Below are 50,468 nucleotides of genomic sequence, written 5' to 3' on the forward strand. Positions count from 1 at the left end.
TTAACCCAACTATCCTGGATGTGACTCTATCACAGACTGCAACTACACAATTACGCGAAGTTCCGTAAAATTGTAAAAGCTTTCCTCTTCAAAAAAGTTCTGTCTAATGAGTAATTGCTTTCTTTACCTAGAACCAATCCGGATAAAATACCTATACGTATCTCACATCCAGTGCATCTTTTCTAGCAAAAAAGGTGCCGGTACTCAAATACTAGGCCACCCTTCAAGGGTGGGGTGATCACTGAGGGATCCACCCCACAATAGCCAGGCCCCCTGCAACCAGTCACAGAACCTATGACAAGGCAGAATTGGTGTGTAGAGCCTGAGCTCTTTCATTAAAACTTGGGGTCCTTGGGTCAATTTTAGCAGACAATGGAAAATGTGCCAGTACTCAGTACCCCCACAAAAAATGCCCTGCTTACATCATAACTCCATTATAACCAAATTGTACATTGTTACTCACTCTTCTAATGTTCAATAATTGTACTTAAATTTACCTGTCTTTATTGTTAGCCACATTGAGCTCAAGCTTTCTTGAGATAATGTGGGATATAAATGTCTTAAAATAAATAATTTAATTAAAATAAAGTTATATGGGAACCTGCCAAGGATATCATTATAAGTTCTCTGATTACTTATGTATGTCTTTCCTTCTGTCTTATTCTACTGTAAACAATCAATCTCTGCTGACTTGTTTCATGTGTTTAATCAGTAGATGCTAATAAAGTTGTGTTTGCTTTTGAGGGCTGCCTGCAGATTGGTGATTTCTGTTATTTCACAGGGGCTCAGGAGCATAGGAACCAATTTTTCAAAATGATTGGGGGTGCTAAGCCCAGTGGAATGTACCCCTCCGTAGACACTGTTAAGAAGATTGCTCAAACACCCATAGAGTGGGCTCCTATGCCCAGGAGTACACAAGGCACAGTGCCCCGACCTGTGGGGTACCTCAAAGGAACATTTGGGCAAGTAAGTTTCTCTGGTTAAGAGCCTTCTAGCCAAAAGCCATTGCTGGTCCTCATCCCAGAATCCTGATCCCAGGACTTGGAGTGTTCGGCTTAATGAGTTTCTAGGGGCCTGAACGTGTAGATGCCCCATCTCCTTCGGTAGGGGTGCCCCTGGTGAGTGAAGCAGACCCAGCTACACAAATGCATCTTCCTCATATATTCTCATATATCATATATCGAATAGATAGGGATGGGATGGAGTGTAAATTTTAAGGGGCTTCGACGTTAGCTTCAGAACGTTTAGTACAAGAACAGTCCTGGGCAGACTTCTACGGTCTGTGCCCTAAGAATGGCAAGGACAAATCAAGCTGGGGTATAAACTATCACATACCATTTAAAATGAGTTCATCTTGTTGGGCAGACTGGATGGACCGTATAGGTCTTTATCTGCTGTCATTTACTATGTCACTATGTACAATATTACCACAACTATGACTTTTCGCCAAATTATTTATTATATACTACAAAATGTATTAAAAACTATTGAAACATCAAACACATCATTTTAGTGCTGTATGCACACATAATATATCCCTAAGCAATTCTACTGATCACATTGCCCCTTCTAAACCACATGACACCCACACTGTATTGATCTGGAATTTGAAATAGTCTGATCAAACAGTGATGTACTTTTCCCAACAATGTTTCACCTTTTTCAGTAGCAGCTCAAGGTGAGTTACATGCAGGTACACTGGATGTTTCTCTGTCCCAGGAGGGCTCACAATCTAAGTTTGTACCTTAGGCAATGGAGGGTTAAGTGACTTGCCCAAGATCACAAGGAGCAGCAGTGGGATTTGAACCAGCCACCTCTGGATTGCAAGACCGGTGCTCTAGCCACTAGGTCACTCCTCCATGCCAGAATCTTGCTATTCTTTGGGGTTCTACATGGAATGTCGCTACTCTGAGATTCTGCATGGAATCTTGTTACTCTTAAAGATTCCAGAATCTTATTTATTTATTTAGATTTTGCTCAAACTTTGTTCAGTAGTAGCTCAAGGTCATTCAGGTACTCTGGATATTTCTCTATCGCAGGAGGGTTCATAATCTAAGTTTGTACCTGAGGCAATGGAGGGTTAAGTGACTTGCCCAAGATCACAAGGAGCAGCAATGGGATTTGACCTGGCCACCTCTGGATTGCAAGACCGGTGCTCTAGCCACTAGGTCACTCCTCCATGCCAGAATCTTGCTATTCTTTGGGGTTCTACATGGAATGTCGCTACTCTGAGATTCTGCATGGAATCTTGTTACTCTTAAAGATTCCAGAATCTTATTTATTTATTTAGATTTTGCTCAAACTTTGTTCAGTAGTAGCTCAAGGTCATTCAGGTACTCTGGATATTTCTCTATCGCAGGAGGGTTCATAATCTAAGTTTGTACCTGAGGCAATGGAGGGTTAAGTGACTTGCCCAAGATCACAAGGAGCAGCAATGGGATTTGACCTGGCCACCTCTGGATTGCAAGACCGGTGCTCTAACCACTATGCCACTCCTCTCTACTCCATGTCTTGGAAACTCCTCATGAACTCAATCCACAAGGATGGTGGTTAATCCTGAAAACCTCCTGCACAGTGAAAGCTTATTCTATAATCGTATCTGGGCCCCTGGATTCCATTACGTAATACTAGCGTAAGCCGGCACTGGCGCACCTTACATTCACGTATCTGTGGTTACACCAGCCATAGACGTGACACAACTGTGGGCGCCTAAATGCAGTAACGGCGCATGTCCGCAGTGTAGCTTACTGTGTTCTGGAAGCGGGTGTCCGTAAGTGGCAGCGCTGCCCATCCCCTCGTATCATATAAGATTGTGTTAATTTTGATTGGCTGCTACACTGCTTATTTCCTAGAACAAGTTAAATTATATTAAGATGCTGATGAAACTGTGCTGTGTTTGTTATTTTAGTTGATGTTTGTATTTTAAGTTTTAAAATGTATGTTTTATTGTTTTATTATATATATTGCGTTTGTATTTAACCTATCCAGTTTTTAAAAATTGTTACATGCCTAAAATGGTAGATAGAGCAGGCTGCAAATTTTTTAATAAAAGAATTAAAAATATATCAAACTATTCTGTGCCTCATTGTGCCTTCAGCCTATCATAAGGTGTGGTAAGCTCTATGAATAGCTTAGGGGGTTCCCAAATGTGTCCTGGTTTTTAGGATATCCACAATGAATATGGATAAGATAGATGTGCATACCAAGGAGGCAGTGTATGCAAACTGATCTCATGAGTGTCCATTGTGTATATCCTGAAAAGCTGACTGGCTGGGGTTTCCCCAGGACCCATTTGAGAACCACAGGTTCTGGGCCCCTTCTTTCTGAGTAGAGCTTACCAACTGATCTAGAAAGTTCAGATGGGGAAATCTTTGCCAGGAGCCTCCAGAGCAGGGTTGTCAAACCTCAGTCTTTGAGGACTGCAATCCTGTCGGGTTTTCAGGATTTCCCCAATGAATATACACGAGATCTATTTGCATGCACATTGTATGCAAATAGATCTAATGCAAATTCATTGGGGAAAGCCTGAAACACAACCTGGTGGGGGGGGGGGGGGGGCCGAGGTTGGACACCCCTGCTCTAAAGCTTCTCAGCCCTCTCCTGTAGGCACACCAAGTCAGTTGAGTTTTCAGGATTGTCACAATGAATATGTAAGAGATAAATTTGCATACATTGGAGACCATGGTCTACACCTCTATCTCATGCATGTTCATTGTTATATTCCTGAAAACCTGACTGAGAAGCATTGCTCTAGGGTTGCTGGGTGGCTCCATACTCACCAATAGGGTTGATCTAGTCCTGGGTTTACCCCTTTGCAAGCAGGGGTCTGTACTCTTGGTTTTCTTAGAGAATTGCAGTTATAACATCAGAGCTGCAAGGTCCCACATGCAATGGGATTAATCCAGGGATGAATCTATCCTGTAAAACAAATCTAGAGCCAGATGGAAACTCTGGCAGCCTCTGAACAGGCATGATGCCTTGCTGGTGCTCCTCTTCCATAAACTGCCACCCCAGGTTCATCTCTCTAGGTCAAAGCAACCCTTGTTAAGTCGATACTGCAAACTTACAAAGGGAATACCAGACCCCTGCCGTACGATAACCTGGGCCTGCAATTTTCAGCAAATATTGCACTGAGAAGGAACTTTAAAGTAAGGGAACTGGCAGCACGGAATTCTCCCTCAGAAAATGGGTCTTATTTCACGAAAGCAAACAAGATTGCTGAAGAAAAAGGAACGCACTGCCAGAAGTCTATGGAGCCAAAATATCTGCACTCCCACACTCGTCAATTGCAACTGATTTATCAGAGGCCAAGGCATAATGAGCTAGCAGGATTGCTAAAAGAACATTTCTCACTGACACCGTCGGTAATCATCCACAGCTTTCAGTGTCAGGGATGAAGTGAGTTTTCTTCTCTCTGCAAAGTTGAGTTGAAGTGAAATCGAAGAGTTGACGAGTTAATTTCTACCTCAATCAAACTGAGCATCTTAGCTTTGGTAATTCTCTAAGTCAGATGTTGCGATATCCCTAAGGTCTGAGGAATTACAGGTGAAGATCTGCAACACCGGCTCCTAGTGGGGCGAAATAACATAGTGGAAGAGCTTTATTTGCCTGCATCTACTAGATTGCAAATCCAGATGCCCCCCCCCCCACCTCCCCAAATTATCTGCTACATTAACTTGCAGAATAATGGAAAAGGTGCAATCTACCTATTATCCACAAGATGGCAGAACTGTACCACAAATAACAGGATGTGGGTTTTTGTTTGTTTGTTTGTTTTCTCCAGTCCAGTCTAAAAATTACCCAGGAGTTGTCATGACCAGCACCATAGCAAGCGCTGTGCAAGCAGCACAGTCACACAGGCAAAAATTGCTTCCAACCCACTGTCTCCTCTCAATGATGATGGCAAAGCAGGCCCCCTCCCTGCCCATCTTCAAATCCTTGTTCAAAGCCCACCTCTTCAATGTCGCCTTCGGCACCTAACCACTATACCTCTATTCAGGAAATCTAGACTGCCTCAACTTGACATTTCGTCCTTTAGATTGTAAGCTCCTTTGAGCAGGAACTGTCCTTTGTTAAACTGTACAGCGCTGCGTAACCCTTGTAGCGCTCTAGAAATGTTAAGTAGTGGTAGTAGGTGATGCTGGGGTACACATAGTAACATAGTAACATAGTAGATGACGGCAGAAAAAGATCTGCATGGTCCATCCAGTCTGCCCAACAAGATAAACTCCCTGCTCGACAGAGCTTACAATCTAATTAGGACAGACAAACAGGACAAGTAAGGGATAAGGACAAAGAGTAGCAAGATTCCATGCAGAATCCCAAAGAGTATCAAGATTCCGGAATCCCGCAGTAGCAAGATTCTGTGCGGAATCCCAAAGAGTATGAAGATTCTGGAATCCCAAAGACTACTACTTATCATTTCTATAGCGCTACTAGACGTACCTGATGTAACTGCGACAAGGCTGCATATCTGCATGTAACTTACAGTGTTCTTGGAAGTGATGTCCATAAGTGACAGCTCCGCCCATGCCCCTCCCACGTTGTACGTGCAGGACATCAGAAACAGAAGGAAGCCTTTTGCGGGAAGAAGAGGACCTCGGTTGACGGGGGTTGGGGTCCCCCGCCAGCAAAGGCAGGCGATGGTGGGAGGGGGTGTCGAGAGGGTCGTCAGCAGGGGGGTCCAGGGCCAAATCTATGGGGGCCCAGGCCCCCCTGGCCCCACATAGCTACGCCACTGTCACAGAGATCATGTAATTTGCTTTGATTATATGTGCAAAGTCCACAGGAAAAGCGTACCACCAATGTGGGCAGCTTGATCGGTGTCCACCTATTGCTCACCTTACCCTTGACTGCCCGGCAGTGGCCAGGAAAAGTACTAGAAGTCCTGAGGGCCTCGAAGGGGAGAAAAAATGAATGCGTTCAGTGTCTCCAGCTTAGTAACACACAGACAAGGGAGATGGAGGAAACTGCCCTGGACTCAAGAAAGCACAGCACCAAAAAAAAAAAAAAAAAAAAAGAAGGTGACTGTCTTAGCAAAATAAGAGGGCACTCAAGAAAGTGAGAGGCCTGTTTACTAAGCCGCGTAGGCACCTACGCGCGTCCATTTTGAACCACCGCCCGGCTACCCCGTGGCCCGGGAGGCCATTTCAATTTTTACCTGCGTCCACTAAGCGCGCCGGAACTTTTCCAGTGTGCGGCTCTAACTGTGCGGTAATCAGCAATTTACGTGCGTAGACCGTTACCGCCCGGTTAACGCACGAGACCTTACCACTAGGTCAATGGGTGGCGGTAAGGTCTCAGGCCCAAAATGGACGAGCGCCCATTTTTATTTTGCCACACGTCCATTCTCGGCCCCCCAAAAAAACAGGCCTTTTTTCGCAGGTGCGCTGAAAAATGGACCTGCACGTATCCAAAGAAAACAAAAAAAACGGAAGATATACAGAAAGACCAAACTCGAAAATGTAAAAAAGCCAAATTTATTTCTAAAGACCCTACACGGTCCGTGTTTCGGCCAAAGAGGCCTTCTTCAGGGGTCTATAAATTGGCATATATAGATATTCACGTGTAGGGTCTTTGGAAATAAATTTGGCTTTTTTACATTTTCGAGTTTGGTCTTTCTGTATATCTTCCGGTTTTTTTTGTTTTCTCTGGTGTTTTTACGGGAGATTTGGACTCTCTTTGTTGTTCCTGCACGTATCCAATACATGCGACTACACCAGCCCAGGCCACTTTTTGGCGCCCCTTAGTAAAAGGGCCCCTAAATGACCCTCTCAAAGCGAATGCTGTGGCCCCTCTTCACAGCGACTGGTTTTACTTCCGTTGTTAAGAATAAGTAGATCCAGAGAATGATGTACAGATCCCGAGATTTAAAACCATGCCTGGAGGGGGTTATGGGTTTCTGTGTTAGATAGATACACTGTTCTCAACCTTCTTGGGGTTCAGGTAATCATATTTCAGCTCTAGTGTCTTGTTCCTGTCCTCAATCTTGCTGGAGATCTTTGCCAGGCGCTCCTGGAAATCCGCGATGCAGCGCTGAGGTTCCTCCTCTGTGAAGTGCTGTTCAGGATATGCCCCTAAAGGTTTCTGTTAAAAAAAAACCCAAAACAGTTTTAAAAAATTAAAAACATATAATGGAATGAAATAAATTTAAAGTTCCCCTTTAGAAGTCAAAGAGACATTTAACACATCTAATGAGAAGAGACAGACCCTCAGTTGGTCAACGGCAGTGGCGTAGCTAGGTGGGGCCACATGGGGGCCTGGGCCCCCGGTTGGCTGGCGGGGGTCCCCAACCCCCAGCAGCTGAAGATTTCATCCAGCGCTGGGCTGCTCAGTTTCACTAAAAGGAGCGTGCCTGACATGAGGGGAAGAGAGAGAGCAGGGCGAGCAATGCAGCAGCGCCGGAGACCAGCGCTGGACGAAGTCATCAGCTGGCGGGGGTTGAAGACCCCTACCAGCCAACGTATTTGCGGCAACGGTGGGCGGCGAGGCGGCCACCAAAACGTGTCCCTCCACCCTGGCCCCCTCCCACCTCGAGGTCTGGCTACGCCCATGGTTAATGGTGTCAGCAGTAACATAGTAACATAGTAGATGACGGCAGAAAAAGACCTGCACGGGCCATCCAGTCTGCCCAACAAGATAAACTCATATGTGCTACTTTTTGTGTATACCTTACCTTGATTTGTACTTGTCCTTTTCAGGGCACAGACCGTATAAGTCTGCCCAGCACTATCCCCGCCTTCCAACCACCAGCCCCGCCTCCCACCACCGGCTCTGGCACAGACCGTATAAGTCTGCCCAGCACTATCCCCGCCTCCCAACCACCAGTCCCGCCTCCCACCACCGGCTCTGGCAAAGACCGTATAAGTCTGCCCAGCACCATCCCCGCCTCCAGCCACCAGCTCTGCCACCCAATCTCGGCTAAGCTCCTTAGGATCCATTCCTTCTGAACAGGATTCCTTTATGTTTATCTCACGCGTGCTTGAATTCTGTTACCGTTTCCACCACCTCCCGCGGGAGGGCATTCCAAGCATCCACTACTCTCTCCGTGAAAAAATACTTCCTGACATTTTTCTTGAGTCCTGCCCCCCTTCAATCTCATTTCATGTCCTCTCGTTCTGAAATGAGGATTTAAATTCAGTAGGATTTAAATTCAGCTTTCTCAAAGTTCTTCCCACACAACATGTATTTACCCCATATATGAGAAGTCAAGGGGATTCCTTACCATATCTTCTGGCTCACGATTCAGTACCCATAGCACAGACAGTAAGGCACAGGTGCTGTTTACCTCTGGCAGGGTCTCGAGGATGCTCCCGAGTGTGGCAGTGCCCTTGGTGATAGGTGGGGGGTTTCTCATGGAAGCCGGCCCATTCGGTAGCCAAGAGAAGAAATCAATCTGTAACCCACATAGCATGAAAGAGAGATAGCAGGACCTGTTATTGATGGGAAAAAATGATTCAGTAAACCTAATGTGTGAACACTGGTGTCGGGGTGGGGGTGGGGGGTGCACAAAGATCCCAGAGGATAGAAATTAGGCCCAAGAATATATAGAGAGGTAGCAGCACAGCCAAGAGAAAAAATAACTCCCATCAGGTTAATGACAGAGCCCAGGATTAGAACTGAGGAAGAGGCTGGTAAATGGACTCTGCTTGAGATCACAGTCAGAGTGAGAGCTGGGGATTCAAATCAAGGCGCAAGAAAATAAAGGGGGTTACTAAGCCGCAGTAGCCTTTTTAGCTCGCAGTAGAAATCAGTTGGCAGTAAAAGCTGAGACACCCATAGGAATATAATGGGCGTCTCGCCAGCTGATTTCTACTGTGAGCTAAACACGCTACCACCGCGGCTTAGCAAAAAGTCCCCCAAAGTGACTCACTCAGAGTCACACAGAAATCCAGTGAAAAGGTTGGGGATTGGAACTCAGGTGCAAGAGATAATATGATTCCCTTAAAGCCACACGTAGAGTTAATGACAGTACTGGGATTAGAACTCAGGTGCAGGAAGATAAAATGGCCCATTCCACAGTCACACACAGAAAGCCGGTGACAGAGCCGGGGATGAAGTCTGAGGCACATGGAAATAAAGTGACTCACCTGAGGTCCCACGGTGGCATAGCCGGGGGGGGGGGGGGGGGGGGTTAGAACTGTTAATAGTAGCACAGGAGAACGGGATCTCTCATACCTGTCCGTTGTGCATGGCAGCATGTCGAGCAGAACAGGTAAACAGAACCATACTCAGAAATTTTTTAAGCTCAGTGCATGTGTGCAGTAGGGATGGAAAACCTGTGAGATGAGCAACAGAAACATTTTTCCATCACCGCCCACAAGAGCCAGGAATTCCGACAGTATCATACCTCAGAGATCTCAGGGTGGCAGACCAATTCACTCATAAGTACATAAGTATTGCCATACTGGGAAAGACCAAAGGCCCATCGAGCCCAGCATTCTGTTTCCAACAGTGGCCAATCCAGGTCACAGATACCCGGCAAGATCCCCAAAATGTACAAAACATTTTATACTGCTTATCCCAGAAATAGTGGATTTTCCCCAAGTCCATTTAATAACGGTCTATGGACTTTTCCTATAGGAAGCCGTCCAAACTCTGCTAAGCTAACCACCTTTACCACATTCTCTGGCAACGAATTTCAGAGTTTAATCACACGTTGAGTGAAGAAAAATTTTCTCTGATTCGTTTTAAATTTACTACATTGTAGCTTCATCGCATGCCCCCTAGTCCTAGTATTTTTGGAAAGCGTGAACAGATGCTTCACATCTACCCGTAAACCTCTATCATATCTCCCATAACATCACATAAACCTCTATCATATCTCCCCTCAGCCGCCCTTTCTCCTTCTGCACAAACAGCTTCCCTTTTTGCTGCTGGAAAAGGGCCTGCGGGGGGGGGGGGGGGGGGGGGAGGGAGGGGAGCAGGACCCCACCTCTGTCTACAATAAAAGGTGTGCTGTAGGGTTGTCAATTGACTCCAGATTCACCCGACAGAGTTGATCCAGTCCAGGCTTTACCTCTTGCACACAGGGACATGTAGTCTTGCTTTTCGTAGAGAATCCAGTTTGGAAATCAGAGCTACAAGTTCTCGCACACCATGAGGTAAACCTTAGACTGGATCAACCCTTTCAGGTGAATCTGGAGACGATTGTCGACCCTACTGTGCCATGAGCTGGTAAAATCATGGGCCACCTCACTGGTCACTGAAGGCAAAGGGTTGCTCTTACCTGAAGATGCTCTTCCCAGTACTCCCTCTTGAAAGATTTCTGCCACCCAGGCCTGTAGTTCTGTGTCCTGCTGCACAGAGTAATCGCTCTCATAATAAAAGTTAACAATGCTGGACACGAAGCTGAGGGAAGAGGAGAGGAGAATCATGATGGAGAATGAATTTCTGCTTTGTGTCATCATGCGATATTCTCCTGAACACAAGAAGTCAGCTTCCCTCTCTTCAATTCTTCCCTTCCTCCCAACAAAACGAAACTCCCAGAAACTGTTAAGTGTTAATGAAACTGCTAAACGTTAATTGGTGTCAGCAGTAGGATTGGAACATGAATAGGTGTCACAGCTCTGAGGTGATACCAGGTCACATAGTGAAACTGGTGAAAGTGAGGGGGGGGGGGTGCTTAGAACCTGGGTCTGTAAATGTCCGGCTCTATATTCTCAGCTCAGGGTCACACAGTAAAATTGGTGTGAGAAGTGGGATTGGAATCTAGGTCTGTAAATGTCAAGCTCCATATTCTCAGCACAGGGTCACACTGTAAGGTTGGGTGTGAGAAGCGAGATTGGAGTATATCGGTCTGTCGATGTCAAGCTCTATGTTATTAGCACAGGGTCACAAGTAAGATTGGTGTCAGTAGTGGGATTTGAATCTTGAGTCTGCAGATATCACAGCCTTTTGCTCTCAACAGTAAACGACACTGCTAGCCTTTCTCTCTAATAAAGCCCTCTCTGGCACTACATGCATACATTGTACCTGCTCCTTACCTCCCCAGGGCATTCCAGATCTCCAGCCCATCATCTCTGAAGTAGTAAATTGGCAGTGACTCCATTCCTCGGGCTTGGATGTCTTCTGGGAGGCAGAGGGAGGAATAAGTCAAGGTTTCCAAGCATCTCTTGATAAGCAGGGAAAGTCCGGGCCCTCCGGTTGCTACCACCTGATGTATAAACAGTCAGTACCATAGAGGTCGTGAAGCATAAATCCGCAGACTGTACACTATTTTGGGTCCACAGAAGGAGAGAGGAACCCAGATATTGTGTCTTGGGGGTATATTATATAAGCAAACTTCAACACATCTACACACTTGAGGACACACAAATTTGCAAGGGAAAGACGGAAGCATCCTCTCACCCGATCAAAAACTCCTCCCGCTCCGATGATTACAGCCCGAGCCTGAATATTGATCTGGAGGTTGTTCTGCGTATGTGGCACCAGGAGCTGAAAGAGCAGGAGACAAGGATGAGGGCTGGTACCCAGGGAATGCCCCCTGCCCCCTCCCTGGTAAGCCCCTTACCAATCACTACTGATCCAGCCATGCTATTCTAGTAGAATGTTCGGGATTCCATTTAACCTCTGACCCCTCTTCGTTTTCACTGCTCGTCACTGTGCGGTGTCCAGGAACCCTGCTTTACACAGGACTCCCCTGTTGTGTAAGAAACTGCACTGTGTCGTACTCAAAGATAAGATGATGCGAGATTATCCTATTTTTCAATCTGGCCATACATGAAAATAGACGCAAGCAGATTTAGGAATTGAAAACAAGTGGGAAGCAGATTAGTATTGAATAAGGAAAAAACAGTCACGCGTTGGTTTATTGGTGGGACTGTCTACTCCATCCACCCATCCCTCAGATCTTTTTGGCTCTCCTGTAAGTCCCGTAGAATCACTTCATTACGTCGGCGTGATTTTTGATTCACAGCTTCCTTAGGTCCCTCAAATTTCCAGTGCCTGCAAATCTGGTTTCTTTGTCCTTCGTCAGCTTCGTACTATCTGTCGTTACTTTAGTCCTGGAATTTTTCATTCCTTAATTCTTGTTTTACTGACTACTAGACTTGACTCTTGCAATATTACTGATTTGAGCTCTATTCAATCTAACATCAAGAAACTGCAGTCTATCCAGAATACCCTTATTCGCTTGTTACATAACGTAAGAACATAAGAGTGGCCATACTGGGTCGGACCGATGGTTCATCTAGCCCATGTTATGTCATGCTCAACGTCGCGATCATGTTTCTCCTCTATTACAGAAATTCCACTGGTTAGCCACTAAGCAACAGGTCCTCTTCAAACCAGCGGCGTAGCCACGGGCGGGCCCAGGCCCAGCCAGTTTCCCTCCAGGCCCGCCCAGCGGACTGTGAGCGCCGGTGCGGGAGCCAGATGGAGCAGAGGAGGCAGTGTTGAGGCACGCCGCACAGGGCCCTCTTAAGCGCGAGGCCCTATGCGGCCACCTCAGTCTAAGACCGGCCCTGCCCAGAAATGTGTATGAAGTCAGCAATGAGAGTGGGACTTTCACCGAAAATGCTCAGTGCAGCAGGTTTAGGAACATAGGGGTTGAAAACTGATGTATTTTATGTTACTGGAAATGAGCAAGACAAGGCTATCTGAAGCGGAGGAAGTGCTGTGTCATATGAAGAAATTGTTTCCTCAGCAGAGTCCGATAAAGGGAGGAGAGATAAGATGGCAGTGCAGAGGGCGCCCAGGTCAATAGCCTGGAGATCTCTACAGGTGCTGGTGGTGAGTGGTTGAGATGGAGAAAGATGGTGGTCAAGTGTGAAGGGTATCAGGTGATGGTCAGAAAGGGGAGAGAGCAAAGCTGAAGAAATCTGCGTTCAGAAAGAAAAATCGATGAGTACAGCATAAATGGAGACTATAAGAAGGGCATAGGGCAAGGAGTAAAGAGATATGCAAATCAGCGAGACCATCTGCATGGAAATTCCATCCAAGAATGATGGAAGGGGAGGATGACCAAGTAGAGACTAAAAAGCAGAAGTCAAAATCACTGAGGACGGAGGAAGGGGCCCATGGAAAACAGTGACCTGGAGAGATGGAGGAGGGGTGAACAGTTATACAGAGTGGGTCTCAAACTCCCTGTCCCATTGGCCCTTCTTCTCCCATAATGAGCACTTCTTTTGCACTCAAGATACATGGGAGAGAGAGAAGGTGCATTTATATTTAGCTATCCTCCCATCTTCACCACTGCACTGACTGACAGAAAAGAAGGGAAGCAAAACACGTCCTAGATATGTCCCGTGTGCTGCGGATACATCAGTGATTTCCTTATTCTCGCCTCTTACCTTGTAAAGTGGGTGGCACATGGGCAGCTGGCGAATGGTAGAGACACTGAAGACTTCGCCCATGAAATGTGTGCACAGGGCATGAGAGTGTAGCTGATGCACATGGAAATCGGCACTCCGCACCCATATCTTAGCCAAGGTCCAGTCCCACTCGGAGTCACTGGGCAGGAATATAGGACTCTTAGGGCCTGGGATCTGACTGAGCTGCAAGGAGGAAAAAAAATCAGAAGTGTGTGTGTGTGTGTGTGTGTGTGTGTGTGTGTGTGTGGAGGGGGGGTGGGGTGGGTTGTCACTATAGGTACTGGAGAAACTCATTACCTGAATGGCGATGGGGATCAGTTGGTGCTCAGGGGTGACGAACAGAAGGCACAAAGGGGCTGCGATATACTGCTGACTTCCTTTAATGACATTTCCAGGGATTCCATCCAGGATCTTGTAATCCACAATAAAGATATTTCCTTTCTGTAAAATAGGGAGGTATAGAATGAGTCGGAGGTTTGTGAAGGGGGTCAGTAGCACAGAGCCCTGAGCAAGTCTGGGAGTAGAGCTCAGAACCCATTTGAGAACAGTGTGTCCAACGGCAGGTGGTAATCATCATTGTTGAAGGCTAAGGACTGAGTTGTGGTCTGTGTCTTGGCAAGCGGAAGCATTGGCAAGGGCTATCCAAACGGAATGAAGATGGTAAATGCCAGATTTAAGGGGATCTAGAATAGCTCAAGAGGTCAGGTAGCGTAGGTGAACAGCATATGCAAGGAGCTTGGACGCAAGGGAAGGAGGGGCATTGGACATTGCTTAGCAAAGAAAGCAGAGCAAATCTGAGAGCAGCAACAGAACAGGGGTGACAGAGAGCACAGAGCATGTACGGGGATAGCAGAGAATATCGTTTGGTGGCATAGGTAGAGATTCCTACCATCAGTTCATCCTTCAGGCTTGTTGACTTGCCAAGCGATGCTGCAACCATCTCCTCTGTCACCGGGAAATTAGTTGGGATTTTATTGCACTTCTGGATTAAACTTGGGTGTGCTCCGTTCAGAAACTGGTAACCGAAAAAGGCATCTTCCTTCCAGTGTTGAGACACATACTCTGAGACAGCAAAAACAAAAAAAGAGAATAACAGCGTGTTACATTAATATAATATTACTCGTTGAGCCAGGGAAGAGGGGTGAGGCCATGAACACCAACCTGAAATAGGTGTGTGGGTGAAAGAGAAAGCCCTCTGCAACTCCTGAAGACTCTTCCAGTTCTCCTGGACTTCACTAAACGCTTTTAGTTTGATCTGTATATTTCTAAGAATAGCAGAAGAAAGCCAGGTGTGAGAGTCAGAACCCCTGGAGGCAAAGAGATAGATTACTCTGGAGCTTGTGGTACTCACGGATACTTTGTGAGGATTCTGGGAGGAGCCTGTTTTACAAGGGAATATTTTGCATCACAATTCTTCATAGAATTAATATTGATGCACCGTGGGAAGCCTGGCTGGAAATCCTTCCATCTGGGGAAAGATAAGGACATCAGTGACTTATGTTGACTAATGTGCAGTGGCAGAAACCCAAGGCCCCTAGCCAATCTATTACCATCAACAGAGATTCTAGTACTCCAGTCACCAGCATTGATCCAGGGACTTCAACTAATCTATCACCAGCAGTAGAAACTCAAGAACCCTGCCCAATCCATTATCAGCAGAGGAGAACCTGAAATCCAAGCTATCACACCACCAATAGAAGAGACCCATGGATCCCAGTCAATCCATCAACTGATTCAGAGACCCAAGGATGTCAGACAATGAGTCACCAGAACCTCAGCCACTACATCACCAACAGTAGACACTAAAGTACTTCAGTACATCTATCAATAGCAGTAGGGATCCAAGGACCCTGGCCAACCCATTACCAATAGAAGAGACCATGGAATCCAGGCCAACCCATCACCAATAGAAGAAACCCAAGGTTCTCAGTCAATCCATCAACAGCTACAGAGACCCAAGGATCCCAGGCAATAAGAGACACTAGAACCTCAGCCAACATCAATGACACTCAATGACTCCAGTTAATCTATCAATAGCAGTACATACCCAAGGACTCTGGCCAACTCATTACCAATGGTAGAAACTAGGACCCCAGCCAGTGTCCACCACCATTAGCAGAGACTCAATGACCACAGCTAATCCATCAACAGCAGAGCCTCCAGTATCACAGCCAAATACCAGTGGTGGAGATCAAAGGGCTTCAGCCAATCACCAACTATACATATTAAGAGATTTCAACCAACCCATCAACAGCAGTAGAAATGCAATGACCACTATCGATCTAGCGCAAGAATAACAAATACAAGGATCACAGACAACAACCAACCAACAACAGAGACCTACACCCCAACAAGTTACATTGTTCCCAGAATACTGTGCTTACTCATAGGACTGCCACTTACCAGAGACTGTCTACCCTAGTTCCCAACAGAACTCACTCCCTCTCACCGGTATATCTCTTGTCTACACTTCAGCTCTGAGCACCGAAGCTCCAGAAGGACGTCTGTGTCATCGGTAATTTTCTTGGCTGAAAGAAACAAAGATGAAAGTTGGTAACAGTAATCTCCTACCCAGGCAAGAAAAAGGTACACAGTAACCGTAAAGCTGTGCACAGGTAAAGAGAGCTGTAAACACACCAGGAAACTATGAGGAGACAACAGACAGGTATGTTGTATCTTTGGCAGCCATATAACCTTAGTACTTGTCTTTTGGCCTTATGATTGCCTGACCCACCTGTTCCATCTCGGAAGCTCTCAGTACAATATGCCTCCATCCAGCGGTAGCAGGGGAAGGTATAAGTCCTGTGGCCAGGGCACTCCACGGAGACAGAAGTGCAGTACCAGCTGTCCTCTGGGAAGAAGGAATACCGTTCCTTGTGTAGGCGAATCAGCAGGATCTCCCCCAAGTCTTCATCAGTGCTAAGCTGGTAGTGATTGACCTGAGCAAGGGAGGTTGGGTTACAGCATGAATGGGAACAGTCACTAATTGGTGTTAGCATCACACTGTGGGAGAGGGGCTCCCTCAGCCTGTGCCAGTTAGGAGAAAAGAGGGGTTTCCTCTGTGTGTGCTTCTTTTGAGACACCAGGAGAAATGGAACGCATTACCGAAGGCCATAAAATCAATCCATGACCTAACAATCTTCCGTAGACTACTGAAAATGATCCTGTTCAAGAAGGCCTACCATAATGTTCCATCTTATATACAAAATAAATAGACTTTACACGAACTATACAAGGCCGAACTCTTGTCACTTGACTATTTAACCTCACTGCTTTTAAAGAAAGATACACAATACGCACTACCAATCTATTTCCTAAATTGAAGATGACATCTCAATAGTCGATGACGTAACTTAAGCTACAACTCATTTCATCACTTAGAAACCTTAGTCTATACAATGCCATAATGCATTCCTCTGTACCATGTATGTATGCACATTGATGCAAAATCATTGGTATGCAATACCACAATGTATTCCTCTTTACCATGAAAGTATACACCTAAATGTATTACCATTTGAAATTCTGTACCCGGAAATGGCGATCGCCATCACGGCATAATGTAAGCCACATTGAGCCTGCAAATAGGTGAGAACATATGGGATACAAATGCTATAAATAAATAAAATGTATCACCTTTTTGAAAATTTCACCCAACGCTATAGCAAGAATAAAGTTGAACATAGGCAACAGACAATTACAGCAGGAAGGGGATGGGACTTGATATACTGCCTTTCTGTAGTTGGTTACAATCAAAGTGATTTGCATTTTATATACTGCCTTTGAAGTCAGAATGCTTGAATATTTTAACACCCAACAGAAAGGACTTAATAAGGATCTGGGGTTCCTAGCCCATTATAAACCATAAAGCTGTATTTCTCTCCACCCCTCACCTATCCACACCCATCCTGTTAGAATATCAATGATATTCTTTGATGTCCCCATGCATACCTCCTACCCACCCCCATCCTCCCACCCTGTCAGACTGTCATAGTAATGCTTGAATGTTTTCACTTATATACACTGTCAGCTAGCACATTTGCTTATTTCCGATTTGACGAAGAAGGGCAACCTTCGAAAGCTAATCAAGAAATGTATTAAGTTATGTCCAATAAAAAAGGTATCATCTTATTTTCTTTTCCATGTTTTATTTTGTTTGATTTCTACGGATAACCTTAAGAGTGGACTAACACGGCTACCACACTCCTCTACATTTTATATACAGTCACTTGTTTTGTCCCTGGGGCAATGGAGGGTTAAGTGACTTGCCCGGAGTCACAAGGAGCTGCAGTATAAAATATTAAAAATAACAGTGCGTATGCTACTTAAACTGTCAACACAACAGCCAATAAAACATTTGAACAGACATCATAAGAAGATAAGCAAAGATGGAACACAGATAAGACAGAGTACTAGGAAACAGAAAATAAGGAGACTCATTTCAAGAAAGTTGCACATGAGGTCAGAAAGGTATTTGAATATTATCTCAGCTAGAGCTGGAGTGAATAAGTCCAGCTCTGGTATGTGCAGTGGGTGTTAGAAACCTCTCCCCCCCCCCCCCCTAGATACTTACTGTCCCTGGAAGGAACCCTTTCCCCTCATTCTCCAACGGATACTTGTTGCTCTCCCCACGGGACCCCACAAGGGTGAGGAAGATGGAGTGAAAGGTCTCGGCTGTGGGGAAGGAGCCTGTGGTCACCGTCAGTCTATACTGTGCCATTCTTCCAGTACAGTGTGGGCAGAGGGTGACTGGTGGCCGGCATTGAATCTCTCTGCCTGTGTCTGCACAAGTCTCAGGCTCTACCTTATATAAAGGAGCCCTGCCCCATCCTCCCTCCCCCCCACCTCCTTCCAATTCTCCTCCCTTCACTAACAGTAGCATTTTACCCACACCCAGCATATCACAGGCAGCCTTTGTACTAGAGCTATATCTGTCTCCCCCTCCCCCCCCCCCCCACATCAATGCCATAATAGAGAGGTTGCTGAAGGGAAACTTTGGGGCCTGGGTTATGACTCTTCATCCCCAGTGCATCATGGGATTTGTAGTTCCAGCTTCTTACATGTGTAGAATGGTGAAGTCACATATGTGATCAGTGGGGAAGTGCAGTTATCCTCCGTGCTGTGTCCCCCCCCCCCCCACCAAGAAGATAACAATGGCTTAGTTAAAATTGTATCTTGTAAGAGATAAACTCAGTGGCGTAGCCACAGGTGGTCCTGGGTAGGCCAGGGTCCACCCGCTTAGGGCTCAGGCCCACCCAACAGTAGCACACGTTTAGCAGTAGCTAGTGGGGATCCCAAGCTCCGCCAGCTGAAGACTTCCCCCCTGATGGTAACGAAAATGCTATTCTCCATGATACCGGCACCTGTGCATGCTCAGTTTTCAGCGTATGCCTGCTGCAGACTGCCAAGATGGAAAGAAGCTGGGATATTTTTGTGGTGGTGGGGGAAACACTTGGTGCCCACCCACTTCTTGTCTAGACCCACCCAAAATCTGTTGTCTGGCTACGCCCCTGGATAAACCATTAACAATCACAAAGAAACTTTTAGCTTTTGTGCTCCTCCCAGAAACACACCCACCCCACCACCATGATCATCATTCCAGTTTTCCACCAGGAGGATCAGCACAAATCGGGAGATGGCCGGCGATCTCCTGAAACCGGCCAAATCGGTATAATCGAAAGCTGATTTTGGCCAGGTTCAACTGCTTTCTGTCACGGAGCCAGTGAAACATCAAGGGGGCGTGTCGGTAGGGTAGTGAAGGCAGGATGGGAGCGGGACGGGGGCGTGCTCACTAGATGGCTGGCTTCGCCCGATAATGGGGAAAAAAAGCCAGGTTTGACGAGCCCACCGGAGGCAATTGGGGATGACCTCCCCTTACTCCCCCAGTGGTCACCAACCCCCCTCCCACCCCCAAAAAAAAACTTTTTTGCCAGCCTCTATGCCAGCCTCAAATGTCATACCCAGCTCCCTGATAGCAGTATGCAAGTCCCTGGAGCAGTTTTTAGTGGGTGCAGTGCACTTCAGACAGGTGGACCCAGGCCCATCCCCCCCACCACCTGTTACACTTGTGGTGGTAAATGGGAGCCCTCCAAAACCCACCCAAAACCCACTGTACCCACATGTAGGTGCCCCCTTCACCCCTTAGGGCTATGGTAATGGTGTAGAGGTGTGGGGAGTGGGTTTTGGGGGGCTAAACAACCAAGGGAAGGGAGCTATGCTCCTGGGAGCTATTTTTATTTTTTTTAATGTTCTGAAGTGCCCCCTAGGGTGCCCGGTTGGTGTCCTGGCATGTGAGGGGGGCCAGTGCACTACAAATGCTGGCTCCTCCCACGACCGCGCGCGCGCGCGTGTGTGTGTGTGTGTGTGTGCTTGTGTGTGTGTGTTCTGCTGCTCAGAAAATTAACACATGAGCTACTGTTGGGCCCTGCCATGAAACCTCAGCACAAACAGATCTTTGTCTCTTCCCCTTATCGGCTTCTGTCTGAAAAACCTACTTTAGAAAAACCACCTGGTAAAATGCAAACCATCTGCTCCCATAACCTGACAGCATGATTTTAGTCACACATCTCTCCTTACACACACACACACACACACACACACACTGTACAATCACACATAATGTACAATCATGCACACACACAGAGTATACACAGGGGAAGATAGACACACATGCACAACTCTACAATCACATGACAGACACACACATAAAAATCTCTCCTGCTTGCGCTCTCTCTCTCTCTACACACACACAAAGGACGGCCAATGAAATAAAGCATTGGAGACTTTGCACACACCCTTAGTGCATCTTCGGTGCACGATTCTCTGCGCTTCTGTGACCAATGTGAAAAGGAGTTTTGCACGTGAGATGCGCTGACATCAGCACGCAGCTCATTTAAATCCTACGATATTGAAGGCGTTCGTGATTAAACCCAGATACAGAAAAGCGCACAAAAGACCGGAAGGCTGAGCGCAGGGGTTTCTAATGCCAGCTCTGAGGAGGTGTAAAAATTAGAGCTCATTCTTCTGTGGCCAGCGTTAGCCAGGCTTTTCTGTCTGCTTCTTCTCCCTTCTGCAAGCATGAAGGACCCCTAAGGTTTTTTCACAATTTCTTGAAGGGTATAGCTGAAAATAGACACAGGAGGGGAGAGAAAGGGATTAGAGAATTACATAGGGACAGAAATCGAACCTGTCCCCCACCCCCCCCCCCACCCATCCCCACTGGAATCTCCTCCATCCCCGCCTGTCCCCACAAGTAATCTCCTCTATCCCCGTCCGTCCCCTGTACTAAAATAACCTGACTTGTGGTAAAATAACCCAACTTAACAGTAGTCCATGTTGACAACTTCCCCCCTCAGTGCTTACGGGGATTTCAATGCTATCAATCGTATCCATTAATTTTTTTTAGTGCTATTATAATTGCTAAGCTAGCTTAGAAAGACAAGGAAAGGATAGGTAGGTTGGCCTGGCACTACACTGCCACGGGAACCCCACAGGGCCTGCATCCATCTCCATGGGATCCCCACAGACCTGGAGGGAATCCCTGCAAATGTCCTGTGGACCTGGAGTGGATCCCCATGGGATTCCCACTAGCCCTGCTCCCGTGCAGCTCTCGTTTCGATAATACGGTCGGGGACACCCAAATATCAACATTTAGGTCGACCTTAGAGATGGTCGTCCCTAGAGATGGTCATCCCTGATTTTCGGCGATAATGGAAACCAAGGTTGGCCCATCTCAGAAACGACCAAATCCAAGCCCTTTGGTCATGGGAGGAGCCAGCATTCGTAGTGCACTGGTCCCCCTGACATGCCAGAACACCAACCGAGCACCCTGTCCAAAAGACAGCGGTGTGGTTGAAAAGTGAGGTGAAGGAAGCTATTAGGGCTAAAAGAAACGCCTTCAGAAAATGGAAGAAGGAACCGTCTGAAAATAACCAGAAGCAGCATAAGGAGTGTCAAAGCAAATGCAAGACGCAGATAAAGAAGGCCAAGAAGGATTACGAAAGAAAGATAGCATTAGAGGCAAAAAAACATAGTAAACATTTTTTCGGTATATTAAAAGCAGGAAGCCAGCAAAAGAATCGGTTGGGCCGCTGGATGACCGAGGGGTAAAAGGGGCGATCAAGGAAGACAATGATGTAGCAGAGAGATTGAATGAATTCTTTGCTTCGGTCTTCACTGAGGAAGATTTGGGTGGGATACCGATGTCGGAAATGGTATTTCAAGCAGACGAGTCGGAGAAACTTACTGACTCCACAGTAAACCTGGAGGATGAAATGGGGCAGTTCAGCAAACTGAAGAATAGCAAATCTCCTGGACCGGACGGTATTCATCCTAGAGTACTGATAGAACTGAAAAATGAGCTTGCGGAGCTACTGCTAGTGATATGCAATTTATCCTTAAAATCGAGCGTGGTACCGGAAGATTGGAGGGTGGCCAATGTAATGCCGATTTTTTTAAAAGGTTCCAGGGGAGATGCGGGAAATTATAGACCGGTGAGTCTGACGTCGGTGCCGGGGAAAATGGTAAAGGCTATTATTAAAAATAAAATTACAGAGCACATCCAAGGACATGGATTACTGAGACCGAGTCAGCACGGCTTTTGTGTGGGGAAATCTTGCCTGAGCAATTTACTTCAATTCTGTGAAGGAGTGAACAAACATGTGGACAAAGGGGAGTCGGTTGATATTGTGTATCTGGATTTTCAAAAGGCGTTTGACAAGGTACCTCATGAAAGGCTACAGAGGAAATTGGAGGGTCATGGGATAGGAGGAAATGTCCTATTGTGGATTAAAAACTGGTTGAAGGATAGGAAACAGAGAGTGGGGTTAAATGGGCAGTATTCACAATGGAGAAGGGTAGTTAGTGGGGTTCCTCAGGGGTCCGTGCTAGGACCGCTGCTTTTTAGTATATTTAAAAATGATTTAGAGATGGGAGTAACTAGCGAGGTTATTAAATTTGCTGATGACACAAAGTTATTCAAAGTCGTTAACTCGCAACAGGATTGTGAAAAATTACAGAAGGACTTTACGAGACTTGGAGACTGGGCGGCTAAATGGCAGATGACGTTTAATGTGAGCAAGTGCAAGGTGATGCATGTGGGAAAAAAGAACCCGAATTATAGCTACGTCATGCAAGGTTCCACGTTAGGAGTTACGGACCAAGAAAGGGATCTGGGTGTCGTCGTCGATAATACACTGAAACCTTCTGCTCAGTGTGCTGCTGCGGCTAAGAAAGCGAATAGAATGTTGGGTATTATTAGGAAAGGTATGGAAAACAGGTGTGAGGATGTTATAATGCCGTTGTATCGCTCCATGGTGCGACCGCACCTTGAGTATTGTGTTCAATTCTGGTCGCCGCATCTCAAGAAAGATATAGTAGAATTGGAAAAGGTGCAGCGAAGGGCGACTAAAATGATAGCGGGGATGGGACGACTTCCCTATGAAGAAAGACTAAGGAGGCTAGGGCTATTCAGCTTGGAGAAGAGACGACTGAGGGGAGACATGATAGAGGTATATAAAATAATGAGTGGAGTGGAACAGGTGGATGTGAAGCATCTGTTCACGCTTTCCAAAAATACTAGGACTAGGGGGCATGCAATGAAACTACAGTGTAGTAAATTTAAAACAAATCGAAGAAATTTTTCTTCACCCAACGCTTAATTAAACTCTGGAATTTGTTGCTGGAGAATGGGGTGAAGGCAGTTAGCTTGGCAGAGTTTAAAAAGGGGTTAGACGGTTTCCTAAAGGATAAGTAGTCCATAAACCACTACTAAATGGACTTGTGAAAAATCCACAATTCCAGGAATAACATGTATGGAATGTTTGTACGTTTGGGAAGCTTGCCAGGTGCCCTTGGCCTGGATTGGCCGCTGTCGTGGACAGGATGCTGGGCTCGATGGACCCTTGGTCTTTTCCCAGTGTGGCATTACTTATGTACTTATGTAGGGGGCACTGCAGTGGACTTCAGAAAAAGCTCCCAGGTGCATAGCTCCCTTACCTTGTGTGCTGAGACCCCCAAACCCACTCCCCACAACTGTACACCACTACCATAGCCCTTATGGGTGAAAGGGGGCACCTAGATGTGGGTACAGTGGGTTTGTGGTGGGTTTTGGAGGGCTCATATTTACCACCACAAGTATAACAGGTAGGGGGTGGGTGGGCCTGGGTCTGCCTGCCTGAAGTGCACTGCACCCACTAAAACTGCTCCAGGGACCTGCATACTGCTGTCATGGAGCTGGGTATGATATTTGAGACTGGCATAGAGGCTGGAAAAAATATTTTAAATTTTTTTTTAGGGTGGGAGGGGGGTTAGTGACCACTGGGGGAGTAAAGGGAGGTCATCCCCAATTCCCTTCGGTGGTCATCTTGTCATTTAGGGCACATTTTTGTGGCTTGGTCGTAAAAAAAACTGGACCAAGTAAAGTCGGCCAAGTGTTCGTCAGGGACGCCCATCTTTTTTCCATTATCGTCCAAGGACGCCCATGTGTTAAGCACACCCCAGGCACGCCTTTGCTATGCTTCCGACACGCCCCCGTGATCTTTGGTCATCCCTGCAACAGAAAGAAGTTGAGGACTCCCAAAATTGGCTTTCGATTATGTCGATTTGGGCGACCCTGGGAGAAGGACGCCCATCTCCCGATTTGTGTCGAAAGATGGGCGCCCTTCTCTTTCGAAAATAAGCCTGATAGTAACATAGTAAATGATGGCAGATAAAGACCTGTACGGTTCATCCAGTCTGCCCAACAAGCTAAACTCATCTTACATGGTATGGGATACTTTCTATGTAAACCTGAGTTTGATGTTGTCCTTGCCATTCTCTGTGCAAATCTGCTGTTTCGGCACCTTGCGTCCACTGGAATGCATTTCCACGCTGAAATTTGGGCGTGGAATCAGCGCCTAACTTTGGGCATCATTTATAGAACTTCTTTGAAAGCTGACAGAATTTTAGCCACATGCAACATGCCCTGATCTCCGAATCTCCCCTTCACGTTTCTACACCAGCCATCAAGGCTAGGGAGCTGCTCCTGCCATGTCCAAGGACTCCGTCACTGTATTGCCCTGCTCAACATCCTCCATGAATGCCACAATAAAGGGATCCTGCTTTGATCCATCCCACTTTCACAAGCACCGTGATACCTTCAACACGGCCCATCAGACATATTGGATAGGATGCTCTCTATGCTAGGATGCCATGGACTGCCCCTTCTTGCACTTTTCTGAATATGAAGGGTCCCTGTTATGTACACAGGGGGACACATTTGGAGACCACATAATAACTACTATCACTCTTTCTTCATGCCCCTTTGGACTCTCCAAAAAGCACAGGATGTGGTCAAAGCGGTTAGTATAACTATGCTTTAAAAAGGTTTTCAGAAATTCCTGGAGGAAAAGTCCATAAGCCATTAAGAAGCAAGACCTGGTGTTAAATAGCATGGAATCTTGCTACTTTCTAGGACTCCGCCAGGTATTCGCGACCTAGATCGGCCACTGTTATGAACAGAGTATTGGGCTAGATAGAAATACCCCCTCTCCGTTGTCTTTTCTCCAAGCCCTAACCTGTTTAGCCTCTCTTCATAAGGGAGACATGTTCAATCCCCTTTATCATTTTTGACACCCTTCTTGGAAGCCAGAAGAGGAAAAAAAATAAAAAAAGAGGAGATTTGAATGGACAGTCAGGCCAGACTCCATTGCCTCTCCACAACATCCCAGACACCCACCAGGGGCTCAGAAGCAGAGAGATGTCTCAGGATGCTACATCAAGAGAAGGGAAGGTCAACCAACATGAAACAGCAACAGGGCTCTGATACCTTTTAAGTATAACTGGGGGAGATGAAGCCACATCCTGAGAACACTTCAGCTGGGATATAGTGTTATCAAGAGCAGGGCCTGAGCTGGGCAGGACAAGTGGTCCTTATCTGTGGACATCTGCAATTACGTTTTCTGAAAGGAGGGGAGGAGATGTTATCAGAACGTGTCACATCCTCTGAGCATCACAGAAGACAGTGCAGCAATAGCATCCTGCTGATATGGCCGATTTAATTCACTGATAGTGGACAAGCAGCAGAATTGTGTAAAGGTTATGTTGCTAATCTTTCTTTGCAAGACCTTTACTTATATATATAAAAAAAATTACCCACAAAATCTTCCCCTAAAAATTCAGAGACTGGGTTCTAAAAACAAAGCTATCCCTGCTTTCTTTTAGAAGTAGAGATCCGATTGCTTGGGGGGGGGGGGGGCTTCCCTCCTGCCCGATCTCTTGAGGTTTCCTCCAAACGTTGGATCCATAATGAACGGAATCTGCTTAGCTCTTTGAGAATGGAGACGCACAGGTCTCTCTGGCATTTAATAACCAAGTATTTAGGGAATGGCTGTCTCCTCTGATCAGTTAGCAACAGGGGACCCACGTTACCACAGTTCCACATCAGTGGCAGCTGCCACAGAATTAAGCCTTGGCAATGGTCTCCTAGAACTCCAGCCTGCTGTGATGTTGTCACTTCACCTTCACAAACAAAAATAATTTGCAGCTTATAAGAGAGAGATAATTGTTGTATGTTGAAGATGGCTTTTATTGGGACCGAACCCCCAAATTTAGTTAAGTCCTTTCTTGTTAGCAGTGGCGTTCCTAGGGGGGCTGACACCCGGGACGGATCGCCGATGCGCCCCGCCCCCGGGGTGCAGTGCCCCCCCCCCCGGATGCAGCGCGGACCCCCCCTGGCGAAAGGACACCCCCCTGTGAAGGAACCCCCCCGGGTGCACGCTGCTGGGGGGGTGCCGCACGCGCCTGTCCTCCATTCGTTCCATGCTTTTTCTCTGCCCCAGAACAGGAAGTAACCTGTTCCGGGGCAGAGAAGAAGCATGGAACGAACGGAGGACAGGCTGCGCGCGGGCACCCCCCCAGCGGCGTGCACCCGGGGTGGACCGCACCCACCGCCCCCCCTAGGGACGCCACTGCTTGTTAGTTTCCAAGTTTTAACCAGTGCATATTTTCTAGCGAAAAAGGTGCCGGTACTCAAATGCCAGGCCACCCTTCAGGGGGTGGGGTGATCACTAAGAGACCCACCCCAAAATAGCCAGGCCCCCCCGCAACCAGTCACAGAATCCATGACAAGGCAGAATTGGTGTGTACAGCCTGAGCTCTTTCATTTTGTCCTCTCAAAAAGAGGGCACATGTCCCGCTCCCCTGCCCCGTTCGCATCCTCGCCCCACCCGCTGTCACATATTCCCCTCCCCTGCCCCCCCCCCCCGTCACCTCCCTTCCCCTTACTTACTATCTACTGCCCTGGTGGTCTAGTGACCTCTTCGGGGCATGAAAGAGCCCCCTCTTTCCTGCCCGGAGCTTTGTCCTTGCCCTGCATCCTGTTGCTGTGACAGTCTCGGGATTCAAAATGGCCGCAGAGAGTTGAAGTCTCGCGAGGCTGCTTCAACTCTCGGCGGCCATTTTGAATCCCGAGACCGCTGCCCGCCCGCCCGTTTGTCCAGAAATCCGGACAAATGGGCAGACTGGCAAAACCCGTCCGGACGCCCGGACATGTCCTCAAAAAGAGGACATGACCGGGTAAATCCGGACATATGGTAACCCTATGTGTATCCAATACAAGGTAATAACTTTAATTCATAAAACACTTCACTCTGGCCAACCCCTATTTTGACACAATATTTACTGGCTTACTTCCCCAGTCCGACACTTTGCTCTTCAGATCAACACCTCCTGAAGGTGACTGGCAGGGCTGGTTTTAGGCAACAGCGAGAGGGGCGGTCGCACAGGGCCTCACGCTCCTAGGAGCCCCGCATCTCTGGCACGTCTGTCCTCCTGTCTCAGAACACCTCCCTGCTCCGTACCTTAATGGGCATCCGCATTTCAGTAGAGAGCATCAGGCAGCGCCAGCGATTTTCATATCCCATCAGCTGCTGAGCCCACAGCCTCCTCGCTGCTGTGTCCCGCCCCCCATTTTGATGTCACTTCCTGCTTCCGCAAGGGCGGGACGCAGCAGCAAGGAGGCTGTGGGCTCAGCAGCTGATAGGATATGAAAATTGCTGCCGCTCTCTACTGAAACATGGTGGACGCATATCAAAGTATGGGGTGAAGTGGGGTTCTGAGAGTTGTAACCTTCTTTTAAACTGATAAATTATGGCTTATGGTGGCAGGCATGGGTGGGCAGGGTAGCGGGTGTGGGCAGGCAGGCGGGTGGGCGCAGACGGGAGCCCACTGACCTGGTCTGCACAGGGCCCGGCAATTGCTAAGACCGGTCCTGGTGACTGGCTACTCTCTGGAAAGCTTTGGAACTTGCTTCCCATATGTTTGTGACTGCAGCACTCTCTATTTAGAGTAGCTCTTAAAACCACCTACTTGATTTCTAGACCCCTTATTATCCTTTTTTATTTTTTTGCTTTATCTCTGGAAATGTATATTTCAGACACATAGCCTGTTGGATTCTTTGTCTCCCTATTCCTGTCACTGAAATAATCCCTCTATACTCCTTCTTCTCCCTTCCCAGTTTATACCCTTTCTCTATCTCTTTCTTTGACTGTCCTACATTGTGCTTCCTTTCCTACTATGGCTCTTCTGTTATTGATGCTGTAAACCGCTATGCTGGTACATACCTTTAGCCGTATATCAAATAAAATCAGTGCATGTTTTCTATCAAAAAAAGGTGTCAGTACACAAATGCCAGGCCACCCTTCAGGGGTGGGGTAATCACTGAGGGACCCACCCCACAATAGCCAGGACCCCTGTCAGTGGCGTTCCTAGGGTCGCTGACACTCGGGGCGGATCACCGATGCGCCCTACCTGGGTGCAGCACGACCCCCCGGCGAAATGGCGGACACCCCCCCCCCCCGGGGTGCATCTTTACCAGCTGGAGGGGTGCCGTGCATCTGTCGGCAACACTCGTTCCCTGCTCCCTCTGCCCCGGAACGAGTTACTTCCTGTTCCGGGGCAGAGGGAGCAGGGAACGAGCGTTGCCGACAGACGCGCGGCACCCCCCCCAGCGGCGAAACAACGGAACCTTTTCCTGGTGAAACGACACCCCCCCCCGGGTGCATCTTTACCTGCTGGGGGGGGGGGGGGTGCTGCGCGCCTGTCGACTTTACTCGTTCCCTGCTCCCTCTGCCCCGGAACAGGAAGTAACCCGTTCCGGGGCAGAGGGAGCAGGGAACGAGTGAAGTTGACAGATGTGCGGCACCCCCCCAGCGGTGTGCACCCGGGGCGGACCGCCCCCCGCGGTACACCACTGACCCTGTAACCAGTCACAGAATCTATGACAAGGCAGATTTGGTGTGTAGAGCCTGAGCTCTTTCATTAAAACTTGGGGTCCTTGGGTCAATTTTAGCAGACAATGGAAAAGGTGCCGGTACTCAGTACCCCCAAGTACCCCCTCAAAAAAAGCCCTGAATAAAATAAACCTGAAACCTAATATAAATAGATTCAAAATTACTGCACCAATTTTGAAAACAGAGATGCAGCGGAAAAGCAAAGAACAGTAAGGCGATCGGTTCCTTGTGGGGAAGGAGGAAAGCAGGGACCAGGAAGCTCCCGCACGACGTGTGTGTGCATTAAGTGGAAAAACTTTAGCCACCACCGCTTTCATTTTAAACACGATCATATCAGTGCAAACCAATGGAAATAAGGGTGGGTGGAGAGATGATGACGTTAATACTTAACATCCTATGAAAAAAAATAAAAAAAACTTAAAAAAAAAATGCAAAATCCAACTTGTTGGCAGCGGTGGGATTCGAACCCACGTCCCCGGAGAGACTGGAGCCTAAATCCAGCGCCTTAGACCGCTCGGCCACGCTACCCACGTCTGATCGCATTGTGCTCAGGCTGTTTCTCTGACTCAGTCTTTCCTGTTTTCTGATTCTGAGACTATTGTTGCCTAACCATTCGCAAGTGTCTCTATCCCCGATTCTTTCTCTGTCTGTCTACATGCCATTTTTAAGATTTAACTGGCTCAACCTCTCCCTATCTCCGGCTATCCCAGTCTTCCCCCAGTGCAAATGCTACAGGTCCAGTGAGTCTCCTCCTAAACAATAAATCTAGGTCTGTGCAGTCTGTCAATTACATTCCAATGCAACTCTTCTATTACAATATTTGTACCCTACAGACAGAATTGTCCGTTCTGCTTTTCTCTTAACCAGGAAGATCTGAAGGAGCAGAACGAGTTTCCTGGGGTATTACTGCACTGACAGGTTTCTACAGACCCTAGAGCCAGATAAGAGAAATAGTTCACTAGACACGTGCGGAAGCACAAGCAGGAAGTGTCCACGAACTGCGTTCCGAGCCTCGCTCTGGGTTCTGGCCCCGCCTTTTCTGATAAATGATATTGTACTTTGTTCTCTCTCTCTCTTTTTTTTTTCCTAAGGGTTTATTGCACCCTCCTTCGCCAGGGGGGACGTTTCACAGCTGAGGCTGTTCTTTCTTTTTACTTGGACTAGGGGGGTGGGGGGGAAGCCATTGCTGACACAGAAGGCTTTGGCTGATCTAAACAAAAACCTTGTAAGAGTAGGGTTGCTTGCCTTCTATGTGGAGGGAACAGAGACCAGCGAAAGGAGGGGAGTAGACAGCAACAAAAAAAAAAGAAAGTGGGAAAGAGTCAACTTTCAAAAGACCAAGGAAAAACTGTTAGCGGTGTACGATCTGAGGATTCTGTTCAAATGTGCCAATATTGCTTCTTGACATAGAAATTGCACTCTTGCAAACGTCACAAAAACACTGAGAAAGAACTATTAATTTTTTTCACGGAGAATGAAGTTGTGAATACAAGAAAAGAAAAGTCCACCCACCCCCATCATATTTGTCATTCCTCTTGCAATCAGAATCAGAGATCATGATAAAAATGAAAAAAACATTTATTTTGTACATCAGCAGACAGTAGGACTAGGACATACAGGGAACCAGGTAATCAAACCATCAGAAGAGGGGCTCTGTGGCGCAATGGATAGCGCGTTGGACTTCTAGTCGGTTGAAGAGATTCAAAGGTTGTGGGTTCGAGTCCCACCAGAGTCGTTTTTTAATTCAGTTTCTTTACCTAACTTTGTAAATCCATAATAAAACACACATTACTAGTTGATATTTACAGTAAAAGTCATATATCCTCCCATTTTACCTTTTAATAATTAAAACCAACATCTGCCTAACGCATAACACCTGCCTCTATGACAGGTTAATTGATTAACATTCACTTTTTATTTAAAAAAAATACAGAGGAGGTACATATATTTGCTAGATAAATATATACACATATATAGATACATAGATAGATAGATACCTAATTATCCATAGCAGAACATTACATAAATACAAAGTGGCTACTTATAGAAAAACTCTGTGCTGGTTGATTTTGATTGTGTCCATTCCTTTCTTCCTCTGCTGAGTCTTTTAATGGTTAAATGTAAGAGACACTATTTATAAAATAGACCAATATGTACACACATAAAATAGAGAACTATACAGATACTGTATATAGACATGAAAGAGGTCCTTTAATTTGAAGTCTTTACTTAGGGCCAGGGCCTCCATATTTTCCTTTCCTGGGAGGATCCTGAGACATCTCTCTGCCTCTGAGCCCCTGGCAGGTCTCTGAGATGTTGTGGAGAAGCAGTGGAGTCAGGACTGATTGGCTGCTGAGGCTCCTCTCTGTAGGAAGGCGTGCAGGGTCTTGACATATCTGGAACCTTTGACAAGGAGCCTCCAAGACAGAAGGGTACTCTAGTTGGGTTGGCCAAGAGGTCCTCAAGGAGGGAGACGGTGAAGAGCCTTTGTGAGCAACCAAAGGACTGTAGGGGAAAGGCTGGTTCCCCTCTGGATGAAGAAGGTTCTGGGTCTGCAGTCTTCTGGTTCTTCAGCTGCATGTGAGCTTGCAAGCTCTCCAAGAACCTTCTCTGGATGGAAGGCTCAAGCTCTTTTAAGAAGAAGGACATCCGAAGAAGACATTCCCTGAATCCAGACAAGTAACAGATTTCAGCTGAATTCTTCTCCCCTGATGCAGCTCCTGGCCCAGCCCCCCCAAAAAAAGAAAAACAAATTGTTTAAGATTACCAAAAAAAATTGAGACAATAATCAAGAAGACGTACTAAGATTTATAACCCATGTACCATCTGGTTTTAAACGTGCTTTGCCTCTTAAATAGTGAACAGTTAGTTCCAGTATCTCTGCTTTTTCCAATTTGGGATTCTGGAGCTTCTGCAAAACAAAACAAAAAAAGGTGAAAAGAATTGATGTGCACGGACTAAACAGAAGGACAGAATATCTGTAGGTCTTATGCATAGGTGCAGAGGGAGCTTCAGCTTCTTCACTGGGCTCAGGGAGGGATAATTAGTTGGCTATGTACTAAGCATTTCCTAGTTTACACACTTAATAGTAGAAAACTTTAGAACATTGGCCTTAATATAAGTGAAGGGGAAGTAAGTAGGGTGAACGGATTGTCCGGAGCCTGCCCTTAATGAGGGGATGAGCCAACCCGCCTTTTCCAGTAGCCTATGCTCAGGCCGGGTCTTCCAGTCTCCGAAAGGGAAGGCAAACCTTAACTTGGCCTGTGTTCAGTGCGCGGGGACATGGTTAACCCTTATTGGTTGGTTACATTTAAATCTGCATGGCAGGAATCACCTGCCAATGGGGAGGGCGGGCTTGGCAGCGCTAATATAAGGGCGGCCCCTCCGGGGACCAGGATCCTTCCTGCTCCTCGGAGGCAGTTTGATCGCACACCCATCCCACACCTTTTGCTTCTGAGGAACCTCCAAGATGAGGGTTGTTTCGCCTAGTTGCAGCTTTGAGGGGGGGGGGGGGACCTGAGTTACAGTCTGTGCAGAAGGAGGTCCTTCTGGACATGACCCAATGATCACCCAGTGGTGTTCATTGGGCCACAGCGCAATTACTGATATGGAGGGCCACGACTTGATGGTTTAACCTAGCTGGCATGGCGGATTAAGGCATTGCGCTGAAGGCAGGGCCTCGAGGTTCACTCAGCGGTGCACATTGGGCCCCAACTCAATACAGACATGGAGGTCCTCGTCTTGAGGGTTAAGCTTTGCTGATATGGTGGTTAAGGACAGGGCGGCCGAGAGGGGGGGACAAAATTCCCTGGGCCCAGGCCACTGGGGGGGGGGGGCCCGGCACCACTGCTGCAGTCCGGCCCGCCCGCCCTCCGTCGCTCCCTAGCATTGAACTTAAGCACCTCACTCCTTCCTTCTGTGTCCCGCCCCTCACCTGACGTAACTTCCGCGAGGGCGGGACACGGAAGGAAGCAGTGGTCTGCCGCTGCTTGCTGCACTTTCGAAGGTGAGGCACTTAAGGTCAGTGCAGAGGGCCTGGGGATGGAGAGAGGGCCTGGTGGCGGGTGGAGGGGGGCCCCGGGGGCGAACTTGTCCCCTGGCCTGGCCCAGTCTCTCGGCGGCCCTGGTTAAGGATTTGGGGGTTTTAATGCTTGGGCTATGACTCCTTGCTGTAAATTGCAGGTAGTCAGGGGTTGCTACTGAATAAATAATGGTTATCTGTTCCTATCAGCTCGGGTTCTATACGTCACCAATAAACAAAGCTGTGGCCTGTTTTATACCAAGAAGGCTGTTGGTCTCAGTCTTTGATTTATTGCTATTACGGTTAATTGTATGTTATGATTATATCTGAGGAAAAGGCAGGTGATAGGTATCCTATCCCTTCAATAAGGACCCTCGCTTTTATTAATGTAAACTGAAATATTCCAACATAAGACATCCCCCACACATACATGTTCATACACATGGATAGACAGATAAACCGCAAATTGACAGAATTGTGGGGGGGAGGGGGAGGATTTGAGCTGGCCAGGTAACTGACCTGGTCACCGGTGATCTGCAGTAACAAAAGCCTGAGCTCTTCCAAGCTCTGATTAATCCTTTCTCGCCTCCGTTTCTCCATCACTGGCTTCAAAATCTGACAAAGAGAGAATTTAATACAAAACACCAGAGGCCAGTCCAGGCTTTAAAAACAAAAACAAACAAACCTCCTGGGATGAGGAAGGAGATCAGACACAGCCAGGGATGGAGGGAAAGGGAAAGAGAGGCAAGGCTGACATGGTAACATAGTAGATGACGGCAGAAAAAGACCTGCACGGTCCATCCAGTCTGCCCAACAAGATAAAAACTCATATGTGCCTCTTTTTGTGTATACCCTACTTTGATTTGTACCTGTCCTCTTCAGGGCACAGACCGTATAAGTCTGCCCAGCATTATCCCCGCCTCCCAACCACCAGCCCTGCCTCCCAACCACCAGCCCCACCTACCACCTGACATCCTTCTCCCTGCCCTGCTTTCTTACCACAGATTCCATAAAATTACAACCCTGCATTGTTCATAGGATTCATCCGTGTTATTTAGAGTCATGACATTCTCTTGCAACTAACTACTGGTTTTAAATTAATTTCATCAGTCTACAATGTAATAACTACCTGTTTAAGTACATAAGTATTGCCATACTGGGACAGACCAAAGGTCCATCAAGCCCAGCATCCTGTTTCCAACAGTGGCCAATCCAGGTCACAAATACCTGGCAAGATTCCAAAAAAGTACAAAACATTTTATGCTGCTTAACCCAGAAATAAGCAGTGGATTTTCCCCAAGTCCATTTTAATAATGGTCTAAGGGGAAATGGTATTTTTCTTTATGTTTACAGTATATAAAATCAAAGGCTGTAATCAGCACTCGCTCCTTCTCTGATTCAGGAAACTTTATCGGGAAAATTATATAAGAACATAAGAGTAGCCATACTGGGTCAGACCAGTGGTCCATCTAGCCCAATATCCTGTTCCCAACAGTGGCCGATCCAGGTCACAAGTACCCGGCAGAATCTCAAGAGCAGCAAGATTCCAGAACCCCAAAGAGTAACAAGATTCCGGAATCATAATAAATAGCAAGATTCCATGCAGAATGTCAAAGAGCAGCAACATTCTGGAATCCCTACGAACATAAGAGTAGCCATACTGGGTCAGACCAATGGGCCATCTAGCCCAGTATCCTGTTTCCAACAGTAGCCGATCCAGGTCACAAATGCCCGGCAGAATCTCAAGAGCAGCAAGATTCCAGAACCCCAAAGAGTAACAAGATTCCGGAATCATAATAAATAGCAAGATTCCATGCAGAATGTCAAAGAGCAGCAACATTCTGGAATCCCTACGAACATAAGAGTAGCCATACTGGGTCAGACCAATGGGCCATCTAGCCCAGTATCCTGTTTCCAACAGTAGCCGATCCAGGTCACAAATGCCCGGCAGAATCTCAAGAGCAGCAAGATTCCAGAACCCCAAAGAGTAACAAGATTCCGGAATCATAATAAATAGCAAGATTCCATGCAGAATGTCAAAGAGTATCAACATTCTGGAACTCCTACGAACATAAGAGTAGCCATACTGGGTCAGACCAATGGTCCATCTAGCCCAGTATCCTGTTCCCAACAGTGGCCGATCCAGGTCACAAGTACCTGGCAGAAACTCACACAGGTTGCCAAACTAATATATAAAGTTCAAAATTAGCAAAAGAGAAAAAAAAGAGAGAGAGAGAGAGAGAGGTAAAATACATAATAGTGACAACAATGTATGACATTCTAAAATATAAAAGAACAACTCCAGGGTTCTGGTGCTGGACAGGATAGTCTCTGCCCCTCCCCCCCCCCCCCCCCCCCCACCCTTTACCTTTCTGACTTGATTGGAGGAGTTTCCTGTAATATCAATTTCCCTATTCATCCTCCTTTCATTCTCCCCTCCCCCACCATATCAAAGCAGACCCCAAAACTAGCCACAGAAAATTCGTTGCCAGAGAATGTGGTAAAGGCGGTTAGCTTAGCGGGGTTTAAAAAGGGTCTGGACAGCTTCCTAAAGGAAAAGTCCATAAACCATTATTAAATTGACTTGGAGAAAATCCACTGTTTCTGGGATAAGCAGTATAAAATGTTTTGTACATTTTGGGGATCTTGCCCGGTATTTGTGACCTGGATTGGCCACTGTTGGAAACAGGATGCTGGGCTTGATGGACCTTTGGTCTGTCCCAGTGTGGCAATACTTATGTACTTATCATATCAGCCCACTTTAAGGCTGCGTTTTTTGGTCACTATCTGTCAAAAATGCTCAGAGTACATGATCCTCACCATCCCAGAACCAGAACGCAGAAAAACATTTACGTTTTTTTTCTCAGCTTAAAACAATAAAATCCTTGCGCGGGCAACTTAAAGACTGTTCTAAATTTTAGTTCTTGCTCTGCAAATTTGAAATAAGTAATCACGACTTCGGAAAAGTTAATTTAGTAGCCTGAATATTAAATATTTTCTCGTTCAGAGAAGATGACAGTCCTTTTTCCGAGACATGCAAGATTGCACTGCAACCCACTCCAACTGAAAGGTTTCACAAATTAAAGATAATTATCCTTATTTGCAAACGTAAGACTCGGAAAACGTTTCCAAGGACAGTCACCTTTACACTGGCTATGAAAAAAAAAATAACTCTGCCTTAAAATCATTTTTTTAAAGATTATTTTCCTATAGGAAGCACAATAAACATAAAAAGCTATTTAGATGGTTTGTTTAAGAAGCTTAGCCAAATTGCAAAGCACAATTTTAATTAGAGCATGCAAAATAGTATTAGAAGGAATCTCGGCACCTTTCTCATCTTCCTTGCCTCCGTGGTTTGCCCGGTGACCATGGATCCGCTCATGTTCCAAAGTCTGTCTGCAGTAGGATAGGAAATGTTTCTCCTTCCCTCCTCCTCCCTTTCTCTTTCTTATATATTCCAGCCCACCCCTCACCAAACAACGCTTCCTGTTTCTCCTCTGCCAGTCACGCCTCCAGGGTTTGGTGCTGGGCACCGGCAACACGTGGAGATGACCATTCATTCCACCCTCCCTCTCAGGAAGACACTAATGCTCTTTCTATTCCAGGTCTCTTCCCATAAGGTCATAGGCCGGTCATCTCCTCCCTCCGAAGGACCACCAGATCCCCCTTTCCCACAGCCCCTCTTCTCCCTCCACACCTCCACCTTTAATTTATTCAGCTCTCTCAAAAGGGCACTAGACCCCCCCACCTTTCTATTCCACGGACTCCCCCTTTATCACAGCCCCTCTTCTCCTTCTACACCTCCACCTTTCCATTCCTCAGCTCTCCCAAAAGGCCACTAAACCCCCCCTTTCTATTCCACAGACCCCCTTTCCCACAGCCCCTCTTCTCCCTCCACACCTTCACCTTTCCATTCTTCAGCTCTCCCAAAAGGACACTAGACCCCCCCTATTCCACGGACTCCCCCTTTATCACAGCCCCTCTTCTCCCTCTACACCTCCACCTTTCCATTCCTCAGCTCTCCCAAAAGGCCACTAAACCCCCCCTTTCTATTCCACAGACTCCCCCTTTCCCACAGCCCCTCTTCTCCCTCCACACCTCCACCTTTCCATTCCTCAGCTCTCCCAAAAGGGCACTAGACCCCCCCCCTTTCTATTCCACAGACCCCCTTTCCCACAGCCCCTCTTCTCCCTCCACACCTTCACCTTTCCATTCCTCAGCTCTCCCAAAGGGGCACTAGACCCCCCCTTTCTATTCCACAGACTCCCCCTTTCCCACAGCCCCTCTTCTCCCTCCACACCTCCACCTTTCCATTCCTCAGCTCTCCCAAAAAGGCTCTAGACCCTCTCCCCTTTTCTATTCCACAGATTCTTTTTTCTCCTCAACAGAAGTTAGGATTGCCAATTGGATCCAGATGTTGATCCGGTCCTGATTTTCCCCAAGTGCATTCAGGGATTGTAGTTCTGATTTTTCTCCATTGCTTTCGTTAGGGCTGGTGGTTGGGAGGCGGGGATAGTGCTGGGCAGACTTATACGGTCTGTGGCAGAGCCGGTGGTTGGGAGGCGGGGCTAGTGCTGGGCAGACTTATACGGTCTGTGCCCTGAAGAGCACAGGTACAAATCAAAGTAGGGTATACACAAAAGTAGCACACATGAGTTGTCTTGTTGGGCAGACTGGATGGACCGTACAGGTCTTTTTCTGCCGTTACTATGTTAGGACTGGAGTAATCCTGTCAGGCGACTCTGAATCCTCTTGGCAACTATTCTACAGCCCCTCTTTTCCTCCTCACTCTTCCTTCCTCATCTCTTCCTATTCCACAGTTCTCCTAGGAGGACGCCTGAACCCCCTCCCCCAGCCCTCTTTCTGTATTCCACAGATCCCTTTCTTCCCTTCCTTGGGGGACACCAGGTCCCCCTTTTCTATATTCCACAGACTCTCCCCTGTCAATCTGAGGAGACTATTTCCCTAATTCTTTGAATTGTGTGTTGACTTTGCTTGCGTCATAAATTATTTTTCTAGTTGACCACACATATAAGGCGTACATTATTTCAAAAAGGCAATGTCTGGTCCTCTCTCCGTTTATTTGAATATTATTCTAACCCGCGTTCCCGGTCCAAATATCCCCATAAGGCGGTTTACAGAATGATTGCATCAAAATGAAGTCAAACCTGTTGCATAAAACCAGAGACGCTTATACAATTAAAAAGAACCACAGGCTCACCTTCAAAATTCTCAACCAGGTTTTCGCATATTTCAGCTCCCCCCCCCCCCCCCCCCCCCCCCCCCAATATTTAAATCCAATATTTATAGCAATTTGGACGGCTAAAAAGTAATTTTTTTATACGAATTATTTTCATCCCTGCCCAATTGTCTGCCGATTTAGTTAAACAATCAATTTCAAGTACAAGTTTTAGCCCCCAGCCCCCCTCTTCCCCCCCTTTTTTTTTTTTAACCTGAGCCCGGGATACCTGCAGGATTATCACAGGTCCTTGTTGTGTGGCCGGTTTACGATCGCATCTCCAAAACAAACGGCACTGATGCTGCCAAACGGACTAGCAGGGACCTGTGAATGGCCCCAGGGCAGATTTATGGGCCTTGGGGAGTGAATAGCTGAATATTCTGCGAAAGGGAACAAATGGGTAAGAAGGTGCAACTCGTCTCCCCCCCCCCCTGCTTCTCACCCCCCCCCCCCCCCCACTCCCACTTTCCCAGCACACAATAGCCATTAGCTTCCCTCTGGGAGAAGTGCAAGAGGGGAGGACGCAGCAGACCAAGGTGACAAGGTCTGGAAACCAAAAGGAGCTTGGTGGGGATGGATGGGGTTGAGCACGATTAAGGGAGGCAGCCTGGACAGGGCTGGAGTGTGGGCAGAGGGTCACTCACAGCAGGGGAGGGAGAGCTGAAAGAAGTTTCCTCTGTTTTTTTTTTTATTTTATTTTTTATTTATAACCATTTAAATTTTTACAAGCATAAAACAACTTGCTGGAAATACAGAGAAAATAATATATAGAAATTATTTCAGTCAGGTACTTGTATTCTCTTCCTTAGACCACTAAATAGGGAGAGTGAAACAAGATAAGATCAATTAAACAGTAAACAGAAAAAAAACCGTGGTATTAACCTGATTATCCCCAGATATTACTTGTCTAATTCATTATTTCACATTGGTCATCTGGTTGGCTTCTTCAAGGCCAATACGGTGTATAGTCAAATCATTTCATTGAAAAACATACTTATTGTCCAATATTAGTTAGAAATAATACATCTGATTACATTCTTTCTCTTTTGAAAACCAGAAATTATTTATCAATACATATACTTAAGTCTCTAATTCAGATCCTACTGATTAAAGTAATCCCAGTTTTCACAGGCTTCACTCCTTTTAAAGTAATAATTGAGGAGATGTTTCTGAGGAAAACTTTAGGAGTCATACCCGGAACTCTGGGAAAAACAATAATCTCAATATTAATCATCTATAATAACATTGGCCTTGAAGAAGCCAAACAGATGATCAATGTGGAATAATGAATTAGACCAGTAATATCTGGGGATAATCAGGTTAATACCACAGTGCCCTAAATGACCAGATGACCACCGGAGGGAATCGGGCATGACCACCCCTGACTCCCCCAGTGTTCGCTAACCCCCTCCCACCAACAAAAAACGAACTTTAAAAACTTTTTTGCCAGCCTCAAATGCCATACCCAGCTCCATCACAGCAGTATGCAGGTCCCTGGAGCAGTTATTAGTGGGTGCAGTGGACTTCAGGCAGGTGCACCCAGGCCCACCCCCCCCCTACCTATTACACTTGTGCTGGTAAATGGGAGCCCTCCAAACCCCAAAACCCACTGTGCCCCCCTTCATCCCTTAGGGCTATGGTAATGGTGTAGAGTTGTGGGCAATGGGTTTGGGGGGGATTTGGGGGGGCTCAGCACCCAAGGGAAGGGAGCTATGGATTTGGGAGGTATTTTACTTTTTTTTTAAATTGTTACAAGTACCCCCTAGGGTGACCGGTTGGTGTCCTGGCATGTGAGGGGGACCAGTGCACTACGAATCCTGGCCCCTCCCATGACCCCAATGCCTTGGAGTTGGTCGTTTTTGAGTGGGGCGCCTTCGTTTTCCATTATCGCTGAAAAACGAAACCACCCAGCTCAAATCCGCACAAATCCGATGCATTAGGCTGGCACAAACCGTATTATCGGAAAAAAGATGGACAACCATTTTTTTCAATAATACAGTTTGTCCTGCCCCTTCACGTACCCGTTCTCGGATATAGACGCCCATGGAGATGGGCGTTCGCTTTCGATTATGCCCCTCCACACCATACTTTGTATTGTTTTTTAATATTGTTACTGCTGTAATTGTCTATTGCTTATGTTTGATTTGTTCTTAACTGTACACCGCTTTGAGTGAATTCTTTCAAAAAGGTGGTAAATAAACCCTGATAAATAAATACATAAATTATTTACATACTAATATTTGCATTCTTCTTGTATGTTATTACTATGTTTTAAGGGAGAAAAGGGGGATAGGTCTTGTGCTCCCTGTCACATATAAATAAGTTATGGGTTTTATGCTTTTCTCCAAATCTATCCAGCCAGGGCTTACACTGCCAGTAGCACCGGAGGTACTGGGCTGGCCTTGAACATACAGCCCCCTCACACGTGCAAGCCAGATTCCTTCCTCTCACCAGACTTCTGCCTGTTTTCACACCTTTCTAGCCTAAAGTTATCCACGTGTCTTTCTGCCTCCCCCCTGCAGAGCACACGGGTCAGTCACACACCTTTCCCCAGCCTCCTATCAGCTAATTATCAGAGAGAAAGGAATGCCCTGGGCCATCAGCCCTCCTGCCCAAGAGCCATCCTGGTGAACCAGTGAATATAGGAGCCCTGAGCCTATCCAAAGATTTGAAGAAGGGTTACCTTCGAAAGCTAATCAAAAGATGTATTAAGTTAGTCCAATAAAAAAAGGAATCATCTTATTTTCTTTTTGCTGTACTGATTTATTTCTATTTAATACCTTTAAAATTGGAGTAACATGGCTACCGCACCACTTTATTCACTGTGGAAATCCTGAAAACCAAAAAAGTGGACTAGCAGGGCTGCCACACTACTTTATTCATTGTGGAAATCCTGAAAACCAAAAAAAGTGGACTAACAGGGCTGCCGCACCACTTTATTCATTGTGGAAATCCTGAAAACCAAAAAAGTGGACTAGCAGGGCTACCGCACCACTTTATTAACTGTGGAAATCCTGAAAACCAGAAAAATGGACTAACACGGCTACCACACCACTTTATTCACTGTGGAAATCCTGAAAACCAAAAGAAAATGGACTAGCAGGGCTACCACACCACTTTATTCACTGTGGAAATCCTGAAAACCAAAAAAGTGGACTAGCAGGGCTACCGCACCACTTTATTCACTGTGGAAATCCTGAAAACCAAAAATGTGGACTAGCAGGGCTGCCACACCACTTTATTCATTGTGGAAATCCTGACAACCAAAAAAGTGGACTAGCAGGGCTACCACACCACTTTATTCACTGTGGAAATCCTGAAAATCAGAAAAGTGGACTAACATGGCTACAGTACACTTTACCCAAACAGCAGATTAAATAAACTATTGACGAAAACGTTCCTAGCACTGTGTATCACTCCTCCCTCCTTTTATCCACTTCTCTCATACAAGAACTAAGAAGTGTCAGGGGGCATTTCCTCTCATTTTTTTTCATGCATATTTGCTCAAAAGGCAGCTGAGGACCTAGGGTTGTGATTCCCTTATGATGTTTTCCAACTAGAATTTATAGTTCTGGGAACTGAAGATACAACTAAGTCAGGTCACACACTAGATCAGTTCAGTTCATCAAGTTCAGCATCCTGTCCCCAAAAGTAGCCACTCTGGGGTATTTCCAAGCCTTCAGTAGATCTTAATGGGAACATCCCTTCCCTGTAGTTCATTCCCACAGTAAGAAGTGACAAACCCCACACCCGCTTGGCTAATAATTGTCAATAGCCATAACATGTCCAAAACCTTTTCAAATGTATGCTATTAACCTTGGCCGTATCCCCCTGCCTAACTGTGCATAGAGCCTGGACTCACAGGATATAATTATCACAGAAACTGTCTCCCCCCCCCCCTTTGTGGAAAGGAATTTAAGAGAGGGGGTGAGAAGCAGGTTGTGGAGGTGGCTGACCTTTAAAGGGGCGGAGAGCTGAGTGAGAAGACATGTGTCAGCTTTCCTTGTCACCCCTGTGTGTTCCAAAGTCCACCTACCTTGGCTACAGACATTTTGTCCTGAAGTTCCCAGGGCCTCATCAAAGCACCCAGGCTTATAAAGCAGGTGAGAGGAAGGAAATTAACTCCTGTATGCCAAAAGAAGGCACTCTCTTTCCCAGGACAACACTTGCTGTGGGGGATGGGGGGGGGCCATCTATGGCAGCAGGGGAAAGCTATCCACTGGGTTTAGTGGTCTAACCTAGGGCTGTGTCTCAGTTTCATTTAATGATGCGTGCATCTTTGTTAACCTTGAACAGTGCTGAATGTGTTTTCAGAATCACAATGCAAATGTATTTTATTTTTAATTTTTATTACATGTTGGTATTTGTATTCTGCAGTACTAAACAGGGGCGTAGCCAGACTTCGACGGGAGGGGGTCCAGAGCCCGAGGTGAGGGGGCACATTTTAGTCCCCCACCCCAGTGCCAACCCCCCCCCCCCCCGCCGCCACCACCACCAACTTTGATGACCCCCCTCCTGCCGCCAACCCTCCCCCGTTGCTGCCGTCATCGCTTACCTTTGCTGGCGGGGGACCCCAATCCTTGCCAGCCGAGGTCCTCTTCTTCCCGCGCAAGGCTTCGTTCTGTTTCTGACGTGCAGGACGTCAGACTCGCAGAACAGAACGAAGGCTTGCAGATCAGCTGATCTGCAAGGCTTCGTTCTGTTTCTGTGAGTCTGACGTCCTGCACGTATAATGTGCAGGACGCCAAAAACAGAACGAAGCCTTTGCGGGAAGAAGAGGACCTCGGCTGGTGGGGATTGGGGTCCCCCCCCCCCCGTCAGCAAAGGTAGACCAGGGAACTTGGGCAGGAGCCACTGGAGCAGTGAATTTGCCACTTTGGAATTTCCTAAAGGAAAAGTCCATAGACCATTATTAAATTGGACTTGGGGAAAATCCACTATTTCTGGGATAAGCAGTATAAAATGTTTTGTACATTTTGGGGATCTTGCCGGGTATTTGTGACCTGTGATTGGCCACTGTTGGAAACAGGATGCTGGGCTTGATGGAGCTTTGGTCTGTCCCAGTATGGCAATACTTATGTACTTGGGATTCTGAATGGAATGTTACTACTCTTTGGGGTTCTACATGGAATCTTGTTACTCTATAGGATTCCGGAATCTTGCTATTGTTTGCAGTTCTACATGGAATGTTGCTACTCTTTGGGATCTTGCCAGGTATTTGTGACCTGGATTGGCCACTGCTGGAAACAGGATGCTGGACTTGATGGACCTTTGGTCTGTCCCAGTATGGCAATGCGTATGTTCTTACGTTTCTCATTAAGTGCAAACATTTCTGACAGCTTCACCACCATAATAATGGAGTCTGGATTTGAGGGAGATGGTCTCTTTCAGTGCCACAGTGGCATACCAAGGGGGTGGTGGTGGGGGAGGTCCGCCCCGGGTGCACGCCGCTGGGGGGGTGCCGCGGCGTGCGCCTGTCGGCTCCGAGTTCGCTAACTTCGCTCGTTCACTGCAGCTCCCTCTGCCCCGGAACAGGTTACTTCCTGTTCCGGGGCAGAGGGAGCGGCAGCGAACGAGCGAAGTTAGTAAACTCGGAGCCGACAGGCACACGCCGCGGCACCCCCCCAGCGGCGTGCACCCGGGGGGGGGTGTCATTTTGCCGTGGGGGGGAGGTGCACCCCAGGGGGGTGCATCGGCGATCCGCCCCGGGTGTCATCCAGGCTAGGAATGCCACTGTTCAGTGGAGGCTTCTCTTGATAAAGGAAATAAATAGAAATAAAACTAAAAAAAAACCTGATCCCTTTTTCACTGAACTAGAATGACAACCACACAACTCTATCCTGAGAAAGTTAGCAGGGGGGGGGTTTAGCAGTTTTCTCTCATTTTTTTCCAGCAGTCAAGGGCTGCACTTTTTGCTTTCTTCATTATGTTCTCACACCTTGCTTTTATAGCTCTGAGAACCAGGGGTGGGGGTTGGGATCCAAGGCCAGGTCAAGACAGACACATACAATTTTCTAAGAGCCTTCCAGACACTAAAAAAAAAAAAAAGTAAAATTAAAGCACTGGCTAATTTTTTTTCCGCCTTCCTTTTCCCCCTGCCCCCCCCCCCCCATAAAATTACTATTACAGTTATTTGATAGGAACATTAATTGAATACTCTATGGGGAAGATTCTATATATGGCGCCCACAAAATCAGCGTGGAAAACAGTGTCGACTAAGCATATTCTGTAAGCGGCAGCTAGATTTAGGCGCAGTATTTAGAATACGCTTAGTTGATAATACAGCGCCTGAAACTACGCACCTCCATTTACGCCAATGAAAATGTGGCATAAATCCCGGAGTGTAAATTTACACGCACTGGGCCATATTCTATATCTATGTGTGTACATTTCGGAACGCCCATAGAACACCCATTTTCCTGCCCATAATTATGCCCCCTTTGCCTTTGCTCATTAGAATTTAGGCGCACTGCAATATAGAATATGCTTTGGGAGTTGTGCTTTTAAATTCTAATTATAACCAATTAGTGCTCATTATTGGTTTTTTTTTTTTTAGTGCTAACGCTGATTGGCTTGTGAGGTCAATTAACTTATGTGCACTGTTACAGAATACGCTTGCATTTCGGCATGGATCTCTAGGCACACTATATAAAAAAGCCCACCTTTTTTATGCAGCGTTTAACTCCTAACCCTTATTCACTTGTTCAGAACCCTTATTTTATCATCCTCACTTTAATATTCCCTTATCTCTTGTTTGTCCTGTTTGTCTGTCCTAATTAAATTGTAAGCTCTGTCGAGCAGGGACTGTCTCTTCATGTTCAAGTGTACAGCACTGTGTACGTCTAGTGGCGCTATAGAAATGATAAGTAGTAGCAGTAGTCTTTGGGATTCCGGAATCTTCATACTCTTTGGGATTCCGCACAGAATCTTGCTACTGCGGGATTCCGGAATCTTGCTGCTCTTTGGGATTCTGCACGGAATCTTGCTACTCTTTGTCCTTATCCCTTATTTGTCCTGTTTGTCTGTCCTAATTAGATTGTAAGCTCTGTCGAGCAAGGACTGTCTCTTCATGTTCAAGTGTACAGTGCTGCGTACGTCTAGTAGCGTTTTAGAAATTATAAGTAGTAGTAGTAGTAATCCGGGGCTATATGGGGGATAAAGCATAGGGTTCTTTAGTATTAACCCCAGAACTGGGCAGATCTGCATGACCAATCCTACACCTTCCCCCATTTTGGAAAAAAGACTTCACTGTCTTATAAAGTCATGTGGTCCTAAGTAATTTAAAAAAAAAAAGCGTACATTTACACTTGTTCCAAAGGACATGTAACAGTGTATATGTATGTGGTGATAGAAATAGATGTGTGTTTATTTATTTATTTATGTTATTTATTAGGATTTATTTACCGCCTTTTGAAGGAATTCACTCAAGGCGGTGTACAGTAAGAATAATCACACATAAGCAATCGACAATTATAGCAGTAAAAATATTCAAACCACAATACAAAGCATGGCATATTATTCTACATTACAATGCCAACATAATACACAACATAGTAACATATTAGATCACGGCAGAAAAAGACCTGCACGGTCCACCCAGTCTGCCCAACAAGATAAACTCATATGTGTCATTTTTTGTGTATACCTTACCTTGATTTGTACCTGTCTTTTTCAGGGAACAGACCGTATAAGTCTGCCCAGCACTAGCCCCACCTCCCAACCACCAGCCCCGCCTCCCACCACTGGCTCTGGCACAGACTGTATAAGTCTGCCCAGCACTATCCCCGCCTCCCAACCACCAGCCCCGCCTCCCACCACGAGCTCTGGGACAGACCGTATAAGTCTGCCCAGCACTATCCCCACCACCCAACCACCAGCCCTGCCTCCCACCGCCAGCTAAGCTTCTATAAAAACATTTATAATTTTATTCTTCCCTCTTCCCACTCCCCATTTTCTTCTTTCATTTTTTTTGAATGATTGAGTTGTATCTTTCCCAGAGATATAATACAATGTTAGCATAATACTAATAATAAACCTAATAAGCATTAGAGCATTCAACTATCATAGATATGATGCTAAAGATTTTGTTTAATACGGCTTACCATATAACTGAGGGACCAAGTGCAGATACATGATGGGAACAAGATGTGTGGTAGGAAGTCAGTTGGGATAATTTGGTGGTTAGCTAAACTCAAGACAAGTTCCTTGAATAGTTAAGCAAGAGATAAGGAGCTAATCTAAGTTAGAGTGTGAGTAGCAAGTGTGTATTCTATGACAACCTAATTGGCTTAACAAGCTAGTTGATAACAGCACTTAACAAGCAATAATAACCACCACTAATTGGTAATAATTAGAATTTGTGCAAGGTATCCTGTAATGAACTGCGCCTAAATTCTAAAGCACGCAGTTCAAAAGGGACATGGCTGTGGGCAGGGAAATGGGCATTTTGTGGGCGTTCCAAATGTTTGGTAAATCTACGGGCAGGCGTAAGTTATACAGTATACACGCTGTACAATATTATGTATTAGGTAGCTCAGCTCTCAGAACAAGCCTCCTTTCAACGCTTAATTTTTATTCATTGTGCCAAATTATATTTGGAAGAGAGAGACGCCTTTGTTTTCCCAGCAGAGTATGTTCTGGCATAGGTAGACTATGTGGTTTGAAGTATTTGCTTATACTGCTGGTTGCTGCTGCTTTTGTTTCATGAGAAATGGAGGGGAAGGAGAGGGGTCACCTCTACTACTACTTATAATTTCTATAGCGCTACTAGAGGTATGCAGTGCTGTACACTTGAACATGAAGAGACAGTCCCTGCTCGACAGAGCTTACAAATCTAATTAGGACAAACAAAACAAGTAAGGGATAAGGACAAAGAGTAGCAAGATTCCAAGCAGAATCCCAAAGAGTAGCAAGATTCCGGAATCCCACAGTAGCAAGATTCTGTGCGGAATCCCAAACAGTACGAAGATTCCGGAATCCCACAGTAGCAAGATTCCATGCAGAATCCCAAGGAGTAGCAAGATTCCGTGCAGAATCCCAAAAAGTAGCAAGATTCCGGAATGCCACAGTAGCAAGATTCTGTGCGGAATCCCAAACAGTACGAAGATTCTGGAATCCCACAGTAGCAAGATTCTGTGCAGAATCCCAAAGACTACTACTACTACTTACAATTTCTATAGTGCTACTAGAGGTATGCAGGGCTGTACACTTGCTGGATGGAGCTTACAATCTAATTAGGACAGACAAACAGGACAAACAAGAGATAAGGGAATATTAATGTGAGGAGATAAAATAAGGGTTCTGAACAAGTGAATAAGGGTTAGGAGTAAACTCAAGCAGTTAATTCCTCATTTTCTGCCCAGCTGAAGGTCAGACCCCCTCATTCTTCCCCAGTGGAAACTATAAACTGTATTATTTAAAATAGTTTTACTCCCGTATAACAATAGACACCCCCAAAACAGGGATCTGTAGGTCTCTGGTAACCTACACAGCAGTGTAATGGGGTGGGGGAGGAGGAGGAGGGGCGCTGTCCTATAGGGGAGCTGGAGCCAACGTGGGGAAATTCCTGCCACACTCCTGGGGGCGGGGATTGGAGGGGGGGGGGGGAGAGAGAATAAAATGAGGCAGAGGAGGAGGGGGGGCTTCATTCAGTCAATGCTACACGTGGGACTGTTGTGCCTGGAACAAGAAATCATGAGGATCAGCCAGGAGAAATGCGACTGGAAGGAGGAGAAAAAGGTAATCTACAGCCCTACCCGGGCCTTGGGAGACCCCCACCCAGCCAGAAAGTAGCAGAAACCCCCAGTCCGGTTGTTTGGGATTTCATTCATTTACATATGCGTCTAAAAAAGAGTTTATACGGATAGATTTAGAAGGATTTATATTCCATAGATAAAACGTGCCAGTTATGTTATGACGTTGATGGTGATCCTGTGGTTTTAAAAGGAGACAATATGAGAAAGTATTCTTTGTATTGCGTGAAGAATCAAGAGCTGAATAGTATCAGATTTTAGGGTAGCTCGATTTATAAAAGAGTTGGGGTTTTAAAAAAAATAGTTTTGGCTCGTGAGCACAAGCGATGAGTAAATCCAGACCTAAACTTTTCTCCTCCCCATCTTCTCTCCCCCTCTTGCTCTCTCTTCCAGCTGCTGAAGCCCTTGATGGAGAAAAGGCGGAGGGACCGCATCAACCAGTGCCTGGAGCGCCTGAGGACCCTCTTGACAGAGGCTACCCAAGATGAGGTGAGCGCCCTGCCCCTGCCAGCCTGCTCCCACCCTCCCCTCCACCCCCAGAAGCAAAGCTTGATTTCGCTCTTTACGTTTCTGTTGCAGAGGCTGAAAAACCCCAAAGCAGAGAAAGCCGAGATTCTGAAAAAAACCGTTCAGTTCTTGAAGTTGCAGCGTTTGTCAGGTACATTTTTCCTGGTCCCAATGTACCCCCCCCCCCCCCTCCTTCTCTGTCCCAGGGGCCACGTGTCCCATAGGCACAAAAAAGAAAGGGAAAAATGCTTGAATTCATCTGATCTGTAGGATAAAAGCAAGTGGTACCAGGAACCAAGCAAATCGTAAAAAATACTTTAAAACACTCTCTCTCTCACACACCACACCAGGAACAAGCAAATCATATAAAATACTTTAAAACACTCACACACACAAACACACACACACACACACACACACAACACACACAAACACAACACACACACAAGAACCAAGCAAATCGTAAAAAATACTTTAAAACACTCACACACACACACACCAGGAACTAAGCAAATCATATAAAATACTTTAAAACACTCACACACACAACACACACACACACACACACACCAACACACACACACACACAAGAAACCAAGCAAATCGTAAAAATACTTTAAAAACACTCACACACACACACACACAGGAACTAAGCAAATCATATAAATACTTTAAAACACTCTCTCTCACACACACACACACACACACACAAGGAACCAAGCAAATCATATAAAATACTTTAAAACACTCACACACACACACACTTTTTAAGAAGCAGCTCTGTTTGCCAGCTCTTATCTGACTCCTGTTGGCTTTAATGATGTTGGACTTTTAAAAAATGTATATACTATTAAATATACTGCTTTTGTGTGTGTGTGTGTGTGGGGGGGGGTTATTTCGAAGTTCCTCTTTCTTAATCTCTCCTCCCTGTCCTCTTGGAGGGCTGTTACTGCCTTGATCCTCAGCAAAACTTTACGCCAATCTGTTCCACTGACACCTAAGGAAAGAGAAAAATAACCCCGATCAAGTTCATATTTTCAGTAATCTAGCTGCTTAAGTCAAAATGCTGTTTTAGAAAGGCAGGCTGTGGAAAAGCTGTTAAGAGCAGCGGGGAGTGGGGGAGAGGGGAGAAGACTATGAAAAGAAGTCCTAATGCAATGAGAAACCGAAATGTACCTGTCTTGAAAATAACAAACACAAGAAACGATTGGGGGGGGGGGGGATTTAACTAGCAATGATCGCGGAGGAGGTGAATCTGCAGTTTTTGCTAAGCTCTACAGATCAGGGTCCATGTATCTGTAAATCCCTGATGCACCTAAATGTTTCCTGGTAGGCTTTCAGTTCGTCCATCAGTCAGATTTTTTGCTTTGTTTGTCTTGTGGGGAGATATTAATATTTCAAACTTAAGCGAACGCTTTTCCAGTAGAGGGTGGGGAGGGGAAGAGGGGTCCCCCTTCTGGGTACCCTGAGTTTGATTTTGCAAAACTCTAGAAATATTTCCTTCATTTCACTAGTTCTTTTTATAGCTCTGCAAATGTAGGACATGGGGAAGGTCAGTCTTATAGCGGCCCTGGAATAAGGAAGGGAGGGGGGCACTTCAAATTACTTTTGAATGAGAGGCTTGCTTTGAACTTGATACTAGTAACTTGTGCTTTAATCCGTCGGCCAGTGTCTGTCATTCCCCTTCCCCACCTGTGACGATAATCGAGCGCAGGTAACCTTGTATTTTATTCTCTTCTCCATATTTTTCTCCCGGATGAAAGCTATTCTGCTCATTTTACTGACAGTTAAGGCGCGTTAAGGCTGTTAACACGCGTTGTTGGTAAATGACCTCCAAGTGGGAGAGGGCGGGGGGGAGGGGGGACTGAGGACCTGAGAGAGAGGCAGAGCGACTGATCTCTTTGTCACTGTACCTAAACTTCCTTCCCTTCTGTCCGCCCCCACCCTGTCTTGGGAGGGTGGGGGGACAGTATATAGAACATAAAAACTGTGATACTGTCTTCCTATGTTTCCACTTGTGTGATCCTCTGCTACCTAATACATTCACCAATATACGTATATGCAATTCAATGTGTGTGTTCTGCTCTATGGATTCTGTTCACCATTTTGAAAAGTTGAAATCATGTGTGTTTTCTGATTCTCATATACTCATTCAGTGTTATAAATATTACATAGTAACATAGTAGATGACGGCAGAAAAAGACCTGCACGGTCCATCCAGTCTGCCCAACAAGATAAACTCATATGTGCTACTTTCTGTGTATACCTGACCTTGATTTGTTTCTGCCATTTTCAGGGCGCAGACCGTAGACGTCTGCCAGTATTCTATCCTAGAATAATTCTGTCTGAGACACCTAGTTTTCTGAT

The 50,468-nt window shown here is 46.3% G+C and overlaps 2 protein-coding genes and 2 non-coding genes across 4 annotated transcripts; 1 reads left to right on the plus strand and 3 right to left on the minus strand.

Moving 5' to 3' along the window:
- Positions 1-6,868: 6,868 nt before the first annotated feature.
- On the minus strand, positions 6,869-18,033 carry LOC115457882 (hydroperoxide isomerase ALOXE3-like). The gene is made up of 14 exons (XM_030187554.1): positions 17,887-18,033; positions 16,048-16,252; positions 15,763-15,841; positions 14,665-14,781; positions 14,475-14,578; positions 14,203-14,375; positions 13,611-13,754; positions 13,293-13,496; positions 11,350-11,436; positions 10,986-11,155; positions 10,229-10,350; positions 9,178-9,278; positions 8,225-8,395; positions 6,869-7,086 (listed from the first exon to the last, which is right to left on the minus strand). Exons 1-14 carry the CDS (start codon positions 18,031-18,033, stop codon positions 6,907-6,909), a joined length of 2,004 nt encoding a protein of 667 aa, XP_030043414.1. The 3' UTR covers positions 6,869-6,906.
- Positions 18,034-29,028: 10,995 nt separating this feature from the next.
- Positions 29,029-29,110, minus strand: TRNAL-UAG. The gene has a single exon. It is a non-coding gene; the product is annotated as a tRNA-Leu (tRNA).
- A 1,121-nt stretch (positions 29,111-30,231) lies between these two features.
- TRNAR-UCU lies at positions 30,232-30,317 on the plus strand. The gene is given in 2 exon segments: positions 30,232-30,268; positions 30,282-30,317. It is a non-coding gene; the product is annotated as a tRNA-Arg (tRNA).
- A 494-nt stretch (positions 30,318-30,811) lies between these two features.
- Positions 30,812-41,893, minus strand: HES7 (hes family bHLH transcription factor 7). The gene is made up of 4 exons (XM_030186435.1): positions 41,879-41,893; positions 33,123-33,218; positions 31,406-31,493; positions 30,812-31,302 (listed from the first exon to the last, which is right to left on the minus strand). Exons 1-4 carry the CDS (start codon positions 41,891-41,893, stop codon positions 30,812-30,814), a joined length of 690 nt encoding a protein of 229 aa, XP_030042295.1.
- Between the last annotated feature and the right edge of the window lie 8,575 nt (positions 41,894-50,468).

The sequence above is a fragment of the Microcaecilia unicolor genome, chromosome 14, assembly GCF_901765095.1.
Source record: "Microcaecilia unicolor chromosome 14, aMicUni1.1, whole genome shotgun sequence".
NCBI classification, from domain to species: Eukaryota; Metazoa; Chordata; class Amphibia; order Gymnophiona; family Siphonopidae; genus Microcaecilia; species Microcaecilia unicolor.

What these genes read in the sequence shown, in the direction of transcription:
- LOC115457882 (XM_030187554.1), bottom strand. Translation starts at nt 18,033, where the DNA reads ATGGCACAGTATAGACTGACGGTGACCACAGGCTCCTTCCCCACAGCC. An exon ending in AAGGGTTCCTTCCAGGGACA is followed by an intron (nt 16,253 to 17,886) that starts GTAAGTATCTAG and finishes TCCCTTGCTCAG; the next exon opens with GTCAATCACTACCAGCTTAG. An exon ending in TGTGCCACCCACTTTACAAG is followed by an intron (nt 11,437 to 13,292) that starts GTAAGAGGCGAG and finishes CTGCTCTTTCAG; the next exon opens with CTCCTGGTGCCACATACGCA.
- HES7 (XM_030186435.1), bottom strand. An exon ending in TGCAGATCACCGGTGACCAG is followed by an intron (nt 31,494 to 33,122) that starts GTCAGTTACCTG and finishes TTTGTTTTGCAG; the next exon opens with AAGCTCCAGAATCCCAAATT. An exon ending in AGCACGTTTAAAACCAGATG is followed by an intron (nt 31,303 to 31,405) that starts GTACATGGGTTA and finishes GGGCTGGGCCAG; the next exon opens with GAGCTGCATCAGGGGAGAAG.